Source organism: Lissotriton vulgaris, chromosome 7 (genome assembly GCF_964263255.1).
Source record: "Lissotriton vulgaris chromosome 7, aLisVul1.2, whole genome shotgun sequence".
NCBI classification, from domain to species: Eukaryota; Metazoa; Chordata; class Amphibia; order Caudata; family Salamandridae; genus Lissotriton; species Lissotriton vulgaris.
This window is the reverse complement of record NC_141695.1, coordinates 1,167,708,916-1,167,781,004: the sequence shown is the minus strand read 5'-3', so window position 1 is coordinate 1,167,781,004 and position 72,089 is coordinate 1,167,708,916.

The following is a 72,089-nucleotide window of genomic DNA, read 5'->3' as shown; positions in this document are numbered from 1 at the left end:
CAGAGCACAAACCTATTCAGAGTCCAGGGGCACTCCCACCTCCCACTAAGGTGTAATCCTTGCATTCACCACCTGTCATCTCCTAGCCCTGTCACTCATATAACCCAGACAGTCAGATACACATCCTAGCAGAGGCGGGCTGAAATGGTTAGGCAAGCAAATGCTAACTTTCTAAAAGTAGCATTTGCAAACACAGGATATTAAAATAAACTTTACTAAAAGAAGTATTTTATTATTCTGAGTTCAGGCATACTAATCTTGACTTTCTACCATGTTCCCTCAGCCTGCTGGGATTATAGAGTGTAATAAATCCAGCAGCCCATCTTGGCCTAAGAGAACAGGTAGCCTTACAATAGTGAAAAACGAATTTGGCTGTAATTCACTATTAGGAGATGCCACATACATCAGAGCATGTCCTACCTTACACTTACAATGCACCCTGCCCTTGGGCCTACCATAGGGGTGACTAATATGAAGCAAATGGAAGGTTTAGAGGCTGGCAAGTGTGTGCACTTGCCCAGCCAGCATGACAGTACCAGACTGCACACAGGTTCTGCAATGGCAGACCCAAGATACATTTTAAAAGTCTGCTTCTGTGGGTAGCGCAACCAGCGCTGCAGGCCCACTAGCAGCATTGGCATTCACAAGCCCTGGCACTCCTGGTGCAGTCTTCTGGGGACTGACAGCAAATCCAAGGAACCAATCATGGAAATCAATCACATATACATTTTGCACAGGGAGAGCATATGCACTTTAGCACTGGACAGCAGTGGTAAAGTGCCCAGAGTCATTAAACCAACAAAAACAGGTCAGGGAGAATATTGGAGGAAGGCAAAAAGTTCAGGGATGACCCTGCCAAGAGGGCCAAGTCCAACAGCGTTGATCTCTGCGTGTTTCCAGCTCTCTGGGAAGGTCGCGGTCTCAAGGGAGAGATTGATTACGTTGCGTAGGTGGGGTGCGATGGAGCTGCTTGCTTCGTTGAAGATGTGGTGCGGGAATGGGTCTGACGGAGAGCCAGAGTGGATTGTGCACATAGTCTTGATGGTGTCATCGACGCTCGCGCTGGTCAAGGCTAGCAGGGGGACTTGGTCGATGGTGTACGGAGGGTCTGTTGTGTTGCTGTCTGTTGGAGCTGTCTGGGTGTTGAAGCTGTTGTGGATGTCTGCTATCTTGCAGTGGAAGAAGGTGGCGAGGGAGTCGCACGGGGCTTGAGACGGCGGGATGTCGTTGGTGTTGGAGAGTTTCTTCACGATGTTGAAGAGCTCCTTGCTGTCCTGTGCGTTGTTGTCGAGGCGCTCTTTGAAGGAGGTCTTCTTGACAGCCCTGATGAGGTGGTGGTGGTTGCGGACGGCGTCCTTGTGTGGTGCGTGGCTGTCCGGAGTTTGTTCACTGTGCCATTTCTTCTCTAGTTTCCGGCAGGCTTGCTTGGAATCTAGGAGTTCTGGGGTGAACCAGCTGGCCCTCTTGCTGGTGTCTCTGTGGGGGGGTTTCTTCAGCGGGGCGAGGGTGTTGGCGCAGTCCCGATCCAGCATCTAGATAAGTCAGGTTGCGTTGACGCTAGAAGATCCAACATTTCTACTGAGTGTTTGGGGATTGACCTGTTGGTAAAGTAAATGCATTTGAGTGTGAGAGAGGATTCTGTAGTTTGTCAAGGGCTCTGAATGCCTGATTATGGAAGGGAGGACTGGCTTCCTTATCCAGTAATGTTATAGAGCACGTCAAATTACATACCCGGCATGAAAAAGGGCGTTTAAAGGTGACAGGGAGGTGGGATGTGCAGTGTGAGCAGTTAGAATTGAGCCTCATTAGATCATTGCTATTGTAAAAAAGTGTGGAATGTGAAGTTATACCTGTGGACGAAGATGCAAGGTTCCTGGCGCCTAACGATGGTTGGGTGCGGAAGGGCGCTGATGGGCTTACCTTTGGCGTGTCCGCTGCGCATCGACGCCAAGCTTGACATTTATACAGGAAGCTGTGGCAGCTAGATCGCAGCCATCCAATGGTTGGTGGATGTCGCAGAATAGCCGTGTCACAGCAGTCACGTCCTTAGCTCCCTCCGCTCAAACAAAATCCAGAGTGAGTGGTCCTGTGCACCTTGGACGATTGCCTTGCTCTGTATGACCTTGTGCGGCCAGGGAGAGAGGGTCCATATGGAATGAGGTCTGGTGGGGGGCCGCCCTCATTTTACTTTGCACACCTGCCTCCTAATGTTTCGTTAGGGCACTGCATGTGTGTGAATAGTGTGCACTGTTGCTACCTTGTAGTTACTCTTTTCTGTATGTGAGTAAGTATTATACTCCTGCTGCACTTGTGACTCTTCTGTGTGAATTAGGAATCATGCACTTTGATATCTGTCCTGTGCCTCTTCTGTATGTCTCAGGGAACACTGTACTACTGCCAGTGCTTGTAGGAAATAATGTCACTATACAGATGCCAAAACCGATAGGCTTCATCAGTGCCTGATGAAGTAAGATTCTGGCAGAAACACAATTCTTGTAAAGTGAATTATATAGCTCCATGGGATGTGGCTATAAATCTGAGTCACTATGAGCCTCAATATGATGTAGGGAAGATTGCGACTGCATCTGTTTGACATCTGAGGCTGGGGTCCGACCTCTGCATGACAATGCAGTTGCTCGGAACGCGGGTGTCGGAAGGACCGTCTGACGTCTCTGACAGGCTCATGGAGCCAGTTGGGCTGTCAGACGGACCTTAATCCCTACAATGGGGGTGGTGCCTGCGGAGGCACCGACCTGGGGATTACAATGTCCCTTTTCCTTCTGCCTTTACATGGCGGTTCGACCGCAATGTAAAGAGAGACAGAAAGGGACTTTGGGGGCCCCTAGTTGGGCCCCTGTGGGCCTTTGCTATGGTGCCCGAGCGGCACATTCTGGCCCGCAGCACAAGCCGCAATGGAAAAGGTATTTTCCGACCGCCTACGAGGCGGTCGCATCATAATTAGGCAGGTGGAACTGCCAACTACATATGTCGGGCAATTCCATTCCCGCGGCAATAGCGGTTGGATGCTCGTCCGACCGCCATAGTAATCAGGCCCTATGGGTTTTAATGAGTACCTAAATGGAAGGCTTCTACTTGCTAATGAAGTCTAGAGAATGATCAACGATGTAACGAGTTAAGTAATCATGATATGTAATGGTACCTTAGATGGCTAAATGTTTGCTGTTTGTAAGAGGTTGCCCATTGAGTAATTTTACTATTTTTCCAAGATAAAGAGAAGTTTGACCTGATGACGCGAGCAATCCTCTTGTTTTATTTCTAGATTTATGTGTGCTTTTCTGAAGTGTTCTATGCAAGCTATTCTTCTGGCTCTCAGCTGCAAGGCAGACACAAGAATTCAGAGTGCAATGGCGAGAACCTTTCATATATGTCAGTCTGTTGGCTGACTGGTATTTCTGTCTTGGTTTGTAACATCAGTCTTTTGTGTACTCCTCCATGTCAGTAAATAAAGTGTGAGTAATGGAAAAAGTATTTTGTATAAGCATGGACACCAGTTAGGAGTTCCAAGGGGCAGCATTGGCTAACCCCGTCTTGCCTGTTGGTGACCTTCTCACTAACCATTCTAACCCTGGTTTCATGAGTGAGGAAGGTACCAGCAGGCACAAAAAGAAAAGGCGAGTCTGGGACACATGTTTACTCTCCATAGCCTCCACTCCTTGTCCTTTCCCCAACTCCTTCCACTGCAAATAGGCATGTTCTTGAGGGGGGGGGCAGAGTGGTACCCATTTGGTGTCAGAGGGTGGCCAATTACTAAAATATTGTGTAACAAATATTGTGATACAAGAATATTGTGCCAAAAAATAGGAGATAAAGCTCTATTTTATCGGTATATAGTATAATGTTTTAATATTGTTGTATATATTATTTACTTTAATATAGTAGCATTGAATATCATATTTAATTATGTTAAAATATACAAGTTATTGTATTAATTTTAGATGTTAGTATTATGATAATAGTTACTTTATTTTTTAGTGCAGTGTGTAGTTTTTAATGTGTAATTTAACATGTTTTGCATTTAATTTATCATTTTTTATTTAGTAGCAGGTTATTGGCTTTGTAGGGAATTAAGGTGGAAAGTTATTTAAAATATATATATTTTTAATTTTGTATTGATTTTTATGTTAATTAAAGAATTGCTTGCTAATTAATTATGTGAATTATTCAATGAATTATTGTTATTTTAATTGTTTTAAAATAGTTAGCTATTTTTTTATCTGTAATGTATTAATTTTAATTTAATTGGTAATTTTTAATGTAGTAAGGGCTGATTGCTTTGTAGGGGATTAGTGTGAGAAGTTGCTGAAAATCCAAATTATTGATTTTAATTTCTAATCAATGTTTATGTTAGTTAAGCTATTATCTGGAATTAATTAAATACATTATTTGGTTAATTGTTATGGTAGTCATTTGTTCTTTTAAATTACTCGTTATTTTTGTTGAGCAGCGTGTTTAATAATACAATTTTAAAAAAGAGCATTATATTCATAGCTTGTTTAAATGTTATTTGTTTATTTGATAATTTAACTATACAACTGTTTTATATATAACCTTTTGTAACGTTTTTGTTTGGTGGTATTATATATTTAAACCTTTTTTTTTTAAGTTTAGCAATTAGAATGGTATGTTGAAGCCCTCTGAAGTACAATATGTTACCTACTGATTCTAAGGTTGGGTTGGGAATAGTAAATCTATCTCCTCCAAAGTCCAGCACTTCGCTTGATTTTGCTTAGTTGGAGTGTGAATAGTAAATCTAACCTGCCAAAATCTAACACCTATCCTGATTTTGCCTGCGTTGGAGTGGGAATTGCAAAACTCACCATTCCATGGTCCAACACTTTCTCTACCTTTTGCCTACTTTGGAGTTAGAATAGCTGTTGATGTGCAATGCGGATAAAACTGAGATTGTTACCTTTGGTGATGCCCCTCACAAGTCAGTGGAAACTTGCTGGCTGGGCGATGTGTTGCACCCTTGTTCCCCTCAATACAGCGTGAAGAACGTAGGGATACAAATTGACAGCTCCCTCTTCTTCCAGCCTCATATTCAAGCCTTAGTTGGCTCCTGCTTCAGCACAGCATGCTTCGCATGTTGAAACATATCTCCCTCTTCTATCTGAGTCTGTTGGTAGAAAGGTGGTGCAGGCCCTGAATAAGTTGAGACTTGACTATGGGAACGCTCTTTACCTTGAACTCCCGGACTATCTTCTTAATAGACTGCAGGTGGTGCAGAACTCGGCGGCGAGAACGCTACTTAGACTCCCACCTAGGTCTCAAATGACCACTCACTTGGGGTCCCTTCACTGGCTCCCTGTAATAAAGAGGGAGGTCTTTAAGGCTGTGGTCGAAATGCATAAGGACATGCACAATACGTGTTCTATCTCAGTGAGAGGGTCAGCGTATACATTCCAGCACGCACCCCCCGCTCTTCCTCTCCGCACCTTACCAGAGTGCCCCGCATCAATCACCTCAGAATAGGCGGGAGATCCTTTTCTTATCTGAGTCCACTCTACTGGAACAAACTTCCATCAGACCTTCGTTTAACACACAACCTGGACATCTTTAAGAGGAAACTAAAGACCTGCACTTTAACAGTTAGTCCAGGTATCCTGGTAGGTCTACCATTGCCTAGCACCGGGACACTCTGTTGAGTATCTGCGCGCTCTATAAACCAGTAAAAAATAACAATAATATGTTGCTTACGCTGCAGTGGGAATAGTGAATCTTTCACCTCCACAATCCAACATTTTCTCTACTATTACTTAGATTAGAATGGGAATAGTAAATGTAACCCTAACAAAGTCCAACACTTCCTCTGCTATTGATATTGTGGGAGTAGTAATAGTAAATCTAACCTCTCCAAAGTCCAACACTTTCCTTGTTTATGTTGGAGTAGGAATATTACATTTCCCACCTCCAAAGTTCAGGTTTTCCTACTGTTGCTAAGATTGGAAAAGGAAGAATTAATCTAACCCCTCCAAAGTCTGACATTGAAGTGGGAATAGTAAATGAAACCCCTTCAAAGTCCAACACTTTCCCCACAGTTGTTCAGACTGGACTGGTATGATTGGCATTATACGTTCTTGGATAATGTGTATAGTTTGGGGATGAAGACAATGATGAAGCTAATGTCACTGTGAAACCGGAGTGCAGAATTCAAACATTTTATACATGGGTAATGGGGAGCCCACTTTATCAGACAGCTCAGTAGAAAGACTTTTGGTCAACTGGTCCCATGAACAAGACTTCAGACTTCGAAGTATTTTAACAGGGTCAAATTTGGTGAATCCAATGTTGAATATGTTTATGACCACCTGCAATCAGTATACACATATCACTTGTTGAATATGAGGTGATACTTGGGATCATCTGGGTACGTGTAGAAGCAAATTCAATAACCTTCAAAAATTCAAGCCAATGGGAACATGCACGTATCAATGTTTCAGTACCTGGGAAGCCCTGCAGGTTATGCAATTAGTTCTGGAAAGGTTTGGTCCCACCGGAAAAAAGTGATCTACGAAAGGTTTGCAATTTTGAAAAAATGAAATGAAAGGTTTGCACCTCTTGTGTCAGTAGTCCTGGCTAGCTCATCCATTAGTAGCCCATGGTTAATTATGTAATTAACACCAGTAAGTTGAGGAGTATGAGGGCCTACACTCAGCCAGCTGCTTGAGTGTATATTATGTTGCCTCTAACTATGGCATATGTTAGCCACATCCAGAAAATATGATTACAAAATGAGTAGACACCAATACTTAGTCAAAGAATTAAACATCTAAGGGGGAGATTTAATAAGATTTTGCGCTGTGTTTGTGTTTGTGTTTTTCCAAATTAACTTTCCAGCGCTAAACTTGTTTAGTGCTAGAAATAACACAAAAGTAATGCGAAGCAGCGTATTGCACTGCTCAGTATTCCTTTGCGCCATGGAGCATACCGAGGCTGGTGCGTGAGTGTTCCCATGCAACCACATAAGGCTTCTCATGCTAAACTCAATTTACTAAAAACAGTAGATTGAGTTTAGCGTGAGAAAACTGCACCCTTTTCAACTAGGCGCAAGGAAGAAGAAATGCTTTAATTTCTCCTTCCTTTTCCGACTTTGCATGCGTGTGGCACTGTGGGAAAAACTTTGCATCGTACCTAGCATAGTAATTTGTACAGGAAGGGTACCCTTCCTGTACAAAACCTATGATAGACTGACACACACACCACAGAGCTATGGCACTAGGGAGTGTGTGCATGGTGCTCGGCAGCTGATATCAGCGCCTGCGCACGGGAAAGAGTTATATTTTTGAAGATATGGCGCTCTCCTGCTCCCTCCCTGTCGCGTAACGCTGCGCAGCCTCACGGGGGACTGCGCTGCGTTGCGCGACTGTTTTGTAAATCTCCCCCAAGTTTGTTTAGATGATAGTGCAAACTGAAGCTCTTTATGAATTTTCTGATGAGGCTGGAGTAATGAAACTGTAACTGCAATATTTTTTATCTTGTATTAGTGTGCAGTAGCTGGGTTGTCAGTATACAACAGACTAATCCCAGTAGAAGTATTAACAAAGTTAATAATTGCGTGTGAGGTTCGCTGCATAAAATAACGGCAATCAGTTACATTGAAAAGCATTGAATATTTTTTTTTTGTGTTGCCATTTTTTATTAAATTTTGTAAAAGGGAAAGAAAAACATCAAAAGAACAGTAATAAATATTAGCAGATTATGGAGAAATGTATGAAGAGTACTGTAAAAATAAATAAATAATAACAATAAATAAATGATATTTTGTTGGTAAGAAATAAAGGAGAAATACATAAATTATCATATGTTAAATGTAGGTAACATTGTGAATTCATACATTATGTATTAATTATCAAATAATATAACAATAATCAATGAATAATATATTAGATAATCTCAATACCCTTAATAGAACGTATTGTCATAAAAGAACTTATTCAATTATAAGATCGTTACATAAGCATTAATAAAGTAATTAGATATAATGGAATGATCTAGAGTAGTGTAAATGAGAAGAAAAGGAGAATAACAGAAAGTATAAAGGATAATGTGTAAGTATGAAAGATGTGAATGATGTGGAAATGAGGAGGATGAGCCAGGATACTTAGAAACAAGGAAGAATAGAAAAAGAGAGGAAAAGGTATTGATATACAGAGTTGTTTCCTTTAATTTACTGTATTGGTAGTGGTAGAAAAATTATTAATATCATTATCGTTCGATTTTAAAAAAGGTGACCAAACCTGGAGAAATATGTCAGCTCGATCAAGTAAATTATAGCTTACTCGTACGTGTGATGCTCTTTGTATCATGGCTACTAACCATTCTTCCTGTGTAGGTGGAGATGATGATTTCCAATGGCGCAAAATACATATTTTAGCTGTAGCCAATGCAGTCTGAAAAAGGCGATGTTGATGTTTTGACAGTTTTGGGCAGTTTAGTATAACATGTAGGAGAATGTTGGCAGGTGTAAGTGGAAGAGATAAAGGCATAGTTGAGTGCAGAACCTTACCTACAAAATTCCAGGAAGATTGAATGTGTGGGCATTCACATATAATATGAGTTGTATAACAGCCAGGATTGGAGCATCTCCAACAATTAGTGTGCGGAAGAAGACCAGCGTTGTGCAATTTAGCAGGTGACAAATGCCAATCATGAAGAATTTTAAATAAACAGAATTTAAGCCTTGCTTTGCGTGTTCCTTTGTGTGGATTTTCCAATATCTGTGCCCATTCATCATCTTGAGTATGAGGTTAATAAGCAGTGCTGCATTTGAAACGAAGATTTTGAGAAAGGGGTTGCCAAAAGAGATGTAATGTGAGGGTTTTGTAAAGACCAGATGTCACTCCTTTACGTTTCCCCCATGTGGATAAATAAAATAATATTGGTGACTGTTATAAAATCCAGGGTGGTGAACCTAATTGTTTTTTGAAACACTGTTGAAGTTGAAGATATTTAGAAGTCTTATTTCTAACATCTCACTCTTAGCTAAAGTTCTGGAGAAGTGTGTGCAACAGCAGCTGAGCCAACACATAACCAACTTCCACCTACTAGATGCCTTCCAATATGGTTTCAGGCCTGGGCACAGCACAGAAACCACCATTTTCCACATTGTGGATGATGTCCTCCAAGCCCTTGACCAAGGCAAAACCTGTCTCCTAATCCTCCTAGATCTATCCTCGGCCCTAGAGCCCCAATATTTATTAATTTTTCAAAATAGCGTTGCATTTGGAGATCAAAGGGTTTAGATTATCTAAATCCATACCTTCCAAACCTTTGTTCCCTAATACTAAGTATTTAAGGTGTGAAGCTTGCCAATGAAAGGGAAACCCATGTATAGTTGCCTTTGACGGTCCATCTGAAATGGGCAATGCCTCACTCTTATCCCAGTTATTTTTATAAATTGAAAAGGAGGAAAAAACATTTATTATTTGGAGAAGGAACGGTATGGAACAGGGAAGATTGGTAAGAGTAAGAAGAATATCATCTGCATACAGATAAAGTTCAGAATTTCCAATCGGGAGTTGTATACCTGTAATGTAATCTGATTGATGAATTGTAGCCGCTAAGGGTTCCATTGCCAAGAGAACAAGCATTTACAATGCAACGGTTTCGCCTTTGTAAAAGTTAGAGCTATTGGTATTGTAAATGATAAATTTGTTTTTTATGTGTTGGTTTTGAAAACCGATAAATAAATGGCATTGTCATTTACAATGCCAATAGCTTAATCTCTCGCAAATGCGAGACCTATTGCATTTGCACCCACACACAGAGCCACCCACACACAGAGCCACCCACACACAGAGCCACCCACACACAGAGCCACCCACACACAGCGCCACCCACACACAGCGCCACCCACACACAGAGCCACCCACACACAGAGCCACCCACACACAGAGCCACCCACACACAGCGCCACCCACACACAGCGCCACCCACACATAGCGCCACCCACACACAGCCACCTACAAAAAAAGCTAGCTACACAGACAGAGCCCCATACCAACTAGCATGCTTCTCACAATAAATGCAGGGCCTACTGTCTTTACCGTGATTTTTCATAAAAAATATATCAACCCTTTAACCTTGAACATTAGCTTGACACCATAGCTGTTGTAGTGCAAATAGGCTTCCCGCAAGGCAAAAAGTTGAATAAATGCACACTGTCAGTGGAAGCACAAAACTCTTGCCTGAGCAGAATTGCAGGCATGTATAAAGTCAGGTGGTAACCAAAACCAGTGATGTTTACTGCCAAGCTCGCCAATCATGAGAACCCCACCCGAGCCGCTGTTGTAGAAAAACAATGCATATGGGAGTAGAGTTCACAGGACAATCCCAGAAGACAGACAGCGCCAGAATCTCTTTTGGAACTCCTAGAAACCAGTAAACCAGGGCCAACCCATGTCACGATTATCCATCACCTACAGAACTTCCACAAAAGACAAATTTGAAAGCACTTGTCAAACAACCTTCTCTGCCTTAGGTTGGTAATGCGGTGTGATCAAGCAAGTCAGCACTCTCGTCTTTAGAACGAGTCTAATGGCCACAAGAAAACGCTGGAGTCCACAGCGCATGTGTGAGATCCGAGCGCCAAGTGGCACATCTACATTTGTGTTTGGTCAAATTCTTCTCTCCTAAAATCTCCACAAAGAAAACGGAGAAACGAATGTTATTCATGCAAAATGCACAAGGCCAATATCTTGCCTGAAAACTGAAAGCAAGGGCATACCTTTCATACAAAATAAAGAGATACCAGCAGCTACACAAGGGGCCCTCAGTGCGGAAGCTCAACTGCACAGGTTGCATCAGGGGGAACTCTCTTCCTACATAGGGGGCACAGACAGGTGCTGCGCGCACATACACCACAAAGCACCGTCGTCCGAACCTGCTCCCCCTGCGACGATAACACACAGCTCTGCAATTTCTAGCAAATAGACATAATAAATCAATATCACACTGTTTAATTTCAGACAACCCTTCAAATTCCACTTGATTAACACCACCAAAACCCAGGGTGTAGCGTGGGCTCTTAGGGTACATTCAATGTGTTTCGATTCTTCACAGTGCAAGTGCATAGGGGGCGGCTGATCATTCATCCTCTTACCGGCTTCTCTCTTCCCAGGCTGGCGGCGGGGACGGAGGCTGCGATGGCGTTCTTCTTCTGGAGCCTCTAAGGCTCCCTCGCACTCCGGTCCCGAGGACCCGCCTTCAACCAGGCGAGCCGCGGGCACTTCCGTGCCGCGCTGCTGAGGGCAGCCAGTAGCAGCGCGGCCCTGAGGACGGAGAGGCGGCACTTCCGGGTCGCACTAGGCAGCGGCCCGGCAACTAATTCAATGCCCCTGGGCTGCGGCAGTGATTTTTGAGGGGCAATGCCGGGTGGGCACCGGCTGATTTAAAATCACAATAAATCGAGGTGGGCACTCGATATTAGGGCGGCAATGTCCCCTGCAGGGTGGGCACCTGCTAGGGGACTTTCAGATCGGCACAAACGGGTCCAAGGGGGGCGGGGCGGGGAGGCACACGGAGGGGGACGGGAATGGACAGCGCATCTGAAATCACTTTCAGTGAAAGGGGAGGGAACGGGAAAAAACGAAACTCCGCCCATGGAAAAAATCTCGGGAACGCCCCCGAATCTGGTCCGGCCTTGACGGACAGATCTCTGTTCCAATGGCTAGCCTCCATTTATGGAGCTAGCCAATGGAACAGAGGGGCGTATTCAAGTCCCCCTAACTGAAAACTAGAGATGTCTCTGGGGGCGGAACTTACGCTCCGTGCCCCAGGCGAAACCTAAAAAGGAGTGGAGAAAGAGGGCAATCTTGGCGCGTTCCTCTGTGAATTGGGAATGATTCAGACAGAAAACTACCACAGTTTACTTGAGCAGACGGGTTGTCATATAATAGATGCACTTTATGAATAAATTGATCTCCTACTCCAAAACGGTCCATCACTTTAAAAAGGTATTCACATTCAATGCAATCAAACACTTTTTCTGCGTCTAATGAAAGTGCCAGTGCATCGCTTGGAATGGACTTAGCAGACCACAAAGTATGGTCGAGACTACGAAGATGATTCCAAGAAGAGCCCCAGGAACAAATCCTACTTGGGTATGATGTATTAAAGAGGGTAGAACTTTACGAAGACGGGATACTAAATACTGGCCAAAATTTTGATGTCACAATTTAATAGCCAGGTTTAGGTAGTACAGCAATAAGTGCTTTGTTGGAAATAGGTCCCAATGAAGGCACAGTATCCACTTCTTGGAATGCGGCATGCACTTTGTCTATAACAGTATGCCCTGTCCAGCCATAACATTCAGCTGGAAATCCATCCTCCCCAGGAGCCTTGTGATAAGGTAGTTTAGCAATTGCAAGGGATATCTCATCTTTACTGATTTCCTCTTTAAGGAGAGCCCTACCATCATCAGAAAGACAGGGAAGTTCCACTCCCGCAAGAAAAGTGGACATCTTATCTGAATCTACTTGGGCACCTGGAGTGTAAAGAGATTGGTAAAAGGAGGCAAATTCATCCACTATTTCCTGGGGTTGCGTGAGGATACTACCCTGTGTTGTTTTAATGGCAGGGATGGCCATAGCTGCTTCTCTTTGACGCAGTTGTGCAGCTAGCAGTCTCCCTGCCCTTTCCCCTTGTTCATAATGCCTTCCTTTCATTTTCTGCAGGGCATATTCGGTTTTGGATCTGAAAAGGCTATTAAATGCCATGCGGGCCTGTTGAAGTAACTTGCGATTCTGCAAAGTTGGGTTTGTTGTGTACAGATGAGTATACGATTGAATATCGTGCTCTAGCTCTTTTTGTCGTGCAGCATTTTGTTTATTAGCAAGTGCTACAGCCCTCATTTATTGGCCTCTGATAGTGGCTTTAGCTGCAGCCCAGATCATCCTGTTGGAGGCCACAGGCCCTTGATTAGAGGAAAGATAGTCCTGAAGGTGTGATTCTAGCTGGAGTTTGCCCTTAGGAGTCTTATGTCTTTGAATGTTCATACGCCAGGGTTTGCACCCTGGGTTAGAGAGTCCCAGCTCTAGGGATAAAAGAACCAGAGAATGATCGGATAATGCAGTTTCCAGAATGCGAGAGTCTGTAAATAATTGGACCACTCTCTGTGATGTTAAAAAATAATCCAAACGAGAAAAGGTGCCATGAATAGGAGAAAAGAATGTGTATTCTGCTTCTATTGGATGGCTGAGACGCCAGTGATCAACTAGCCCGTTATCGATTATGATATCACCCATTAGGGCTCTGTCTGCAGCATTTCCCTTATCTCACATGCCTATTTTGTCCAGAATCGGGTCTCTTCTTAAATTCCAATCACCACCAATGATGTACTGTGAGGCATCTATTTCTGACAGTAGACGGTTCAGTTGGAGAAGAAATGATTTTTTTATCCTGTTGGGGCGTAAACTATACCTACACAAATGTGAGCATCTCATATGCGTAACTTAGCAAACACATAACAGCCATCTGGATCTGTCCAGGTTTTGAACACTGTGACTTGAAGGGTTTTATGAATGAGAATTGTCACCCCACATTTGCGAATAAGGCCTGTATCTGCGGAGTCACCCTTATGAACACTGCTATGAATCACCTTTCCCACCCATTACCTACATAGTTTATCAGATTCTACTGTGTCTAAATGAGTAAAGCGAGATCCAGCGAGGGTGAAGCTAGGTGCCGAGCGGGTGCTGAGCGTTGCGGGCGGTGTGCCATTGTCGCTCCCACCCCCCTCCTGTGTTCTATGGGGCGTGGATCTATTTCTTTACAAACTCCTAGGTTCCTCGCAAAAGAGGTAAAACCCCACTACTTATGAGTTTGTTTCTCTTTCTTTTTGCACCATTTTTACACATAGTGCTATTTTTAACTTTCACGACCATTGGCAGGGCGGGCCTTAGCGCGCCCCTCCTGTCATTGGCACACTCGCTTACCGGTCCTGATGAAAGCCCAGTAAAGTAACACATAAAAACGGGCAGAAACATGTTGACCTTCTTCACAGGGTAAACACCAGTATAAAGTAATTGGCTAGTTTCCCTTCACATATCTTATTTTTAATATGTCAGGTTGACCAGTGAATAAAGTTTTTTTGGTACAACCTCTGACATTTTTAAACCTCAGCATTTTTTCACACTTCATCTTCACACAAAAACCTGCTCCGCAGTCTCCTGGCGTCGCAGCACACCGGGGAGGTATTCGATCTCTCCCGGTGGACCCGATGATGAAGCATGTCACCACTAGGGTGAGTGAGGGTTTCCTGAAAAAACAGTGTATTTTTTCTTGAAATTGGTCTTACCATCGGACCACTTACAACTGGCCTCAGACTTCACGTGCGACACCCACCTCCTTTATATACTTTATCTTTATGGTCACTCTTCCTTTGATTACCTGTAAATGAGTAAAGCCACATCTGCATGTTTTGACTGAAGTTAGGAAAGTACTTTCTTCCTTTTGATGTAATGTGTAAGACCGTGGACATTCCATGTAATTGCACATAAATGATAAGTAGTCACCATGGTGAAAAAATATCAGAGAGTAAAAGAGAACAGTACCCAATGACTTATTCAAGTTTAAGTGAATATGATAAAGGAGAAAGTCTAGGAAAAAGAATACAAATAATAGAGAAAGGTATCCTGGCTCCCTACAAAACCATTAAAGTCTGGTTAAGTAATTGCTGGCAAAAGATCTAAGTGAAAAAATGGATTGAGAGCGGTTTGATTTATAAGATAAAGAGTATGAAAGATAGAGGAAGAGGAAAAAGGGGAAGGGAGAAAGGAAGGTGTAAGAAGTAATTAAAATGAAAAGTGTAAATTACTGGTGTAGAAATACTATAAATCCTAAACTGTTGACCGCGGGTCTGGGCTCACTAGAGCACCACCGCAAGGAGGGACCCCATCAGGAATAATGACAAAATAAATGGGGTGAATAAAGGAATCAAGTTGAATAAATGTGTTCCAAAAAGTTAGATTAAATATGTATGCTGATGAGTAAATAAAACATGACAGGGCAAAGTACAAATTTAAAAGGATGTCCTATGATAACACATTAACATTTTCAGAAGTAGCAAATATTGCATCATATGTATTATAAATTATGAAGGGTAAAAGGGCAATGATTCAATACTAAATACATTGGATATATTAAAGCAATAAAAAATAAACCAATACTTTCATGAACTAAACTTAAACAATATGCATTATATGTATAAATAGATGTACATAATGAAAGTGATTTCACAAAGTGTGAAATAGAAATCATGAAATACTAAACATTAAAAATATTAAATTGATTCAATTAGTCTACTAAAAATGCTGTAACTTCAAATAATATGATATAGTATTATCTAGATAAGATGAAATTTAACTGAACATAATTTAAGCATCACTTCCTGTATTATTATGCAATTAGGACTTAATGCTTATTCTATTCTTAATGTACTAAAAACATATTGTAGGCCTACTACTGACAATAGTAGTTTAATGATTTTACTAAGTAACAGTTAGCTTAGGAAAATTCATATTCAGTCTGTGGCTGAGGTGGATTTAATGAGTGAGCAATCAAGCATAAATCTGAGATACTATAATAAAGTATGATGCAAAAGTAGTGATACTCAGTTAAGTGAAATTTGATCAACATTTCTTGTAGTATTAGGTAGGCTGATGAAAGTAATTATAGTAATGGTGATGGAACACTAAGTTATTTAGGTCTTACTTAACAATAACAGTAACATTAACTGTAATAATCAGCAGCCGATTTAGGAAATAACACTTTCAGCCCACATCAGGGGAGGACTTCAGAGGAGATCTAGACTTGTCTCTGTGCTTTACGTGAGCAGAAGTAGAAGGATTTTGTATGGCTGAGTTTTTATCATCTTGGGAACGGTTTGGCTGTTCTAGATCTCTGCTGCAGTGCCTTGAGTTGATAGAATTCCGACTTCTATTGATCAGCAACAGTTCAGAGAGGTTATGGGTTGGTTAGATTAAATTCTTTTGCGCATATTGTACCTCCATGTCTAGCGGTTTTATAGACTCGAGGAATTTCTGCAAGTCTTCTGGGTTACAAAAATCTTTTTTGAGTCCCCAGTCTTAGTGATGCAAAAACGTGCGGTTTCATATAACCACCATTTGATATCAAGCTGTCGAAGTTGAGGCCTTATGGAAAGAAACGCCTTTCATCGGTTACTTGTTTCCTTGGAGAAATCAGCTGCCCTATGAATGAGGTGCCTCATATGAAAAAGAGCCTTGTAAACTAGCTGCAGCCAGTAATTGTCTTGCCTGTTCGTGTCTAAGAAAGCAGGCGATAAGAGGCCTCGGGCGAGCTGAAGATTCTTTTCATGGAGGACCAATTCGATTAGCTCGTTGAATTTCTAGAGGCAGATTAAAAGAAGAGCCCATCAGTTTTGGGTGAATGTCACAAAGGAAAGCACTAGTATTTTGGCCTTCAATATGCTCCAGAAAACCAAAGAAGCGGACGTTATTTCTTCTACTTCGATCTTCTAAATCAACTACCTTGCTACGAAGAAATAGAACGTCTTGGTCTCTACCTTGGAATGATTTAATGCGGCTTTCCATCACTGGTATTCACAAGTCTAATCCTTCAACTCTGGTGTGAAAGCCTGCAATATCTGCCCTAATTGATTTTGTTTCCGTAGCCAGAGATGTTATGGTGACGTTCATACCTTCCAATCGATGGCTAATGTTTGAAATTTCATGCAATATGCGATCCATGGTGTCTGTTGGTATAGAGTCAGTAGCAGTAGGTAAAACCCGGGAAGAGCTAGGCGTAGGAGGAGTACTCCCCTTCACAGGCATATTTCTAGGTTGTTTAAGAACATCTGTAAAGAGAAGTTGTTTGGGTGGCTTGCTACCTTTTTTTTATTAGACATTTGCCCTAATTCTTGACCAATGCACCGAGGAAACACAAAACCTTTTCCATTTTAAAGTAGCAAAAAACAGAAGATTTAGAAACCTTTATAGTTTGATACGTTTGGTAAAATATGTAATGTGGCCATGTAATGTATAAAATTAGAAAAGTCACTGTTGTAAATATTGATCGTTGGTTGCTTAGTTTACGTTAAGATTATGTATCTTTTGTTGATGCTTGTATTAAAAGCTGTGTAAAAAGCAACAATATCTCAATCTTACTTTAGTAACAGAAACAGTTGTATGTACAGCACTACAAAGGATCTGGAGAAAACAGAGAGACTCAAATTTTTGGATTTAGAAGTGCATGTAGCATCATATATTTAAAGACATATTCACGTTTAAACAGTCAAATAACAGTGTTAAGATGTCAGCACTAGAGGCATATAATGCACTTGGCAACCCAAAGGGGCTTGTGCGCTACGTGATAGTGAGTCAAACGGTGACAGCGCAAGTGACATATAGGTGAAAAACAGCGAGGGACGCAAAAGAGACAAAATTGGAAAATACAATATGCACAAAGTTTTTGGTTCCTCCTTAGTGAATAGGAATTTACAATTAGTTTGGGAACCAGAGGAAGTAATGCGCCGTTAATTTCGCTGTATTGCGGGTCGATGGCGTTTTGAACCTATTGATTTAGGATCTTCATCAGGACCAGGTTGCCAATTGATGATGGTGTTAATCGATATTACAACGGAGCGCCGTTCTAGAGAAGGAAGTGAATCTTCAAAGGATCAACGGTGGGGAGAGTCACGCGATCCACTATTCGAAATAGGAATGTGGCAGGGCACAGGAACGGAGCCCCGTCCTGTCTGGGGGCGACATGAAGTGGAAGGGATTAGGTAGTGGCAGGGTCTGGTAGTTCACTGCCAAGCTCCTGGCATGAAGACCGTGGAGGGAATGATTGGATCAATCTAGGTGCAGCAAAGTTGATTCGACGGCGGCGGTCTGTTTAGTAGATCGCAGTCAGCTCGGATGCTGACACAAATCTCTGTAGATATCGCTGTTAATTGGCTAGTCAAAAGACCATGATAAGATCAGTGACTAATTGGGCATCCGGTAAATGCAAGGGACACTTCAAAATCCTGTTACTGAAATCCTAATTTCAGGCATTCAGGCACGTATAGGAAGAGAAAACCACATGAGAAAGACCATTAGGTTTGAACTTTCACCTCAGAAATGATTTTAGAAAAGCTGCACATATATTAAAAGATGACTATAGTCAATTAATTTGTTGTTTACCTCTTCCTTGAGCCCCAGGCATTACACTGAGCCAAATGAATCATTTTTCTAAAGAAAACAAGGGGCTTTACAAAGTGTATGACGTAAATTAAAAATGGAGCGTGTTGACAGATTAAGGAAATTCTTTTCACTTTTAAATGTACTTGCCGCTTTAGAAATGATGTTGTGAAGAAAAGCGGTATTGCATTAATGTGAAGAAAACGTCAAATTACCAGATGAAGCATTGCTGCGTGCAGACAGACGCAGGAGGTGCGGCCTTGACAGGAAGGAGAGGTGCAGCCACAATATGCGTAGGCAGCGAGGAACTTGAGGCGAGCTGGAGCCTGAAGGAGCTGCACTCCGTCGCTGATATGAGGTTAGCAGGCCTTGTTTCTCGCCGGAAAAAAGAACAAGTTGGTCTGTACACCCTTACGGTGATTAAAATAATATTAATTGGACCCTTTAGTCGTTGGTGAGAGCGCTGCTTCCTTTAGGGGTCCAACCCGTGGCGAAGCTCTCACATTAGGCGGCCATCTTCCCTCGTGGCTTGACAACTCCCTGAAAGCATAAAATATTAATGCTTGCACACATGTGTGTTGATGAAACCCAGAAGAGTTGTTCAATTCGTACAGCTCCTACCAAAAGTGTGCAATGTACTGGGATCCCCACTCAGAAGTAATAATGAAGACAAGGGGAGGAGCCAAGATGGCGACCGGGTCGGACGTGTAGTCCCTCGGCTCCGCCGACCAATTCTTCTATCGCGCCTATCCTGTTCCCGATCCTGCGCTCAGTCGGCACGATGCGGTTGCCGCATTGCACCGTCGGCTTGTGGGGAAATCCTGAAGACCGCGCTCCCCTGCAACCGGGAGAAATACTCGATTGAAGATCGAGACCTGCGGCGGCCCTCAGACCGGGGCCTCGCATAGATCATGGCGCCGGCTGTGGAGTGAACAACGTCGGGCGTCGGCAGCTCTGCCACGCCTGCCGGTCCAATTGAGGAAATCGCGGCCGGCTCCGGCCCTCTCGCTTCATCAGACGGCAGGTAAAGGATTGATTATGCCCGGCGCCTGGGTCTGAAGTGCTTTTCTACGTGAGGAACCCTTTATCGCTTTTGGCCGATTGATTGCCCTATCGCTGCCCTGCTGCCAACGAGTGGTCTCCCATCTCCATGCCCCACCGACTTCAAGCGGAACGGCTGGCTTAAGGGATATTGTCAACTGCTGCTTCCTGGTGTCTGTTTGTCACCGTATCACAGCATAGCCCTATTGTGTACTGTGAGGCGCCAGCCCCTGGTTTAGAGGGCTCCCATTTGCAGTGAGCAATGGCGCACATTCCTGGGGAGTCGGGGCCGTCGAACGGCTACGTTTGTGATGAGCTGGGGGATGCAAGTGGATGTGAGCGTGGGTGTACCCAAGGCTACGGTGCTTTACTGGCGGCCATCGTCTCCTTCCGTCAGGAAGTGACTTTCTCCGCGCTCACCCTGATTGGCAAGGTGAACAGTATACTGTCTACACCGGAGGGCTTGAACATGGCGGACTTGCCGGACCACAGAGCTGGGCCTCCCCCAGGGTTTGACTATCACAAGATGGCGGCCCCGCACCATAGTGATTGCTTCGCGACTCCAACATCCGGAGCTGCCTCTGGAATCAGCGACACCAGCCTGAACCGATGTCTGACCCTCGGCTTGCGTTTTGGACATGAGTCTTTTCCCCATGCCTCGCCCCTTGGTACCCAGAACTCGCTTCCACAGGAGCAGAACATCGTAACTCTCCCCATCCGTTTAACCCTGGAGTCTCCTAGGGGGGTTAAGCACTCCTTGACAGGTCTGTTGACCCTCAGTGTTCTTGCTCCGGCAGTGTGTGGGAATCGATGTGCCCCCTTTGGATTCCTGCTCGCACCTTTCTGGGATACCTTTGCTGGCAGGGTGGGGAGAGTGAAGACGGGACAGGGATGAACGTTCTTTGTTGTTGCCTGTTGATTTCCCGGTTGCAGACCGTATTGGATATGGACCGTGTTGGTGCTTTGGGTTATCCGGTGTGCTGACTTTGCGCTTTTTCACACTGTATGCTTGTATCGCGATCCTTTTTATCGTACAATATATCCTGAACTACTATGTAACTGCTTTACCTGTGGAAAGATGGCGCCGAGAGACTGGTAGTGGGCTCCTCCTCCACCTTTCTTTATATATTACTTTCCTTTTCTTCTTTTCCTACTTTTCTCTGTTTCTATATTTCGGGTATTCTTTTTTGGGCGACAGGCACACAGCTAGGGGGGGTAGGCCGTAGCCTCTGCATGCGTGTAGGGTGGGGGGGGTGGGGGGGGGATTTTCTTTTGTCCGTTTTTTGTTTCTATGGGCCCTATTTTTTCTTCTTCAGATTTCTTTTCTTGTCTTATTTCTGCCTTTGGGTTGTAGTTTGGTTCGTTGTAAGGTGGGCTCTGATTGACTCAAAACATATTGTGTGCTCAATTATCCTGATGTGTATTTCGTCATTCCGTTGCATTGCTTATAATTTTTCCTTTGCCTCTTGGGACTCCCCTACTGAAAGTTGCATACTCGTGTTGTAGCGGGATTGACTGGACTGTGACTCTTCTTGTTTCTACTTCTTTAGTATAAAATCTCAACAAAAATGTAAAAATTAACCTTCACTCCTCCTGTCTCCTGGTGGCACGAGTAAATCCAGTGTATCTCTGATCGATTGCTTATTTGGACTGCCATGCTACTAGGTTATCGTATAGATTGCGAATGTGCCTTAATTGTTCCGCGGCCGGCCAGGTGGTTGTGGGCCCGTATTTGTTTGCTGAATCTGCACAATAAAGGTTTAAAAAAAAAAAAAAAAAAAAATAATGAAGACAAGGAATAAGACACAAGTGCTTGATCCATCTCGAGATCAGAAGTCTGGTAAATGACAGAAAATGGACTACACCAATCAAACCAGTTTACAGTCATCTTAATGAATAAAAACCAAAAAAGATAAATTTACAAAATAATCGGAAATCGGAAATGTCTGTTGTTGTAATCTAGCAAGTGTTTAATGCACCCTCTCTATAGTTGCCCCCTGCTCTACAGCTTGGCCCACATGACGTCATCAGAATGTTGAGAGGGTTTTAGTGTAAGAAGGAATCCGTTGGTGTGAAGGGCTGAGCAGCGAAGTGGCTGCTCCTGGTGGGGCCTATAATATGGATCTGATCTGAAGAATAAAGCTGTGATCCTAACATACATCTCTGGACTACGTATCTTTAATTTAATTGTCTGGCGACGATTATAAAGAACCTGCATGCTACTTCTAAGGTGAATGGACTTTCAAAACCAAACAAGCTGAAGGAACTTCAAGTAAGAGAACTACACTTTATGGATTTGATGAAACCTGGTACTTTTGAGGCCCCACCAGTGACCATTCCAACCGTCGCCTCAACCTGTTTGAACTTGGCTTTCCTCTGTTCTCTCACTACGTTTCTGGCTGTCTATTTGTGAGAGAGATGTGTCTGTGCTGAGGGGAGAGCATTGATCTAGGCTCCAGTTTGGTTGTGGGACAGTGCTATGGAATGGACATTTGGATGTGGAGCCCGCAGTTCGTGCGCGGTGTAGTAACTCATGGAATTGGGAATTTCGCCCTACTGTTCTCTACTGTGAGAGGAGTCACAGTTTGTGATCTGAGTGACACAGTTCCCTGTCTTTGTGTTTCCAAGAAGCAAGAAAAGTGTTTTCCCCACTGTTAATGCATGTTAAGTGGCACTGAGGAGAGGAGGAATACCCGCATTTCTATGTTTAGAGCCACGCTGTACTTCAGTAAGAGGATTGTGCACATCAGTGTCTGGACTGGTTAACGAGGAGGAAACATTTTCAGTGACTGGACTGGTTAATGAGGGGGAAACGTTTACTTTTTGTTTCCCCGTGTTTTCCCTTGTTTGCTCTCTCTTACCTTCAAAGGTCTATTCATTCTCTTGGTGTTTTGCACGAGCTGAGAGGAAAACTGGGAGGAGAGCTTGTGCAGTGTTCTTGAACCCCACGCTGTGCTGTCCAGACATGCTGAGAGCCAACCGGCATTGCGTCCTGAAGACATGCTGCCATTTTGAGATTGGAGGCAATTTGCAGTGTTTGTCCTTGACTCTGCCAACCACGACTGGAGTTAGGATGGTGTGATGACATCGAATTATTAGAGCTGCTCTCTGTAATGAAGTAGTGAAGTGAAGGAAGTGAATGCTCGTGAATGCTCGTGAAGAGTCAGCAACGTTGGTTAGAATCTCTTGCATCGGAGGTTAACGGTCTTCGTTGGAATGAGCACCTCTGTTTTGTTCCTTGATGAATCTGCGGTCTCTGTTACAGCCGTCCTAGGCATGAGTCTGCTTTAACAACCACGTATCTTTCATTTAATTGTAACATCTGTATTTAAACAAGCAGGATGGAAATTACTTTGGTCCATTTATGACAAATGTTAAAAATTATAAATGCCACTCTGATTAATTGAATTTTCCTAAATTAATCTTGCCAGTGTTCAAGTTGACTTTTAGCTAAATTAAAGTAGAAAATGAAATGGACTTGACAAATGGCTCTCTACAGACCTGGAATCAACTGTTGGGTTTGGTAGGAAAAATAAGTAACAACTAATAAAACTAGGAGGAAACGCACAAATAGAAAAACATATGCAACAATAATGTGGAAAAATAAAATGGATCACAGTAGTCTGTCTTCTTTGTCTACCGTGATCTTTTCATAACAGAACCAGAATCATGGGAGCAAGAGAAAGAGGAAAGAATACAGTGGCATAACAAAAATAAAATCATAAAGCAGTACAGGCAGATGGCAGAGGTGTGCAGAAATAAGGAGAACGGGTAGCAAGGGGAGAACCAATACAGAGATAACAACAGGGATGACAAAACAAATTGCTCTAAAGAAGGAAATTGAAAAAAACTGTGTCCCTATGAAGAAGTTTAGATGCCATTACCAGGAGCACATAGCTCCTCTAAAAGGTGGAGTTGGGAAATGTATAAGGAAGATTATATATACATAAACCTTTTACTATAGTAATATAGGGATATTATGAAAAGTGCCCTGAATCTTTTTGGACTTTCTTTATAGTTTTTATAAAGCTACAAAACCAAATAAAATCTATAAAATCTAACGAAAGGCAATGGAGATAGGACTGGTGAATAATAACCTGAGATAGTCGGGCGTCTGATTAGTTAGTATAAATACCAGTTTTTATCTGTTTGATGTAATGGTCCAAATACCTTTGGAGGCACAACCTTACGAGTATTTTTACGGGTAAAGTTAGTGTCATATAGTAATTTGTACTCATTTCTCCCACTGTTCGCTCCAGAAATTGCTCTTAAATGACTGAAGAGATGTGTAGAAATAGCTTACTGAAGTTGCTACCAAATTGTATGGATATTGTCTTTACCTAGAGTTTTACATTGCTTACTACCCTGAACGTTGTTGCCTGTGGTCCCGACCTTTGTTGTTAAATATAATTGCAGCATGGAGCAGGAAAGGGCGGGAGAGAGGAAGAGGCAGATAAAAAGGTAGCTCAAGAAATGTGAGGAGGGATTTCATGCTGCAGAAAAAATCAGTTGCGTCTATAAACTTCATGAAATGGGAAGGGTGCAGACAGTGGTTGACGTCTGCAAAGGAACGGAGGGATCTGTGATCCAGAGTACAATATAGCGGGGTCCTTGGGTGTACGGGAATTCTCAGACAAGAAGGCAAAAACATCAAAATATTCTATACGTAATTTTTTGGCTTGTCACCTACAATTAACTGCATATAAAATATTATGCACACAATTTAAATGAAAAATGAATGCAAGTTACAGTCATTTGTGGAAGCTGCATTGGTTTTGTAGGATATCTCAGTTGATTAATGCGATCACTTCAGATGTCTGTATCTCTAACCGAAGAGTCACTGATTTGAATCCTAGTTGGTGCACTTGAGAATAGTAGTGTGTGTATGGTGCTATGAGGTCCCAGCGGATCACTGACATAATATCGACTACAAAAATATAGGTATTTAAAATATCGACTCCAAAATATCGACTACAATAATATCGAAGTCCTATCTGCAAACAGGTAAGTACAAAAATATCGAATCAAAAATATCGTTAAAAAATATGTACTTTATAAAAATATCGAATTTATTAAAATTAATGTAAAATTTTAAAAAAATAAAAAAAATAACTAAAGTATACTTCAATTCAATTCAATTCTTTTATTCGATTAACCGTTTTGTCAATCATAAAAAGTACATCATAATAAAACAATACATTATAAAATCACAATTGTTATTAATGCGTTTTAAGAATACAGTTTATGTACATTTATAGCACTAGTACTGACAATCATACAAAGTTCGTTTCCAGGGTTTTACGGATGGCTATACAGGTTTTCAAAAACACAGCTAAATTCTTTGCCACATATTGCGAGTCAAGCTGTTGCAAGGCTAAAAACGCCGGGCGACAGGTCCTCAACCCCATTTGTCGTAACAATGGTAAGACCCAGCGCCTGCGTGGTACTGCGTAGTAGTGGCAAAACAGTACCACGTGCATTGTTGTTTGGGGGGAGACCTTGTCGCATGGACATTTATCCAAATCATGTGACCAGGTAGACATTTTAGGAAAGGTAACTAAACGGAAAAACAAATTAAACCGAAACCTCGTTAATAGGTACTTTTCATGGTTGGATATGTGATATGTTAAATATGGTTGGGTGCATGGGGACGTCTGAACCATCAGAATGTGGGCGTTGGATTGTTTAGATACTTCACTGGACATACGGAGTTCCCTTAGATGAGTAAGACAGTGTGCTTTCAGGGTTTTTCTACTCATCTCAGTAATAGCTGAAGGCTCGATGATGTACTGAGTAAAGTCAAGGTCTTTCAGGAAATTGATCACGAAAGACAGCCATGGGATGTTTTTCCAGGCCGACAACTCGAGACAATCTGAGATCAGGGCACGTGTAAGATGGCACTGGGGCTTTGTCCATATGCGGTGCCATAGTAGCATTGGTTGACACCTAACATAATCTGTTAGATAATCTATCCCAAGCTCTATATGGCATCCGAAAGAGGGGGCGCTCTGCGGGAGAGCCAGGAGATATTTTACAAAGCCATTTTGTATTTTTTGTAGTTCATCTGTTTTTACGTAGCCCCAGACCCCGGCTCCGTACGTGGCTATGCTCAGGCATTTTGCTTGATGGATTTTAAGCAGTACTGGGGGAGATGGTTTGCCCATTTTTCTGGAAAAGGAAACGAGAGCAGAAGTTGCACGTTGGTAGAGCAATCTTCTGTTTACCATCGCCCTTTTCCATGATAGTTTATCGTCTACGAGGATACCCAAGTAGGGGTATTCCGTGACGCCTTCCAGTTTTGATTGGTCTATGCAAAGATGTTTCGTGCTTTTTACCTTGGGGCCTGATTGCATGACGAAGGTCTTGGTCTTATTGACCTTTAGCCCAAGTGAAAGCATAAAAGTGCAATATTTATCTAGCTGTTTCTGAAGTTGCACTAGGGTCCTAGCAAATATTACGGAGTCGTCCGCATAGAGGAGTGCTGGTATCGGGCGCTTATTGATGGTAGGGAGATCTCGGCTCCCCTCCAGCATGGCCGCTTCCAAGCCCTTGGTATATAAATTAAATAAAAAGGGGGCAAGGACGCAGGCTTGTCTAACTCCACGATTTATTGGAAAAGATGGGGTCAACTCACCGCCTGTGCCAAATCTTACGCGAGCCGATGCGCCAGTATAGAGCTCCCGCAGAAATTTGAGAAGAGGTGGGTCTACACCCAACTTATCCAAGATGGACCAGAGCTTGGCATGGATTACACAATCAAACGCCGCACTGAGGTCGACGTAGACCATGAAAAGGTTTCCCCGTTTAACTCCAGCATATTTCCCTATTAGAAGTGTTAGGTTTAGTGCTTGTTCAACAGTACCCAGTCCCTCCCGGAAACCGTACTGGAGGTCTGTTAAGATGTTTTTTTCTGTCGCCCAGTCCTGGAGGCGGTCCAAGATTAAGCAGCCCGCAACTTTACCCAGTGAATCCAGGAGGGATATGGGCCTGTAGCACGTAGGGTTGTTTCTCTCGCCTTTTTTAAAGATTGGGAGCAGTATGGAGGAAGACCAAGAGGCCAAAAGGCCTTCTTTTAATACAGCAGCGATTAGCTGGGTGATTATAGGCGACCACAACTCGATGTTAAAAAGAAATATATCTAGTGGTGCACCATCGGGGCCGGGGGCTTTTCCGGCTTTTGAAGAAGATAGTGCGCTTATAACTTCATCAAGAGAGAAGTTAAGGTCAATAGGATATTCCCCTTTCTCAATGGGCTCGGGTACAAAATTTGGTTGAGCGACACTTTCTGCGATGGGGTCACTAAAGATTTTTGAAAAGTGGGACACCCACTCGTCCGCAGACACAGCTACATCCAAATATTGATGAGAGCTACCCTCGCTCAGGAAGGGAGATTTTACCGTTTGCCAGAATAGAATGCTGTCTTTTCTATTACAACTCTCGTGTAATTGGGCCCATAAGTCATTCTTATGGTCTCTCCTACAGTTATGCTGGGCCTGCTTATATTCTTGTCTTAGTTTAGCTATTTTTACTCGGTCCCTAATTGGATTATGTAGCTCTTTTTTTAAGGCGTTTAGAGCTTTCCTGCAAGCCGTATGAGTTCGAAAGAGGGCCTTCTGGATTACTTTCAGAATTTCCCCAAAACTGGTGATAATTTGCGCTGGGGAGGATGTCTCGTTTAAGCATGTATTAATCCAAGGGAGTGCGTTTGAGATCACAGTGGTAGATGTTTCAACTGGTTCGATTCTTGACCATTTCACACAGTACCCATTATTTTTGGCCATGGACAATGTTTCTTGGGCCAGAAGGCTTTTCTTAAAAGGTTGAGGCGCACTCAAAATTAGAGATAGTACTATTGTGTTGGGGAAGTGGTCTCCTGAAAGTTCGGATCCTGTACTAAACTGTGAAACAATACCCTTTAATGAATAAGAACATAATATAAAATCAATGGTGCTAAAGCAACCCCTTCCGTGAAAGGTGGGATTAAATTCCACGGGGGGGTCAGTAAGTTCATTAGCAAATGTCAATTCCAATGACATTAGACTACCATTAAAAGATTCTCCTAGAGACGAGTGAGTAAAATGTGTCATAGGGCAGTCGTTTTCGTCTAGGAGGCCACATTCAGAATTCATATAGTGGGAACACAATTGGGCGTTGAAATCCCCTCCCCAGATTACATTACATGTAGTTGACGCAAACCTTGCACGTAGATCGCCTACATAAAGTGAAATTTCGGAAACAATTTTAACACATTCTATAGGTAAAAGGTTATTATAGAAATTAATAAAACAATATGAAATACCATTTTTAAAAGTAATCAGAAGAATCTGGTAATACAAAGAAGTACATTGCAGGGAAATTTTCTTGACTTCAAGCTTATTGGATACATATACTGCAAGACCCCCCTTTGATCTGCCGTGTGTTGAGGGGCTAGCGGGAGAATGGAATGTTACGTAACCTTGAATGTGCAATGGATCAGTTATCCATGTCTCTTGAAAGCACATTATCGTGTGAGAGGTAGCAAAAGCCAACCATGGTGCCGATAGCATCCTGGGTCGCAGACCAGCTACGTTCCAGAATAATATCGGCAATGAGATGGCCGCTGGTGGTCCGTTTGCAGTTGCTACCAGTCCGTTATGGAGTTGTTTGCCTTGTGTTGAGGTCGTCTCGGTGCTGGGAGATCGGGGCAGACTTTCATGAAGGTTAACACACAGGTTGTTGGAATGAAGGTAAGGCTGAGAACCAACATGTTGGGAGGTTAACTTGGCTGGTGATGATGGGGACGTAGGTATGGGCGACGGTTTTTGAATGACAGGGGAAATTACTGGCATCAAGAATAGGGGCTCTAAAGTGGAGGGGTTGCCAACGGCCAGGACATTGGGTGTTGGTGGTCAGTCCACCATCTCCAAACAGTCAAACCTGTTAGACGTGGGGACTCCTCTCCAATCCAAAGAAGGCATGGTGTTTCTGCCTCCTTGTCCCTGCCAGTTTATCCAATCCATGTTTCTATGTCGGTTCCCTACCTGAGTCCAGTTCCACTCGGGAGCCGGTGGAAGGAGATTAGTTGGGGGGTAGAAGAAAGCTAACCTTTTCGTGCCAATTCCTTCCGAGGAGGTTTGAGCACTCCATGGGCAGATGTATTCTATGATTTGGGGGTCTTCAAAAGTTATTATGACGCAATCACCTGGGATGGTTTTTTTCTCTTTCCCTACCCAGGGAACTCTACGGACTGAGACAATGCCATTGTTAACAAATGGGGGAAGTGGTCGATTCAATGACAACCAATGGAGAACCTTATTTTTTAATGACCAACCGGGTTCTTCAGAGTTGACATGCAACGCTGGAACCCCGGTCATGGTAGCTACATACGGGGTAGCTTCTGGAGGGAGATGAGCTGAGCGAGGGACATTGCGCCTTGCATTATAGGCCGCATTTTTATTGACTGATGTTGTAGCTGCGGGGCGTGCAGGTGGTGGACCGGAAGAGGTGGCCTTTTGTACAGGAGGGTCGGGCACAGAAGGAATAACAGGTTGTTTTGTGGCTGAATTTGATGAGGTTTGCTGAGGATTGAGGCTGGTTATGGGGGCAGATTTTTGGTGGACCACCGCTGTGGTGGTCACCACTTTAGGAAGTTGTAAAGTTTGTTTGGGGACAGTGGCCCCTGATTTTACCGGTTTTGGAATGGGTTTTGAGTTAGGTTGCCGAGTCACTGGGGCTGCAGGCTTGGTGGTCGTAGTGTTAGTTTTTAATTCAGTTGTCAGTGTGGCTAATGATTTCTCGATCTTGGATAGAACCAATTTAATGGGATTAAGATGTAATTTAATTAGAGCCTCTTTGGAGGCTAAAATAGGCATATCTTGCGGCAGAGAGGTTCGCCCTTTGCCTGTAATACCTTCCGGAACGATGCTACAATTGTCAGGTGAAAGATCAATAGTTTCTGGCAGTGTTAAGATGTTAAGCTGATTTGAAGTTTCCGTTAGTGGTAAGGAGTGAGTTGATAAATGTGGATCAACATTAAATTGGGGCTGGAGAACCTGTTGCGAATCAGTGGGGTTCGGGGTTGGGTGGTTATCTTTTTTTTTCTTTCTGTTTTTCGGGATTGCACCTTCCCGTTGACCCCTGGTGTTCGGGGATAGAGGATTCACCTCCAAGTTGGAAAAAAGAATAGGAGTTCTCTCAAGTGATCTTGAGGGGTGGGGAGCAGAAGGCTGGGATGTTTGTGTTACAGAAAGGTCAATAGATACTGATAGATCCACCGTCCCTGGTACTGACGGAGTTTCGTATTGAGAGTCAGGCACCAAGGGACGTTGTGGTGTTATGGCTGAGGCCAGTAAGCCCAATGAAGAGCGCCTGGCCAAAGCGAGATCTTGTGATACCCTTCTCTCTAATAATAGCACACCTTGGTTAATAGCGTCATGAGCTTTTGCAATGAATTGATCTATGGGACCTATGATCTGGGCAGCGTGCGAAGCTTTACTGTTTCGGGTGATTCTGGGAGACATGCTTAAACAATACAGTAAAAACAGATGCACAACCAGAAACAATAAAGTGAGAATCAAAAGTCCTGGGTATACAGTAACAGATATGGAAAAATGTTAGTGGGGTGGCCCAGTCCAGTCTTACCCGGTCTAGAACGGGCTAAAACGGGCCCGCCCTTGGCCCGGGCTTCGCCTCGCGCTTCTCCTCGCGCGCGTCCCGCGTTGCGTGTAATGCGGTTCAATTTAAAGGGAGGTTTATGCACGGGGGCGTTACCGCCGGGGGAAGAGGCACCAGGTGCAAGAAGCAAAGGCTTCTGGGCCTCGCAGTCCCCCGGTGCAGGCAGCCAATGGTGAAGGGGTCAAGCGCTTGCTGGGAGCTGACAGGCACTCCGTCGAGCACGGAGAAGCTCCCACCAGCAGCGCGACCTCGGTGAAATCAGGATACAAGGCTGAAAGGCTGCACGAAAAGCGCTCCTCGCTTCCGATGCTGTGAGAGTTCCCTTGCAGGCAGTGGCAGGTTTGTGAGTAAAATATACTTAAAAATACTTAATTAACCTTACAATTATTAATTAATTAATTTAAGTTATAAAAATAATTTTTTTTTTTTTTTTTGAAATAATTTTTATTGTAGACATACCTGTACAGGTCATTACACATAGAAGTATCATCATAAATGTAGCAGACTTTCAACTTGCTTCGTCAATCTGTACACAGCCTACATGCCCACAACCCTGGGGTTGGGCGGCAATGATGTCTCTGCTCGTCCACACCTGACGTTCCATATGAAGGAGTAATCAGTGTCCGGATTACTGTGTATGCCTACTTTTATAGTCCTACCTAACTACGCGCTAATCCCCAACTCCCCTTCCCTGCGCAAAGCCCCGAACTCCCCCCCCAACCAATCCCACCCACCACCACCTGCCTGAGGTTCCATTGCGACCATTCCTGGATTGCTAGTGTCATCCCCCCTGCATACCTGCTGCGCCTAGGGCCTCAGTCCGCCTCCTCCGTCCCATCCGCCCCGGGGGCCTCCCCCTCATCATCAGCCTCGCTGTCCCTAAGTGCCTGCACCATTACTTCCCACGAGGTAGCAGTGTCAGCTGCTGTTGGGCTAGGGGTCCTACGCGCAAGCTGGTACCTATGTGTGCTGTCTGCCGCGGCCCATTTCAGAAATTCCTGCCGCCACCTCCGCGGAGTTGGCCCCACTCTCGCCTTCCAGTTCTTCGTGATCTCCCTCTTGGCCACCATCAGTCCCATGTCCATAAACTTACTGGTGAGTTTATTCTTGGGGGTGTGGGGGAACCAGTGCAAGAGACATTCCGCTGGACCGTATTCTATGGATCTGTCAGTCACCTCATTCAACACCTCTCCTATGTCCTGCCAATATTCCCGCAGGGCCGGGCATGCCCACAGCATGTGCACCAGTTCGGCCCCCTCTTCCGGGCACCTAGGGCAGGCCGCTGTCTCATCTCCAAAATACCGCCTGATTCTGCCCGGGGTCATGTACGCCCTGTGCAGCACATAGTAGTGGATTAGCTGGAACCTAGCGTTCCTTGTGCTGTTGCGAGCCCTGCGGACAAGTTGCTCCCACGTTGTGTCAGGTATTTCCCTTCCTAGGTCCGCTTCCCATTTGGCTTTGAGGGATGCGAGTGGAGGGGTATTCTCTCTGAGCATCCGATTATAGAGGCACGTTACCGCCTTGATCGTGCCTGCCGCCATCATGGTGTATTGGCACGCCGCTGCCGTCCCAGGTTCCTCCAATCCCGTGCCCCAGTGGGCCTGCATCGCCCTGGTTACGGCTGCGTGCAGCAGAAATCCCCCTCTCGGGATGCCAAAGCGATCTGTCAGCTCCTGGAATGGGAGCAGTGCGCCATTTTCAAACAGGTCCCCAACCACCTGTATTCCCGCTTCCTCCCATTCCTGTAGGTGCGACCAGTCGCCGCCATGTGGTAGGGCCGTAAGCATGCCCAGGGGGATCTCGGGCGCATATGGGCGCTGGATACCCGCTCTCTTTTGGGCCCGGTTCCAGCATTGTCGGTACGTGCGCTGCTCCAGTGACAAATCCCGACTGTCCAGCCGCTGTTGGAGGGTTACATATGCTAGGACATGTCTGGGCGTCCCCCGTAAGCTTTCATCCTCTGGGCCCCGGAACACCCGCGCTACTTCCTGCGTGAAGACTTGCAGTTGGGCTGCTAGGTAATATAGCTCAAAGTCCGGTACCGCAAGCCCCCCCTCATCCTTCGGACGAGAAAGCGTGGCCAGCGCTACTCTGCACCGACCCGTTTCCCAGATGAACGCCGTAATCTGAGACTTAAGTTGTCTAAAGAAAGAGCCGGGTAGCCAGATTGGGAGCGTCCGGAAATAATACAGTAATCTCGGCAGGGCGACCATCTTAAGTAGTGATATCCGGCCCGCTACCGACAGTGGTAACGTGGCCCAAAAGGCCATACAGCCCTTCAGTCCACGTATGCAGCGCCCCAGGTTGCCCTCAAGTAAGTCTCCTGGTTTGTGGTAAACGTGGACCCCCAGATATTTTATACAGGTAGGGCTCCAGACCGCCTCGGATCGGTGCTGTGGCTGGGCAGTGCCCTCCAGGAGCGGGAACAAGCTCGTTTTGGGCCAGTTAACCCTTAGGCCCGACATCTCTCCGAAGCTCTCCAGCAGGGCTTCCGCTCTCTGCAGGTCCTCCACACCGTCGCTGAGGAACAGCAGTAGGTCATCGGCATATAGCGAGATGAAATGGTGTCCGTCTCGGGCCCGCACTCCGCGAGTATGCTGCCCTGTCCGGGCCGCAGCCGCCAGCGGCTCAATAGCCAGCGCAAATAACAGCGGCGAGAGGGAACAGCCCTGACGTGTGCCCCGCTCCACTGGGTAGCGGAGGGATACAGTCGAACCCACCTTCACTCTTGCCATCGCCCCCGCATAAAGGACCTTCGTCCAGTGAATGTAACCGGCACCCAGCCCGAGGCGCTCCATAACAGCATACAGGTAGTCCCACTCGAGGCTGTCGAAGGCCTTTTCGATGTCGACTGAGAGGACCAGCTCCGTCCCTGCCCCGCCGTCGAGCCCATCCATGATACGGACAAGCCTTCTGATATTCAGTGAGGTGTTGCGCTGTGGTATAAATCCGTTCTGGTCGCCGTGTACAAGCCCCGTCATATGAGGCAGGAGCCTCGCCGCTAGTATGGAGCTCAGGATTTTATAATCCGCTGTGAGCATGGAGAGTGGTCGGTAGGACGCAGGGTCAGCGCCCTCCCTGCCGGGTTTCAATAGTGGGACCACTAACGCCTCCCGCATCGACTGCGGCAGCCGGCCCGTCGCCTTGGCCTCTCTATAGACAGTCAGGAGCCGTGGTGCCAGCGCGTCCAGGTACTTGCTATAGAACTCTATAGGGAGTCCATCAATTCCCGGCGATTTGTTCCTTGCCATGCGCCGCACCGCCGCCCGTATCTCCCCCACGTCTATATCAGACCCTAAATCTTTCGCCTGGTCCGCCTCCAGCCGGTGCAGGGGCAGGTCAGCCAGGAAGGGGTCCACCAGCCCCGTCCTGTCTCCCGGGGTACTCCGGTATAGACCCTCGTAATATTGCCGAAAGCCGTTGACTATGCCCAGCTGTGTGTGTTGCACCACGCCCGCTGTGTCCCTCAGTTGGAGTATGGGAGCGCACCGTCTTGTGGGGTTCGAGAGCCATGCCAGGAGCGTGCCCGCCTTATCGCCTTCAACATGGGAGCGCAGTACATATCGCTTGTAGTCGAAGGCTCGAAGTCTCTCCACTTCAACGGCCACTGCCTCCTTGGCCGCACATAGAGCCTCCTGGAGGTCTGGGTGTCCGGGCCGCCTCTTCTCTACCTCTCTAAGCGTAGTGTCCGCCTTAGTCAAGTCGCCCAGCAGTACTTTCCGCACACCTACATAATCCTTAATACAAATACCCCTCACCACTACCTTCAAGGCGTCCCATTCCGTCGCTCTAGAGGTCGCCGTCCCTGCATTCTCTGCGAAATATAGGTCCACTCCCTCCGCTAGGGCCTCCCCGAAGAGGGGGTCCTCTAGGGTCTCCGGCCTCAGTTTCCAGAGCGGAATCCTGGGCTTCTCCGCTATCCATGCTAGCCGGATTAGGAGCGGGTTATGGTCCGAAATTGTTCTCGAGAGATACTCTGAACCGGTGACGCTCGGCAGCACCCCCCGGGAGCAGAGCATCGTGTCCAGACGGACATGCAAGTCATGGAGCCCGGAGAAAAACGAATAATCCCGGTCAGTCGGGTGTTGCCCTCTCCAAATATCTATTAGCTCCCAGCTCTCCTGCCATTCCCTCCGCCCTCTAGATAGCCTATGAACTGGGGAGTCACGTAGGGGGGGGTGGGACCTATCCAGCAAGGGGTCGGCAATGGAATTAAAGTCGCCTCCCAGCAGGACCGGGCCCGCCAAGGAGTGGGCCAGCGTCCCTGACAGTGTCGCTAGGAAAGCCAGTTGGTCCGTGTTCGGGGCGTATATACTAGCCAGCACAATATCCTTACCTTCTAGCTTCCCCTCCACCACCACGTACCTCCCGTCCTGGTCCACCCATTGGCGCGTTAGTTGGAAAGGGGTGCCCGCTCTAACCCATATAAGCACTCCCCGCGCATAGGCCGAGTAGCTGGTGTGGAAAACCTGTCCCCGCCATCTCCTCTGTAACGCCACCCCCTCTTGTCGTGTGAGATGCGTCTCCTGCAGCATTGCAATGTGTACTCCCCTCCGCACTAAATAGGCATGCACTTTATGTCTACGCTGCATGGTGTGTAGGCCCCGGACATTCCAGGTAATACAGTTCAATCCATTCACATTAGCCATTGTCCCGGTGGTCTAGTCGTAACCCTCTCCCCAGATCCTGCCCTTCGGCGGTGGTGGTGCCCCCCCTGAACAAAACAAAACATTGCATCTGCCCTCCCCATGGTGCACCCAGGGTCAACAACCTCAAGAAAAGTAAACAGTCCCCAACTGTGGTACCCCTCCCCCCCCTCCCCCAGAACAGGCCCCAATATTGATATATCAGTCCCCATCCAAACTCCCAAACCTGATGACCCAGGTCTCAACTACACAGCCGTAGCCGTGGGTGCCTTAAGGGCTTTCGGAGCGCGGCCTCGTCCAGAGGGGGGCTGCGCCGCCTCGCTCCCCGTCTCCTCCCCCGTTCCACATGGTCGCCCTGCCCCGAGCCCTGCGGTGTGCCCCGGCCCCCACTGTGTGCTCAGGCAATGGTTCCCCTCCCAGTCATTTCAAACATTACCCATGCTGCATCAACGGAAGTTCATATGTTCAGGATCTCATCCGCCGTTTGCGGTGTCACCCGCGGCCCCTCTGCGCGGTGAATCCCCGAAAGGTCCGACTCCGATCCAGAGGCCGATACGTGAATGTCCGAGTCCATGGCCCCCCTGGATTCAGGGCCCTCCGCTCGACCAATCTTCTCGACTTCCAGTAGCGCGGCCTGCCGTTCCGCCTCAGTCTGGGAGGCCGTGGGTCCCAGCTTCCCCCGCCCTCGTTTCCATAGTCTCCTCGATTTCCGCAGCCGCTTGGGCGAGCGCTCTCGTTCCTTTTCCCGCTCTTCTCGTGCCTTGGCGCCATCAGTCCCGGCCTTGTACGTCTCCCACCACTCCCAGGCTTCCGCTGACGTCGCGAAGAAGATCGCCTTGTCGTCCACTACTATTCTGAGCCTAGCTGGGAAAAGCAAGGAGTAGGCAATCCCTTCAGCCCGCAGCTCCTTCTTGATTGTGAGGAAGGAGGCCCGTTGCTTCTGCGTTTCAAAGGTGAAATCTGGGAAAAGCGTGACTGCGCTGTTCGCTATCTGGAAAGGGCCATCCTCTCGAGCTTTCCGTAGGAGCAGATCTCTGTCCTTGTGGTGCAGCAACTTGGCTATAATCGGTCTAGGTGGGAGCCCTGGCTTGGGCGGTCCCGAGGGGACCCTGTGCGCTCGCTCCAGAGTGAAGAACGGCGAGAGCCCCTCCGGCGCCACCACTGACTTCAGCCATTCCTCCATGTAGGCAACCAAGTTCCCCGACCCCTCCGTCTCTGGCACGCCTACGATCCGCACATTGCTGCGCCGGCTTCGATTTTCCGCGTCCTCGGCTCGCCGTTCCAGGGTGCGTATGCGGTCCAGGGCGTCCGTTAGTTTATTTTCCATCGCCTTATGAGCCGGTGCCAGGTCACTCAGCGCCACTTCAGTATCCTTGACCCTGTCTTTTAGTTTGTCGTGGTCCGCTCGAAGCAGGCCCAGCCCCGACGCCACCTGCGCAATGTCATTATGAAGCGCGTCCCTGGTGGCCGAAATGGCGTCCAAGATCCGATCCTGCAGTCTCTGCAGGTCCGTCTGCTCAGCGGGGCCCCCTTCTGCCATACTCGACGACGCCGCCTCCTCCGCCTTGGTTCTCGGTTTCCCCATAGCCGCCGGCCTCCTCGCTCCCGCCTGCCACGTCCGCCTGTTATCCGTGCGGTCAGCTCCTGCGCGCTGTGGGGTCTTGCTGCTCAGTCACTTCCCCAGTGGGTGCGTCCACCGTGGTGTCCGATCCCCGGGTGCTGTGGGGGATCGCTCTCACTACCCTGGAGCGGCGCGTTAGGCTGGTCGCGCCCTCGGTCGTCTGGCGTTGTTAGAGATCCCTCAGTGGCCCATGGGCTCCTCCGTTATGTCCCCACTCGCTCGCTCACCGGGCTCCCGCTGCGGGGGGAAGGGGGGGGGGGCGCCAAGGTGGGCAGCGCCGTGCCCCGTCTCCCCGGGATCCCCTCTCCAGGCGGCACTCCGCTCACCTGATGGGTTGGCTGGCAATCAGGGCCGGGCCGATGCTCCAGGTCCCGCTCTCCCTGCCAAGGAGTCTGTCTGGAAGTCGCGCCTGCAGCGGCGCGTCCGGGTGGCTCTCCTCGTCCCCACACGTCCTCGCTGCACTCCGCGGCCGCGGACCTAGGATCGCCTCCCGCTGTGCGGGGGATCGGCGCTGCCGGCTATCGCGTCTCTTCAGTGCCCGCCGGCGTTGCGACCTGCTGTGCAGCCCTCGGTGCTCCGGGGCGCCGTTGTGGCAGCCATCTTGTGTGGCGCAGTTCGCCTCTCCGCATCAGCGATCGGCGGTCTGCCTCGGCGCTGCGGGTCCGCCGGCCGCCCAAGCCTCGCCCAGCTGGCCTCCGATGATCTCTCTGCCGGCGCCGGGGCACCCACGGGCTCTCCGGCCCCTGTGTCAGGATTTTCGCGGGGAAGAGGCACGGAGCTTCGAGCTCACGCCGCCATCTCCCTCGGCGCTCAAGCCGCGCCCCCTCTTAAGTTATAAAAATAATACAATTTTATTTGTTAAAACATATATATATATAAATATATATATATTAACATATTATTATTAAAAAATATACAATATTATTACCGTAGCATAGCAAGAGTGTTAAAATTACTATTCCCACTCCAATGAGTGCAACAGTAGGGAAAGCGTTGGATAGCGTAGCGGTAAAAATTACTATTCCCACTCCAAAGAGTGCAACAGTAGGGAAAGCGTTGGATAGCGTAGGGGTAAAAATTACTATTCCCACTCCAGTGAGTGCAACAGTAGAGAGAGCGTTGGATAGCGTAGGGGTAAAAATTACTATTCCCTCTCCAGTGAGTGCAACAGTAGGGAAAGCGTTGGATAGCGTAGTCGTAAAAATTACTATTCCCACTCCAAAGAGTGCAACAGTAGGGAAAGCATTGGATAGCATAGGGGTAAAAAATTACTATTCACACTCCAGTAAGTGCAACAGTAGGGAAAGCGTTGGATAGCGTAGGGGTAAAAATTACTATTCCCACTCCAGTGGGTGCAACAGTAGGGAAACCGTTGGTTAGCGTAGGGGTAAAATTTACTATTCCAACTCCAAAGAGTGCAACAGTAGGGAAAGCGTTGGATTGCGTAGGGGTTAAAATTACTATTCCCACTCCAAAGAGTGCAACAGTAGGGAAAGCGTTGGATAGCGTAGGGATAAAAATTACTATTCCCATTCCAGTGGGTGCAGCAGTAGGGAAAGTGTTGGATAGCGTAGGGGAAAAAATTACTATTCCCACTCCAGTGAGTGCTGTCAGGATTTAGCTCAGAGCGCCTACCTGAGTGTTAGGCAAAGACTACATTTCCCATGAGCCTCTGCTGTGTCAGCCGGATATAGCGAGGGCAGGCTGGGAAGACGTTGTACGTGATTTTGTGGCGTTCCTGTGAGAGCAGCTGCTCTCGATCCGGAGTGTTCCTTGTTTTGGCTTCAGCGGAGTTCTACGTCTGGGAAGAAGGCGTTCTGTCACGGTACTGTTACCTAGCTGCTGTGGCTTTCAGAACGGGAGGCTCTTGAGCGGCTGCGGGTATCTAATTTTCGTTTGGTTTTTATCCTTGTACGTTACCCGTGATACGGGTAGACTTTGCTCGTTATTGTTGCTTCATTGTATATTTAGATAAGTGGGCGGAATGACGGGGGGGGGGGGCTCCTCCGCATTACCGTCACAAAGACGTGACATTCTGGGGCATATTCTATTGGATTACAGATGCCAAAGCGGACGGTGGTGGTGAAGTAACTACGCCCTCCTGTGTTTGGTTTTAGGTCATATGGTACTTTGGAGACACTCTCGATTATCTACTGAATTGGATGAAGGAATCCATTATTGGTTCTATACTGGAAACACTGGAGGATAACTACTTCTCTTGCTTGAATGTGCTCGAGACTTATTACTAGGGAAGCTGGATATTGTCAAGAGGTATTGATATCCATGGAATGTTTTGGTGTTTAGTTTCATTTTGTTTTCGGGGTATGTACAATATATGAGTATCTCATACATGGTTGCTACTATTCACATTTATGCGGTTTGCCTTATTTGTGGTTCTTGTGTTGTCTAGGGAAAGAAGGCACATTGAGAGTTACCGCTACACTGATACAGAGGACCTTGAGACAGCGCAGGTGAACTACTATCCATTTAGCGAGAATATAATGAGAGTAGGTTTAATGTATGTGTATTAACCTGAAGTGTGTTCTCTTTTACAGCTTCCCTTCCCCGCTGACCCATTCCTTCCCTTCCCTGTTATTTCCCTCGCCGTATCACTTGAACACCCTGTGTATATATCTTCAGGGTGTTTGGGAAGTCCGAAGGTGGAGCATTTTTACTACGATCCGATCCTGCAGAGTGCGAACCTGACAGAATCATGTACCCAAGTATTTCACTCTGCCTGGTCCGGTTGTGGTGGAAATGGCTACCATGGAAGATGTGTTACACGCGTAAGTGTTAGTACAACAGGAACTGGCCTAGTCAAAGGCTGAGACCGCTGCATTAAAAGACAAGGTAGAACAGCTGTCTAGAAATCCATTCAATGCCTCCTCTACTGGGTCTCCTTTACAGGTCACGGTACCTCCGTCCATCCCATTGGCCAATCCCGAAAGATGTTCAGGGGATCCTCGCAAAACCCAAGTATTCCTGACACAGATATTGCTGCACTTTACGTGCAAACCCGCTTCGTTTCCTACCAATCATTCTAGGGTGGCTTTTGCCGTATCCTATTTGGTGGGGGACGCCGCCAATTGGGCTATGCCTTTAGTTAAAAATAACAATGCTATACTGTCAGACTGGTCTTCTTTCAGGGCCGAATTCGAGAAGGTATTCGATCTACGGGCAATAACATTTAGTGCAGACAAGGAACTCTTAGAGTTGAGGCAAGGAAAGGGCGAAATGATTACCTATTTGACTGCATTCAATCGACTAGTGGCTGAGGCTGAATGACTTGAAGAGAAAAGGATGTCCCTTTTTTTATCAAGGGTTGAAGGAGGATCTAAAAGACGTGGTGGCTCAGATAGATCCTCAGCCAACGACTTGTGTGGATATGATCAATCTAGAGCTGAGGCTAGATAGTCGGATGACAGAGAGAGGGGGGAACAGGAGAAAATGGGAGAGAGGGACGTTCGGTTTTGAGCGTTCGCCTTGTAAGGTACAGGGAGGTTTGGATAATAGCCCCGAACCTATGGAAATAGGAGCACTCAGAGCCCCGTTATCCAGAGAAGAGAGGGAAGTCAGAAGAACACAAGGTCTGTGTATGTACTGAGGAAAGAAGGGGCATTACGTCAGAGAATGCCCTTCTAAACCAAAGACTCCCAGTACTGGGAATAGATACAAAAGAGTGGCAGTAGCATCCACTATGTCAGAGATGGGACAGCCAGAGACCCATAGACAAGGGGTAGACGGAGGACAGGAATGGAAACTTACTTCTCTATCCACTATAGGGATAGGAGAAACCGAGTCTCACCTTGTAATCGGAATGACGCTCGAATGCGAGCAAGTATTCCATCAGGTCCTGGTTATACTGGACTCGGGGGCAATGGGCAACTTCAAAGACAACGGCCTGGTATCTCGTCTTGACCTACCTCGTATCCTGAGAGAGAACCCTGAGGAAGTTCTAGCAGTAGATGGCCAGCCCTTGAAATCAGGCATCATAACTGAGAAAACTAGCAATGTAGGTCTATCCATTGAGGTACTGGGGGAAAGGAACTCTGAGGTTTTGTCCCTAAATATCATTGATGCTCCTCAATACGAGGTGATCTTAGGCATGCCATGGCTATGCCATCATAACCCTGTCATAGACTGTAAGTCTAAAACGTTCCAGTTTTTGCCTTAATTTTGTCAAGAACACTTTATGCCATGTCTCACTACACATGTTGCTGTTCTGACCACCCCTTATATTGCGGCCACGGCAGTGGAAACAAACGTTCAACTCCCTGATGAATACGTGCTCTACTGAGATGTATTCAGTGAAATCAAGGCATAAATGTTACCTCCACATACGATTGCCGCATCGATTTGGTGGATGGTGCCACGATCCCTACATGTAGGGTGTATGCTTTGTCTGTGCCAGAGACTACTCATTTGAAGGAGTATATAGACCACTATCTTCGCTTGGGGTTTATCACACCTTCCCGCTCCCCCGCAGCCTCTCCTTTATTCTTCATTGCGAAAGCCAACGGGGATCTGAGGGCTTGTGTGGACTATCGCGTCTTGAATAAGAACACCATACGCAACAAGTGCCCTCTCCCCCTCATTTTCGTCTTGCTTGATCAGGTGAGGGAAGCCAAGATCTACACCCGTTTGGACTTACGGGGGGCTTATCACCTGGTCAGGGTGCGTGAGGGGGATGAGTGGAAGACGGCATTCAAGACGCGATACAGTCTCTATGAGTATTTGGTCATGCCCTTTGGGCTGTGTAATGCCCCGGCGGCTTTCCAATTTTTCATCAATGATGTGTTGAAAGATTATGTGAACCACTTTGTGGTAGTATACATAGACGATATTCTGGTATACTCCCTGGATGAATCTTGTCATTCAGAACAAGTGTGTAGAGTTTTGGATAAACTGCAGGAACACTGATTGTATGTGAAGTTGAGCAAATGTGAGTTTGGTGTTCGCGAGGTGGAGTTCTTGGGGGTGGTCCTCAGCCCAAAGGGTTTGCAGATGTCAGTAAGGAAGGTCCAGGCGGTTCAAGACTGGTCAGCCCCGAAAAACATGCAGGAGGTGCAGAGTTTTTTGGGGTTCGCCAATTACTATCGCCGTTTCATTGTGCAGTTCTCACAAACGGCGGTTCTCATAACGAGACTGTTGAGAAAAGGGACACCGTTTGTGTGGTCTAGGGAGGCTGATGAGGCGTTCACTACTCTAAAAAGGGCGTTCATCACGGCTCCCGTGTTGGCACACCCCGATGTGGAACATCCTTTCGTGGTGGAAGCTGACGCTTCCGATGAAGCTATAGGGGCAGTGCTCTCTCGAAGGGATTCACTTACTGGGCAGCTCCATCCTGTAGCCTACCTCTCTAAAAAACTGAGCCCTGCTGAATCAAACTACACTATAGCAGAGAAGGAACTCTTGGCCATCAAGAGAGCATTTCAGGAGTGGAGGCAGTATCTGTGGGGGGCTTGTCATGCAGTGACTGTATACACGGATCACCGGAACCTTCAGTATATGGCTTCAGCTAGGCATTTAACGCAGCGACAGATGCGCTGGATGCCCTTTTTTGCGGAGTATTATTTTGTGGTAACTTTTATACCAGGTACCGACAACAGAAAGGCTGACGTTTTGTCTAGGCAGGTGATGCCAGCTGGGCTTACGGAGGAGGTTCCTCAAGCCATTATCCCGGCAGCAAAGGTGGTGTGTGTGGTTCGTGCAGAGAAGTTTCTGGAAGAGGTGAAAGTCTCTAGGTCCTTTGTGGCTTGGGAGTGTTGGGCTGCTAGTAAACCCGGACGGGTATTGAGACAAGGGCTGCCTTTCCAGGGAGAACTATTGTATTTGCCTACGAATGAGTTACAGAAAAAGGCTTTTGCATGGTGCCATGTAGCGCCATTGGCAGGACACCCAGGTATAACCAAGACAGTGAAATTGCTCCGGAGGTATTTCTGGTGGGATACTCTGACTAAGGATGCTGCTCATTGGGTGATGGTTTGTGAGGAGTGTGCAAGAGCTAAAGGGGAGAACATGAGAAAGAAAGGCCAGTTGATACCCATGCCTACGCCTGCTCGCCCGTGGCAGAACATAAGCCTAGACTTCATAACGGGCTTACCCATTGATCAGGGGTGTTCGGCTATCCTGGTGGTAGTCGACAATCTAACCAAGATGGGTCATTTTATTCCATGTAAAAACCTCCCTACTGCGAGCCAAACTGCCCAGTTATTGGCTTCCCAGGTCATCCGGCTACACGGTATTACTCAGGTTATTGTGTCAGATCGGGGTCCACAGTTCATTGCACGTTTCTGGAGGATATGGTGTCAGGCTTTGGGCATTGAGTCAGCCCTCTTAACTAGTTTCCATCCGCAGACAGATGGTCAGACTGAAAGGCTGAATCAGACATTGAAGAAATATCTTAGATGCTATTCCAAGGAAGCACATGAATCATGGGTTGAGTTGCTATGGATGGCGGAACTGGCGTACAACAATGCGTGGCATTGTTCAACAGGCATGTCACCCTTTAAGGCCAATTGTGGTTACGATGCCAATACTTTGCCGGTCAACATCCCCATAGACCTGAGTAACCAGCCCACCGTGATGGAAAAGGTCCATGCATTAAGAAAGGTGCATAAGGGCGTGCAGATACACCTGCTAAAAGCTAAAGAAGTCTACAAATATTGGGAGGATAAACGCAGAATTCCCGGTCCTCAATACAAGGTGGGGGACAAAGTATGGCTGTTCACCAAGTACATTCGCTTTAGGTTGAGAAGTGTTTTTCACCCGCGTTATATTGGTCCCTATCCAATAGTGAAGCAGATCAACCCTGTTGCATACAAATTGAAACTGCCTAGCTCTCTAAGAATTCACCCTGTGTTGCACACACATCTGCTGAAGCCGGCTCTCACTTCACGTAGGTGAGCGCCGCCGCCCGTGGCCGGATATAGCGAGGGCAGGCTGGGAAGACGTTGTACGTGATTTTGTGGCGTTCCTGCGAGAGCGGCTGCTCTCGATCCGGAGTGTTCCTTGTTTTGGCTTCAGCTGAGTTCTACGCCTGGGAAGAAGGCGTTCTGTCATGATACTGTTACCTAGCTGCTGCGGCTTTCAGAGTGGGAGGCTCTTGAGCGACTGCGGGTATCTAATTTCCATTTGGTGTTTATACTTGTACGTTACCCGCGATACGGGTAGACTTTGCTCGTTGTTGTTGCTTCATTGTACATTTAGATAAGTGGGCGGAATGACGGGGGGGCTCCTCTGCATTACCGTCACGAAGACGTGACATTCTGGGGCATATTCTATTGGATTACAGATGCCAAAGCGGACGGTGGTGGTGAAGTAACTACGCTGTCCCGTGTTTGGTTTTAGGTCATATGGTACTTTGGAGACACTCTCGATTATCTACTGAATTGGATGAAGGAATCCATTATTGGTTCTATACTGGAAACACTGGAGGATAACTACTTCTCTTGCTTGAATGTGCTCGAAACTTATTACTAGGGAAGCTGGTTATTGTCAAAACGTATTGACATCCATGGAATGTTTTGGTGTTTAGTTTCATTTTGTTTTCGGGGTATGTACAATATATGAGTATCTCATACATGGTTGCTACTATTCTAATCTATGCGGTTTGCCTTATTTGTGGTTCTTGTGTTGTCTAGGGAAAGAAGGCACATTGAGAGTTACCGCTAGACTGATACAGAGGACCTTGAGACAGCACAGGTGAACTACTATCCGTTTAGCGAGAATATAATGAGAGTAGGTTTAATGTATGTATATTAACCTGAAGTGTGTTCTCTTTTACAGCTTCCCTTCCCCGCTGTCCCTTTCCTTCCCTTCCCTGTTTTTTCTCTCGCTGTATCACTTGAACACCGTCTGTATATATCTTCAGGGTGTTTGGGAGGTCCGGAGGTGGAGCATTTTTACTACGATCGGATCCTGCAGAGTGCGAACCTGACAAGTGCAACAGTAGGGAAAGCGTTGGATAGCGTAGGGGTAAAAATTACCATTCCCACTCCAAAGAGTGCAACAGTAGGGAAAGCGTTGGATAGCGTAGGGGTTAAAATTACTATTCCCACTCCGAAGAGTGCAACAGTAGGGAAAGCGTTGGATAGCGTAGGGATAAAAATTACTATTCCCACTCCAGAGAGTGCAACAGTAGGGAAAGTAAATACTTCATATATTATTTAAAAAAAATATAAATTAATATCTATAAAAAATTAATTAAAAGTAATTACCAATTTAATATAATATAATAATTAATCAATTAAAATTACAAATTAAAATTAATTATTACACTTAGTTACCTATTAATACAAATTAATTACAAATTAACAATTAAAAATTGATTAACAATTAATTCAAATTAAATACAAGTAGTTAAATTGAATTATTTAATTAATTATAAATAAATTACTTCCCACCCTATTCTCCTATAAACCCACAACCCGCTACAGAAAATAAATTAGTAAAATTAACATAATTAGCAATTAATCAATTAAATAAAATTATTTGGCAATTAAAATTTAATTAATTACCCATAAAAAATTAATTAACAATTAATTCTAAATAAATACCAATAAATAATTTTACATATTTAATGAATTATAAATAAACTACTTCCCACCCAATTCCCCTATTAACCCACAACCCGCTACAGAAAATAAATTAGTAAAATTAACATAATTAGCAATTAATCAATTAAATAAAATTATTTGGCAATTAAAATTTAATTAATTACCCATAAAAAATTAATTAACAATTAATTCTAAATAAATACCAATAAATAATTTTACATATTTAATGAATTATAAATAAACTACTTCCCACCCAATTCCCCTATTAACCCACAACCCGCTACAGAAAATAAATTAGCAAAATTTACATAATTAGCAATTAATCAATTAATTAAAATTAATTGCCAATTAAAATTTAATTAATTACCAAATATAAATTAATTAACAATTAATTAAAAATGAATACCAATACATAAATTTACATATTTAATTAATTATAATTAAATTACTTCCCACCCTATTCCCCTAAAAACCCACAACCCGCTACAGAATTAAATTACGCAAAAATTAAAAAAACTAAATTCATTAATTAATTATAAATTCTAACATAAATACACACTTTTCACACATATAATAACATAAAAACACTATAAAAATTGGATATTATTAAAAATTCGATAATTTTAATAACCTATAATATATACTTAGATATTTTAACTTTCTATATTTTTAACATTCGATATTACATTACTTACCTCAAAAACGATATTTTTGATGTCTATATTCTATCCATTCAATATTTTGTCCATTCTATATTTTAATCTCGATAGTATGTCCATGCAATAATTTTTACTCGATATTTTGACTGTTTACCGTCCCAGCATGTGACAGAAAGCACTGAGAACATGCAAGTCATTCATTTAAAGCAGCGTCACACAAAGAACAGGAAAGGCTGTCACAATTGAAAAAATGTATTACACTTATAACATAGTTTGATGTAGGCTGCACTTAGCATAAGATAGGTTGGTGCAAAATGTGAAAAAGATTAATTATGTAAGCGCACTCTTTCAAATGTTATGTTTTAGTAATTCTCAATCAGTGCAAACCTTTTCTATAGGTTTCTATTTAAGGGACGCATTTTAAAACTGGTTGCACCCTTACAGTAGTTCATAAAAAAGTAATGCCTTGTCACTTTGAAACTTCAAATAATTCCATCGTTTAAAGCCTGTGCTTGCTCCATAGCGGCCTTTAACTTTCCTGATTAACCAACTGTACTGTACACATGTACACATGTACATTTCTTTCATGTGGCAGGCACCCTGGGGAGAAAGACGTGTTTCTTCTTTAGCTGTCAGTCTCTTCCCTTACTTAATAGTACTGGTGAATCCAACCTTACCTTTCAGCCAGAGTCAGGTCAAGGTCGGCATTAACCTTGCAGGAACCGTTCCCTTTTTAATAAAATATTGGGAACTATTTTGATAAAATGATAAAGCTTGAGACCATTGTTTCTAGTAGATCTCACCCACTTCCACCTCTTGGTGCAGATGAGAGGGAGCCTGGGAAGAAGCTCTTGTGAGCTGCACAAAGAGATGAGGCGGGAGAGGGGTGTAGGGGGGTGTAACGGGAAGGACCTGGATGTCAGAAATGTTTAAATTAAAGACTAAAAGTACATTAGTGGGAGAAAAATGGGGCCAGATGTGGCCTATTCATAACAGAAACTTAAATGCATACAACCTGTAATGCATTTTCATTGGAGAACTAATGAATCACAAATGATCTGATGGAATCTAAACTGATAAAGCAAACTGCAGTGTCAGGGATCTTCAATGATCAGGTCAGATTTGTTGATCGAACCTTGTATCAGACTGACATTGCCACAGCATTAAACCGTATCTGTGATCCGTAACCGACTCCGCCTAGCCTGTCTCCTATTTATCTTGAAAATTCCAAATATTGAATCAAAGCTTATCTTAAACTTCAGTTCAATGTTGGATAGTTCAATGATATCACCACACACACTATAAGCTTCCTTACTGCCATAAAGGCTTTTTCAAGCTCTGATGATTTAAAATGCTTAACCCTTCCACTTGTGTGGCAAAAAGTAAATTGGATACTCCTAATTAGATGTTGTTTGCTCTTGATGATTGCCTAGATTGCTGGCAGTCATCACTGGATCTACGGTCTGTGAGCGTCAATCAATCACTCAATCAGGATTTATAAAGCGTGGCTAATCACACAATAGGGTATCCAGGCGCTCAAAGGCCCCAGAAGCTTATTTGAACAACCTGGTCTTGAGGGCAATTCGGAATTCCGGAAGTGAGGTGTTGGTCCAGAGGTGTGTGGGTAGGCTGTTCCAGGTCTTTGCTGCGATGTGGGAGAAGGAGCTTCCTCCACTTCTACTTCGGTAAATGAGGGGAGTATGGGCAAGTGAAAGGGAGGTGGAGCGTAGTCTTCTCAATGGATGGTGGAAGTTGAGGCAGAGGTTAAAGTAGGCAGCTCCTTGGTTGTGCAGAGCCTTGTGTGAGTGGGTCAGCAGCTTGAATTGCCATCTCTTCTATATGGGGAGCCAGTGGAGTTTCCGGAGGTGGGGTATTATATGGGTTCGTCAGGGAAGGTAGCGGATGAGTCTGGCTGTGGTGTTCTGAAGTTTCTGTATAAGGTGCACAGTGATTCCTACTATTTTAAGGAAATTGCCATAGTCCAACTGGCTGGTGATGACAGCTTGTGTCAAGGTGTGTCTTGTGTATAGGGGAAGCCACTTGAAGATTTTACGTAGCATGGGCAGAGTGATGAATCAGGCAGAGAAGACAGCGTTGATCTGTGATTTCTTGGTGAGCTTATTGTCAATGATGATTCCGAGGTTTCTGGAGTGGTTGGAGGGAGTGGTTGCGGGTCCTACGTCTAGTGGCCACCAGGAGTCGTTCCATGTGTTGCTGCTTTTGCCAAAGGTCAGTACTTCCGTCTTGTCTGTGTTCAGCTGCAGGCAGTTGTTCTTCATCCAGTCAGTGATGTTTGTCATCTGTGGAAGTTGGTTCTGGTGATGGTGAGGTCGTCAGTGAGTGAGAGGATGAGTTGGGTGTCATCTGCGTAGGAAATTATGTTGAGACCGTGGGATGTGATGATGTTGGCCAACAGGGGTCAATTGCGAATCCATCGGAATCGTTATTTGGATATCGCTTTTCCTTTTGTATGAAAAGTTTTGTTTCATACTTGCATTTCCTAGTGGGCCGCAAATTGACCTACCTCATGAATATTAAAGAGGTAGGTTGTAGTGTGCGACCCATTAGGAATCGCAGCCATCACAGGGATGGTGGCCTGCTGAGGTCAGCAGACCACCATGTCCGTGATTACGTTTTACTAACGTTTCTAAAATAATATGTAAGCCATTTTCTTTAAAGGAAAAAGGGATGCGTTTTAACAATGAAAAATGATACATTTGGTTTCATTTTTTTAAGAGCAGGCATTGGTCCATGGAAGCAACGCCTACTCTTAAAAATGTGTTCCCAACATTGACAAAGGGACAGGGGTCCCATAGGAATCCCTTTTAATTTTCAAATGCATTAACACCAACTTTGAGTTAGTGGTAAAGTGTGAATGTTTTGTGGCCACATTTCGGTCACAAAACATTAGTACATGCTAATGCGCTTCAGTATTTGGAAGGGACGCTCCAAACACGCCCTTTCAAATACCAAATCGCAAAACCCTAATTGTGATTCGGTAAAAAGTTACCGAATCACAATTTGGACTTTGTGCATTCCCAAAAGCATTTTTCTGGTCGCAAACGGGCTGATTCTGTGATTCGGCCCGTTTGCGACCGAAAAATCGCTTCGTAAATATGTCCCTTAGTCTCAAGCATGTCTGCTTGTAGATCACGCAAGATACCAGTTTGTGCATTCAACCACTGTAGAGGAAAACATGGGAGAAAGCAAGTCATGCAGAGGCTGCACTCTCTCTGCTTAATGAGGCAAATAAGTACATTCAAAGTTAAGAAACCCTAACAGGGATTGCGACTTTTTCAGTGTGTCAGGAGGCTGCTAGGTAGCACACTTCTGGAGGAAGTCTGGAGGTAAACTCTTGCCCTCACTGGATAATTCATATCCAAGGAAGGTCACCATCAGGTAGGCGATCCTTGATTTCTTAAAATGTATTTTGTAACCATGTGGTGTTAAACATAGTCAGTGTGGCTCAATGATTAGAGCGGCAGACCCTGATGCAGAGGTCTAGCCCGGGACCAGGGTTCAATTCCCCGCCTCGGCGGGTCTTGGGCTCAAAATTCCACAGACCTGATAATTCTCGCCTCGGTGCCTACTCCAATCATGGAGTCCCACTCTGCAACTCTGGGCAATAGCTTGCTTAATCTCCACAACAGCCCCCACAACGCTAAGAATGCCTGGCCTCCACCGTGGGGTGCCCAGGAGTGGACGCCTCACAGGGAAAGCCAGGATGGGTTCCACAGCGGTATTCGTACAAGCGCCTTGAGACCCTTGCGGGTGAGTAGTGCGCTATACAAGTATCAATTTACATTTACTTTGTTTACCCTGGTAAGATATAGATTCAAGTCATTGCATGTTAAGTTGATATCATCAATGAACGACGTACCTCAGGAACTAGTCGTAAGAGCTCCATGATTCACACTAAAAACAAGCCAGGACTATTCTTATTGATCATGAGAAAAAGTTGGAATGAAAATTGCACTCTGTCAAAACTGAAAGCAGTTATAAATTCACTTTCAGGTGCTATATTTGGACTGATAACCACAGTGGAAATATCCAGGGTCATTTTGTATTTTTTCTGTACCAGGTTCGTTGTTAAACCTGTGCAATCCGCATTTTGTACTGCATATGTTCGGGTGCGAGAATTCAAATTTCTATAATCTAAGATTCTTCTTTGGAACCGTCTGGCTTAGAGACAGGAAAAAGGGGTGTGGTCATGGGTGACAGGCAAGGCATGATACAGCACTTGGTCTTATAATATTGCTTTAATACCACATTTTATTTCTGGTTTTAAAGGGTATTGTGCTTGTAGTTTACTACATAGGTGAATAACATGTGGATTAGAATGTTCATCCATTCCTCTTAGCTTCTATATAAGGCTGGAGCCCGCCTCACTGTCCATTCACTGGCTTAAACTTCCCTGATGGCCTCAGGTACTGGAGGCCAGTCTTCTTCTGCTAGGATGATGACATAATCATCAGATAGTTGTGTCCAGAAGACTGCTTTTATGATACCTGGTATGTCCCCTTCAATGTGTATTTTTAGGTTGTAAATTGTATCAGAAGGATTTAAATGTTGATCTGGAGTCTTGGTTTGTATGAAGTCATCAGTTGGATTTGAATCCAGAAATCTCTGAAGCATCTGATGTAATATCGCGACTTCTGCTTTGCTGTCTAGAAGGGCTCTCACCCAAGTCCTGCTTTTCAGGAGAAATAGTAGCTCGAGCGGGATGTTTTGTAGAAAGTCTGGCCACTTTCTTTTTAGATCTCGCCTAGGCAGCGCTTGCGCTATCTCTTCCAGACATTCTATATGCAGGCTATGAGCATGAAGCTCCGCACACTTTCTGCTCATCTTTTTAATTGGCTCCTGTTGCTGTCCTTTGTAAATGGTGGCTTTTCATTGATCAATAGACTTAGTAGTCCCTCCTTAGTACCATCTTTTCTCTTGTAACCTCCCATAAGGACACCCCCTGTTACATGTGTTTGGGCCATTTTAATTACAGCCTCAGTGCACTATTTTGTTAAATCACTTCGGACATGCTCTCCCCAAACCCTTTTTTTTGTTTAACCAGCGTGGCACGCCTCAACTGCAATAATGGCGGTTGCATCTTTGTTTTGTTATATGTGGCTCACCGTACTCAGCTGCAAGCCTTTTTTTCTATTTCTTTCCTTTAGTTTCAATGGCGGCATGCCCCGCTTTAGTTTTAAACATCTTAAGCTAAAGCGCAGGTTCCACGATTGCTTCAAAAGTAAATAAATAGAGAAATGGCAATGGCAATCATGGCACCCGTGCTTTAGCTTAAGATGTTTAAAGCTAACATGCGGGTGCCGCCATTGATACAAAAGTAAAGATATAGAAAAAAAAATCGGCAGCAGGCCTTTTTAGGTCTCGTCCTAGCGTACACTGCACAGCAGTGTCGCGCAGCTGAAATTTTATGTTTACAAGTATGGGGGCTTGAACCCGCCCCTCTTCTCCATTGGCTGGCTTCCTAAACGGAGGCCAGCCATTGGAGGAGAGGGGCATAACTCTGTTCAAGCCCTGTCTTTTTTGGATTCGGGGGTGTGTTTTTTGCAGTTTTCTTGCCGTGACGTCATCCGTCACTCAACAGCAAAAACCACACCCCTGAATGTGAAAATGGCGGCGCTTTTCTGACGCCATTTCTGCCCGACTGCCGCCGGAAGAAGTAGAGAAGCTGCCGAGTCCTACGGTGAGTGCTCGCTTTTCTTGCCTCTTCTTGCCTCTGTTAACTCGTTGTAATTTTTTTTCTGGCGTCTGCCCCCTCGTTGTGCGTCTGCCCCCTCGTTGTGTGTCTGCCCCCTCGTTCTTGTCTGTGCCTCTGTTCCCTGCTTGTCATCCCGGTTTTTCTGTGCCTCTGTTCCCTGCTTGTCATCCCGGTTTTTCTGTGCCTCTGTTCCCTGCTTGTCATCCCTGTATTTCTGTGCCTCTGTTCCCTGCTTGTCATCCCGGTTTTTCTGTGCCTCTGTTTCCCCGGGTTTTTCTGTGCCTCTGTTACCCCGTTTTTTCTGTGCCTCTGTTCCCTGCTTGTCATCCCGGTTTTTCTGTGCCTCTGTTCCCTGCTTGTCATCCCGGTTTTTCTGTGCCTCTGTTCCCCGCTTGTCATCCCGGTTTTTCTGTGCCTCTGTCCCCCTGGTTTTTCTGTGCCTCTGTTCTCTGCTTGTCATCCTGGTTTTTCTGTGCCTCTGTTCCCTGCTTTTCATCCCGGTTTTTCTGTGCCTTTGTTCCCTGCTTGTCATCCTGGTTTTTCTGTGCCTCTGTTCCCTGCTTGTCATCCCGGTTTTTCTGTGCCTCTGTTCCCTGCTTGTACCCGGTTTTTCTGTGCCTCTGTTCCCCGGTTTTTCTATGCCTCTGTTCCCCCGGTTTTTCTGTGCCTCTGTTCCTCCGGTTTTTCTGTGCCTCAGTTCCCTGCTTGTCATCCCGGTTTTTCTGTGCCTCTGTTCCCTGCTTGTCATCCCGGTTTTTCTGTGCCTCTGTTCCCTGCTTGTCATCCCGGTTTTTCTCTGCCTCTGTGTGCGTGGCTCTGTCTGTGTGCGTGGCTCTGTCTGTGTGTGCGTGGCTCTGTGTGTGTGTGCAAGGCTCTGTCTGTGTGTGTGTGTGCGCGGCTCTGTCTGTGTGTGTGTGTGTGCACGGCTCTGTCTGTGTGTGTGTGCGCGCGGCTCTGTCTGTGTGAGTGTGCGTGGCTCTGTGTGTGTGCGCGGCTCTGTCTGTGTGTGTGTGCGTCTCTGTCTGTGTGTGTGTGCGCGGCTCTGTCTGTGTGTGTGTGTGTGCGCAGCTCTGTCTGTGTGTATGTGCGTGGCTCTGTATGTGTGTGTGTGTGGCTTTGTGTGTGTGCCTCTGTGTGTGGGTGCAAATGCAATAGGTCTCGCATTTGCGAGCGATTAAGCTATTGGCATTGTAAATGACAATGCCATTTATTTATATGTTCTAAAAACAAAAACATAATTAAAAATAATGTCATGAGCAATGCCATTAGCTCTAACTTTAAAAATGCCGAGACCATTGCATTGTAAATGCTTGTTTTCTATTTTTTTCCAGTAGTCACTCTTCCAGTTCTTTTTGCTGTCATGGAGAAGAATACTGCTTTCAAGATACCGACCTTTGCCCCCCTTGCTATGCCACTGGGAAACTTTGTAGCATTGGTACTGTGTCTTAAGGGATGCGTGTGTTCAGCAGTGTGTGTGTGTGTGCGTATGTCTGAAGAAGTGTGCATCTGCCGATTTGGTTGTGTGGGTGTGTGTAGGGTTTCATTTGTGTTTGCGCCAATGTGTATGTCTCTGATAGGCTTGTGCATCTGTGCAGTGGAGATGTGCGTTTGTTTAGTGGACTTGTGTGTCTGAGCAGTGGGTTTGTGTGTGCAGTCCGATAGATACTGAGTCATAGACAGTGCTACTACTGGGCCAAGGCAAGACAACAAATGGCCTTTAACTTTGTTGCAGACATGCCTTTCCAATGTTCTTTAGGGCTGGTAAACAGAATTCACCCATAATTAAGCTGTTCAAATTCTGGTACAAAATGCACTCTGTAGCAAAATGGTCTCAAGGTACCCAAATATTTTCCTGTGAGAAATGGCAAAAACATGAAATGGAAAAAAATTGCTTTAAAATCAAATTGCAGGGTCAAAGAGATCATAGGTTTTTTTTTTGTTTAAACCTTTATTATATGCGTTCAACACAAAGGCATGACAGTTACAGCATCTGCAATTCAATATGGCAATATGTTTGGTACATTCATTAGAGAGAAAGAAAAAGATGAGCATTAGGTTCACCATCAATACTGCGGCCAGCACAATGTATACATACTTCCCAATGTCCCACAGCGGGCGGTCAAGTGGCTAGAGTCCTTTCATCCCATCCAATCGGGGGAAGGGCACACGGAAATGGGAAACCACCTCTCCCCGCGTACAGTTGGGACATTAGTCAAATAGATACGCTATTGCGGTCCGTCCCAATCCTGTATCGTCGTTGTCTGTATCAGTCAGCTAACTGCGTAGCCTTGTGCAGTGGCACGCCCCTTGTGTATCTAGTGTGCGCATCCCCGCCCTGTACCTCAGCGTGTGATATGTATATGAGTGTAGAACATGAGATTCAACTGAGGACGGTATGCTGTACTTTCCCACCACTGTGTCGCCCTTCGCTCCATGCTATTGCAGTATACATTGTGTATACAGTCCCACCATCCCTTAGTGCCACGATGATGGGAGGGTTAGCGGAATTCTGTCACTAGAGCCGTATCTCATGGACCACAATTACCCAATTCTCCCCCACAGCATTCCACCAACAGGCTCGTCGTCTTATCCTGAGTTAGGTGGCACTATGCTCAGCATGTAGTGTGGGGTGTAGTGGGGTGTATGAAGTGTAAAGTACCGATACGCTCATGGGCCCGGGACCGGCTCGTCGTCTCCAGAGGAGTCACTTTGCGTCGCCTGAGCCAGCCAGTATACCTGTAAGGGGGACCAGAAGTCACCGGGAGCACAGCGGGCGGGTAGCAGTTCCGCATACACGCCATGTTGTTCCTGACAGTATTGGAGGTCGTCCAACCATTCCTTAAACTTTGGCGCCCTCCCCCTTCCCCATCTGCAAGCAATCCTCCGCTTAGCGAGGAGTAACGCAATGTCAACAAATTTACGATCCGATTTGGGCACATTCCTGGTATATCCTAGCAGCATCACTATCGGGTCCATAGGGAGAGGGCCAGCAATCATAACTTGGAGGGCGGCAAGTACCTGGCTCCAGTAAGTCTGTATTGCTCCACAGTCCCAGGCAAGATGCAGGAAACCCGCGCCTTCCATCCGACATCTAGCGCACCTATCATCCGCCGATAGGCGAAACCTCAATTTTCTGACTGGTGTATAATAATATCTTTGTACAAACTTATAATGAATAATTTTCATTCGGCAACTGGAGGATATTCTAGCCGTGACCGAGCAGCAGTACCTCCACTGTTCATCCGTGAGTGCGACTGGTAGTTCCGATTCCCAGTCAGTCCGTGCTTTAGACAGGACAACCGGGCGCTGCTCACGAATGGCAGCATAGATTTTAGACACCAAGTGCGTGCCATCCGATACGAGCATGACATGCAATGGTAATATCGTCCCTGGTTCCTCCGGGAAGTTAGGGAGAATATCCCGCATACCCTGACGGAGGCGGATGTAGTAGAACACCTCCATAGGAGTCTGGGGAGCATTCTGGAACATCTGATCCTTGGTGCGGAACAGTCCATCCTGAAACAGGTCTCCCCACGTATTGAGGTGTATGCGGCGGCACATCGATCGGAAACCTCCCTCCAGTAAGAGTGATAGTCTCGGATGGTATGCCAGAGGCAATGCCGGCGAGTAGAGCATGGGGGCGTCCAGTAGTTTGGTCACTCTCCGCCAGGCATCAATTGTACAGGTCACAGTAGCGGCGGGCGTCTCAACATCCCCAACCAGTCCCATCAGCATGCCTTCGAGCGGGAGTGGATGCACGATCCAGTCCTCCGCAGCGACCTGTGGCATAAAGGGAACGGGACGAATCCAGTGATAAGCATGCTGCGCCTGCGCACTGAGATAGTATACTTCCAAGTCGGGCACATCGAATCCACCCCTATCATACGGCTGCATCAAGACCGACCAACTAAGGCGTGGTTGTTTACCTCCCCAGAAAAGGCGAAGCAGCTCAGAGCGAAGTCTTTTGAAAAAGTAAGCGCCTGGGTAGTATGGTATGTTTTGAAATAGATTTAAGAAGCGTGGGAGGACGACCATCTTGATCAGGGAGGCTCTGCCTGCCATCGAGAGCGGGAGTGCCAGCCAGCGAGTCACATTGTCAGCCAGTCGTGTAATGGCTACACCATAGTTTAAGCGGATAGTGTCCTCCTTATTAAGCGATACTTCAATCCCCAGATATTTCAAGTCAGAATTGCACCATTCCAAGGGGTAATCCAGCGGAAATCGGGTGACCGAGGCCGTGAGGGGGAAGAACTGCGACTTTTGCCAATTAATATGTACCCCGGATATGCCCCCAAATGCTACAAATTCCCTCAGAAGCGGATTGAGGTTGTCTCGTGGATGGCGCACATATAGGGTGACGTCGTCTGCATAGAGGGAGATGCCAATCTGCCGCTGGTTACAGTTAAAGGCCTTGTCTTTGTGCAACTGTCGTATTCTGCAGGCCAGCGGTTCTATAGCCAGGGCGAATAGTAAGGGCGACAGGGGGCACCCCTGCCTAGTCCCTCTCGTGATCGGCATCTGTGCCGAAAGCACCCCGTTGACGACGACCCTGGCGACTGGGGAAGTGTATAGCAATGTCAACCAGGCAATAAATATCCGGGGGAACCCCATTCTGCCCAAGATAGCCAGCAGATAACCCCACTCCACTGAGTCGAACGCCTTGGTGGCGTCCAGAAACACAGCAGCAACCGGCAATTCGGGTGCAATGGAAGGAATTAGAGAAAATAACGTGCGTATATTGTGAGATGTGGCTCTACCCGGGACAAAGCCAGATTGGTCCGGCAGTACAAGAGTAGTCATAAGTAGGGACAGTCTAGTTGCCAACACTTTCGCAAGAATCTTCGCGTCACAGTTCAGCAACGACAGGGGTCTATAGGCGTCAGTGTCCGTTGGGTCCTTTCCCGGCTTCAACAGCGAGGTGATCGCCACCTCCCTCATGGATCCCGGCAGTATCCCCACCTCCAGCGATTCCTCGAAGACCTCTTTCAGTACCGGCGCCATGATATCGATGTAACATTTATAGAATTCGGCCGGTAGGCCGTCTAGTCCTGCTGCTTTGCCATTACTGAGGGACATGATCGATTCTCTAATCTCGTCCAGTTCGAAAGGGTACCCTAAGAATTCCCTGTTACCATCACTTAACCAGCAAAGCGCTATGTCTTCCAGGTAATTACCGAACTCTACCCCACCTTCCTGCTTTGTGGAGTATAGGCGTTTGTAGTGTTGTAGGAAGGTGTCTTGAATCCCCTTAGAGTCCTGATGGATCCTCCCCTCCTTATCAGAGATTTCTAGGATATGGGAGGCAATGCGCTGGTGCCTCGTGAGTGCCGCCAGTACCTTCCCCGGTCGGTCCCCCTCGCAATAGCGCCTAGCTGTCCAGTATTTACCCCGGAATTTTACCTCCCTGGCTGCTTCCTCCTCATAGGTCGTCAGTTTAGCTCTGAATCGTGCCGCCAGGTCAGGGCTGGGATTCCCTACCATCTCCGCCTCCAGTGCCCTAAGCTCCCCCTCTAGTGTAGTTAACGTGCGCACTATGCTTCTCAATATTCCACAGCTTTTGGAGATCGTGACTCCCCTCACAGTGACTTTAAAAGCTTCCCAAATGGTTTCGACCTTATCCACAGACCCCTTGTTCCTAGGGAAGAAGGCCTCGATCTCTTCTCCGAGTTCGTGTTTAAAGACAGGGTCCAGTAAGGCCGAGGGGAAAAGCCGCCATGGTGGCCTTACCCTAGTATGCCCTGGCACTTCGAGGACGGTCAGTACCGGGCAATGGTCCGAGTACGTGCGAGGCAGGTGTTTCACTTGAACTATCCCCCCAGCGAGGCCCCGTGAGACAAAGCAGTAGTCGATCCTTGCCCATGAGCGTGCATGTGTTGTGAAGTGAGTGCCTTCCCTAGCCGCTGGATGTGTGTGCCTCCAACTGTCCACTAGTCCTGCCTCCGTAAGTATCCCCTGAAGAGCGTCTCTGGCCTTCGTGTTGTAATGTCCACTACCGTCCGATCTATCCATCGTGGTACGTAGCGATAAGTTGAAGTCCCCTCCCCAGACAATGTGCGTGGCTTCGGTCTCCAACATGTGGCCCCATAATGACAAGAAAAAACCAGGAGTATCGACATTAGGTGCATAGCAATTCACAAGCATTATCACATCGGTTCCCAGCCTCCCCCAAAGGATGACATACCTCCCCTCCTTATCTACTCGCACACCCAACTTTTGAAATGGCAGCCTCTTATTGACCAATATTACCGTCCCCCTAGAATATGTGGAATAGGAGGAAAACTCTCTCACACATGCCCATCTGCTCGCAAACCTGGGGGCACTCCCCGGGCTAAGGTGGGTTTCCTGGAGCATCGCTATTTGCACATGGTGCCGATCTAGATATGCAAGTACATTTCTGCATTTCCGGGGGTCATTGAGTCCCCGGACATTCCAGGACATTACGGTGACTGTATCCAAAGTATCATCACCTACATGCGTTACCATATCCCTGAATGAAGCCAACAGCTGGTGTTCCAGCTCTCAATCGAAATGTACCAATTGTCAATCTCTCCGCTGCCCAGTACAGTCTCGCCAATCGAACATCCATATTCACACACATGCACCACACAGTACCTGTACTCCTGCCAACAACGCCATACGCATCAAACTCGCCACTTCCAACAACTAGCAGCGCAACACACGAACAACCCCTCATACTCCATGCACAGCCACCCAACCCTGGCTGTCCATCCCCTCCCCCCTCCCACTGAAGCAACCCAAACTTGCCAGTACCATGATCCCCCCCCCCCCGCCCCAGCCCGCGTTTTCAAGAACAATAGAAAAACCATGTGGGGAATTCCCTCTTGGGAGCATCAGAGGTACGCACAGAAACACCCCAACTCTCCCCCCCCGACCCGCATGTAACATACGGGAAAGACAGAGAAGGTGGGGTGGTGCCTGGCATGTATCGTCCCTGCAGGTCAAAGCCCTCCCGCCATCCCAGTGTCCCTCATCACCACCCTTTAATCCGGAGGACGGGCAAATGTCCTGGGGCGAGTTCCATCAGTGCAGCGACGGTACAGTAATCAATCGTTCGTGAGGGCTTCATCACCCCGGCCTCCTTCAAGGCCACCAGTGTACTATACAAGAAAAAACCTTGACGCCTGTAAGCCTTCCGCTGCCCACATGTCCTCCCGCTGCGACAGACATCCGCTCGATCTCAGCACCACAGTTGCATTGGGATAAGATGTTCAAAAGCCATTTATCGGTCAGCAGTCCCTTCAGGATGCAAGGCAGCCCTCAGTGGTGTCTCCGCAGGTAGTGCAAGGCAGTTCCAGCATCCAAAGCATACAGTTTCTGAATTAGTATCCGTAGTGCATCCAGGAGCTATCGACCAGACGAGCATAAGCACCCCATCATGAGTCCTCCTGCTCGACTGGGTTTCCTGCGGCCTCTTCCTCCTCATCGTTGCGCCTGCCCCTCCTAGTAGCGCGAAGATTTTTTACGTAGTCCTCAGCCTGTTGCGGGTTCGTAAAGAAGTGCTGTTTGCCCTGATGGGTCACCCTGAGGCGTGCCGGGTATAGAAGGGCGTAGTCTACCTGCATGTCCCTTAGTTTCTTTTTCACATCCAAAAATTTTCTCCTCTGGTCCTGTACCATGGGTGTAAAGTCCGGGTATAAGGAGAACTGCACCCCGTCACAGGTCAAGTTCCGGTTTGTTCGGGCCGCTCTCAGCGCCACGTCTCTGTCGCGGTAATTGAGTAACCGGGCGATAATGGGACGTGGCTGCGCCCCTGGTTTGGGGACCGGGCCCAGGGAGCGGTGTGCCCGCTCCACGATGAACTGATTAGAGAAGGCTTCCTTCCCTACTGCGGTGATCAGTATGCGCTCCACGTAGTCCTCCATCCGTCCGGTGTTGGTGGATTCTGGAACTCCCGTGACGCGTATGTTATTGCGTCTACTCCGCGCCTCCAACTCCTCATTCTTAGCTGCGATTACTCTGAGGACATTATCCATTCGGGTTAGGCGCGATTCGTGAGTGTTGGATGTGTCTTCAGCAGTGGAGATGCGCCGTTCCGCCTCCGTGAGCCGCTCTTCGTGGACTTCTATCTTTTGTGCAACTCCGTCCATTCTAGAAGATAAGCGGTCAACCTTATCTACGATTGTTGCGAAGCCCTGGCGCATCTCGTCGATAAGCAGTCGCAATTCTGGAGCCACTGGTGTAGGGGCCGCCTCAGCGTTCGATGGTCCAGGGGCACCGTTGGATGCCGTGTTGCCTCGCTGCGGTTTTTTGGTGGCTGGGGGCTCAAAAGACAGTTTTGCCTGTTTAGCGTCATTTTTGCCCATGGTGCCCAGTCTGTTGGCGCCAATCGGGGCCGGTAACTGACGAGCAGCTAGTTGGTGTCCCTCCGCCAGGAAAAGGCACTCAAGCCGGCAGCCCACAACGTGACGAATCCCCCCAGGGCAGTAGAAGGCAATGAGCAGGTCGGCAAAGTCTCGCCCTAATTGTAATGTCCAGGGCGCCAAAGGAGCGTACGCGCTGGCAGCCAGGCCTCAGCACGTCCGAGTAGGCACGAGCAGTCGCAGCCGGCTGGGGCACACAGGAAGCGGAGGGCAGTGCAGTGATGTTGGGCCCACCCCGCCCCTACAATCGACCGTAAGTCCGACCTTCCGGATGGTCCTCCGGGTCCTTAGTCGCTATGCCTGGTGGCAGCAGTGTCCCCCAGGTAAATCAGGGAGGCTGGCGGGGAAGCGTGGAGCAGGGCCGGGTGCGCCGCTTTCTCCTCCGGCAGGGCCAGGCGAGGTGTGCCGTGTATACCGGGAGTGTCACCCGGTCTCAGATACAGTGATCCGGCACGCCACTCGTCGCAGCACTTTTAGGGGTGGCAAGACTCACCTCCACCAGCCCCCGAAGATCCGTCTGTCAGTTGCCCGCCTCTCAGGCTGTGGTCGGAGCTTACGAGGCCTAGCAGCCTCGTGGGGAGCCGCGGCCTCACGTAGGCCAGTGCCCAGTGCGCCGCTGCAGCCCTCCGTGGTGTCTTCTCCCGGCAGACGCTCACCGCGCCGGACCTCCGATCCTCACCAAAGTTGGGCAGAACCAGCAGCACAGGTATTTCCACACTCGGTGCGAGTTTCAGGCTTCAACTCACAGGGGAAGCATATATTTGCAGGATGTTTCTGGCCAGGCAGCCAGAGCCTCACAGAAGTGCGGCCATTAGCGTGTGCGCCCTCTAGCGCCCCCCCAAAGAGATCATAGTTTAAGAAAGCATTAAGTGCTATCTTCAGGTTCTTCAAGCACTGAGCAACAGAGAAAACACATTGTAATGTTCAATTCCAAAATTGTTTATTTTATTTTTTTCCCCTCTGACTGTTTCTCACCTACATCACTTATTTCTCACTATTTGATGTACTATTGCAAACTATTACTGAAAAATTCGACATTAATAGAATTTATTAGCTCCTCTATAAATGAATTCCCTCAGTAATATTAGTGATTACGAGAGGGGTTAATTTGTTCTCTTATAGAAGTCATCTATGTGCTTCTTTTCCCCAGCTGTAAGTGTTGCTATAACCATCATTCAGAACAGGGTGGTGTGGAGTGCAAAATAACGATGGATTTGGGCCCAGATCTTTGGACTGGGGTGAGTGTGTGACATTGATTCACATTCGGTCCATCACCTGTTGTGTTTGCATATTCCGCCCTAAGTGCGTTGGGGATGCCCAGACGTGGGTCCCAGGCACTCCACACCACTGGAGTCAAGCTAGCCGGGCTGATGAGAGGTGTTACCTCGAAACCGGTCCGGTCCTCGGATGCTTGATTCCGTTCTGGGAAGGACATGGCTTTTGTAGTTTGGACTGGACTGTTCCCATGGGGCACAGGGTCAGAGCTGATTTGCATATCGCCATTGTCTAACCCAGGGTGGTGTGGAGTGCAAAATAACGATGGATTTGGGCCCAGATCTTTGGACTGGGGTGAGTGTGTGACATTGATCCACATTCGGTCCATCACCTGTTGTGTTTGCATATTCCGCCCTAAGTGCGCTGGGGATGCCCAGACGTGGGTCCCAGGCACTCCACACCACTGGAGTCAAGCTAGCTGGGCTGATGAGAGGTGTTACCTCGAAACTGGTCCGGTCCTCGGATGCTTGATTCCGTTCTGGGAAGGACATGGCTTTTGTAGTTCGGACTGGACTGTTCCCATGGGGCACAGGGTCAGAGCTGATTTGCATATCGCCATTGTCTAACCCAGGGTGGTGTGGAGTGCAAAATAACGATGGATTTGGGCCCAGATCTTTGGACTGGGGTGAGTGTGTGACATTGATCCACATTCGGTCCATCACCTGTTGTGTTTGCATATTCCGCCCTACGTGCGCTGGGGATGCCCAGACGTGGGTCCCAGGCACTCCACACCACTGGAGTCAAGCTAGGTGTTACCTCGAAACCGGTCCGGTCCTCTGATGCTTGATTCCGTTCTGGGAAGGACATGGCTTTTGTAGTTCGGACTGGACTGTTCCCATGGGGCACAGGGTCAGAGCTGATTTGCATATCGCCATTGTCTAACCCAGGGTGGTGTGGAGTGCAAAATAACGATGGATTTGGGCCCAGATCTTTGGACTGGGGTGAGTGTGTGACATTGATCCACATTCGGTCCATCACCTGTTGTGTTTGCATAACCATCATTCAGAGCACCTTCTCATAGCGATGGTGGGAGATTATTTTAATCGCCGGAAGAGGTAATTTACCTACGTACTCAAGAAGCTATAAGAGAGCTTCAGCTTTGCCCATAAGCTCCTAGGTTGCGAGGGAGCTTTTTGCAGCTCCCTTTACAATAAACAGCAACTGAGAAGTTATTAATCCTCTCTTATTAGCCCTCTGTTTCTCTCGGTGGCTTTAAAGGAGAACCTTCTATCACTCTTATACTGATCCCCTCATAACAGAGGCCTGTGCGGGAATGTTTACACTCCCTCTACAGTGAACTCCTATTAATGCCAAGAATGGCCATGAGAGAGAATTATTGGTTCCTCTCCTCATCTTTCCTTACTCTAACAATCTCTTGATGCTGCTTAAAGTCTATATATATATGGATGGCACCAGTAGTTAATTTCAATTAAAAAAACATAAGTACTAGTGACCAAGATTTTTCTCAAGGAGCCTCAGTAGCTTTCACTGTCCCTGAAACACTGCCAAATGCCAGGATCAATGCTACAGATTTTCTATCACATTCCTATAAATATGATAAATTGGATTATTCTTGCTCACCCATAGCGGGCATTTAAAAAAATATATATTGAACCGTTTGCTGATGTTTAAAAGTTGACATACAGCACCACAATGTAGTGGACTGTCAGTTATGTGCAAGACAAAAACGGATCTAATGTTTTTACACCAACCACTAGGCCAAATCGAGAAATAACGTAGCTAACCAACTGCGAGTCACCAAAACCACCAACATCCCTTACAGCCAAATATTGCTAATCTCCAAGTCATCTGCCTTCAAAATCAAGGCCACTATAACAGTATTTAGAAATGGCAAAGTCATGGTCCAAGCCAATAACTTCAACCTTCGCCCATTTGAACTCGGCTTCATCAAGCAGCGAAACTCCATTCCTATCCATTATCCAACTATCCTACCGCTTCCCAACCCACTGCCCAGAACCCGACCCAAGAAATAATGGTCATGAAACCTGCCACAAACTCTCAATTACTGAACTCCTCAGACCTACACTCCACCCCTATGCCATATCCCTCTTCTCCCCAAACTCCCATCCCCCTCGACCACACCTCCCACCTCAAAACACTGCTCCCTATCTCACCCCCACACCCCACTCAATACATCTACCCTACTCTCCCTACCCGCGGAAACACCAACCCTTGCCTAACCAACGCCCAACCCTCAGACAAAATAACACCAGTAGACTCGGAAAGCACTCTCCCCAATCCCCCCCACCTCCGCCCATTTGAAGACACGTATGTCTCCACTTCCCGTAATCCTACCACCCCTCGACCCCCTGCCCAAACCTGTACCTTCAATCTAATCTGCCCCCAACTCCTCCCCTCCCCCTACCCCTAACCTGGAGTTGATAGCAGAACTAACTCAACGCCTTACACGTTTAGAAAAACAACTCAAAGCTCTGTTACCAAAGAACCCTATGAACATCATATCCATAACTGAAAGCCCATCCTATCTCCATAGTCAAACCAACACAATCATGCAGGGCATAAACTAAATCCTTCTCAACACCAAAGCCCCCCCCTTTTCCCCACCCAATACTCACAACTCTCCTCACTCATAAACATCAGTCAACCCTCTCAACTGCACAATCCCCAGACTACCAGCTGGCGCTCCACCCCTCTCAGCACCCAATATCACAGACCAAAAAGAGCGAAACCTGAGATGTCCTTAAGAGAGGCAATGATTCGTGCTAAAACCTACGACCCAAGAACAACCCAACCCCCCCTCCAACATACAGATAATCACAGGAATTGGCAGAGACAACAACCAACTTAGGACTACACTACTTCCCTCTCAACACACAGTCATACCCCAGGCTCCCTCCTCTTCCCGAAACCATTCCATCAACTGCAAGGTCAACTGCATGCTTGTTAACTGCAGATCTGCAGCCAAGCACGCAACAGAGCTGGCCGATGTCATACTCAATTATGACATTGATATCGCGTTCATCACTGAAACCTGACTCAATGAAACATCCTATCCGATCCTTGACCCACGGAGCGGCGGCATTGCCTTCATTCATAAGAACAACATCAAAATAGTTTAAACCAAACCCCACTCCTTCTCTACTTTCGAATACCACAACACCAAACTAACACGACAAGACAACAAAGTAACTAAATGCCATCACATCTACCACCCTCCAGGAAACACTTGCATTCAGAGAACAACTAGCTGACCTACTTACACACTGCTCCCTACCCAACTCTGACAACATCATCCTAGGTGACTTCAACCTCCACTGGAATAACAAAAAGGAAATTTTTATACAGTCACTAAATGAACTCCTTCTCACAAATTAGCTCACCCATCACTGCAAGGAACAAACCCGCAACAAAGGCTCTACCTTAGATGCAATCATTGCCAAAAACGAAACAATAAGCATCAATATTATTCTCTCAATCGACTGGTCAGACCACCATATCATTCTATTTAGCTCCACCAGTCAAAGCACAGATTACCCATCAAAGGAGCTGAAGCCTCAATTGCATCCCCCTCTCTGCCCTCAAAGAAACAATAACATCACTTCTCCCGCCCTCCACAGACAACCTTAACATGGTCGAGCTCACTAGACTGTACACCACGACGATGAAAACTACACTTCACCAACTAGCCCCCATGAAACACAAAAGAATCAGAGACATCCCATCCCGAGCCTGGTTCAACAAAGACCTCAACTCCGAAAGAAGAAAAGTAAGAGCCACTGAGAGACTCTGAAGAGTAAACCTATCCACACCAACCTCTTCCAGCTCAGAAGAGAATGCAGGAATTACAAAAAACACATAATCAAGGAGAAAGCCTCCTTCTTCCAGAGTGCACTAGACAAAGCTAAAAACCGCCCCAAAGAACTCTTCAACATCATCCAGAAACAGACCTCCAAGCCCACCAAGGTAAATCCTCCTGCCTCTAAACTACAGTGTAACAACCTGGCTACATTCTTTAATGACAAAATCACCAAAATTGAGCTTTCCCTAGACCACTACCCTCAATCCGAACACAGCAAGTAATTGCCCATAACGAAACCAAACCCAGCCCCAGTTCACTCCATGATCCCCAGAGTCGACACCCCTCTCCGACCAACCACCGAAATAAGCCTATACCCAAGATCCTCCTCTTCTCCCAAGAGTTGGATGGACTTCAAACCTCTCTCTGAAGAGGATATTTTCAGGGTGATTGCCAACTCCAAACCCTCCAACATCTATGCAGGCCCACTACCTGCTTTCCTGGCTAAAAACCTCAACCTCACCCTAACCCCACTGTGGACAAAGATCATCAACAATCCCCTAAACAACGGATTGATGCCTGACTACCTTAAACAAGGCCAAATCATCCCCTTCTAAAAAAAATGGCTGCTGACCCGAATGATCTCAAAAACTTTAGGCCCATCACCAACCTTCCTTTCCTAGCTGAAATCCTCGAGAAATGTGTTCTCTCCCAACTAAACCAGCACCTGGAATCCATCAACCTACTTGACTCACACCAATCTGGTTTCAGGAAGGGATGCAGCAGAGAAACCGCTATGCTGAGTATAATCGATGACTTTCACAACTCCCTTGACTCTAACAGATGGTGCTTACTTGTCCTCCTCGACCTATCAGCATCTTTTGATACGGTGGATCACAAGCTACTTTTAGATATCCTACAAAAGCGTATCGGAGCAGATGGCAATGTCTTAAAATGGTTCTCCTCATTTCTGCATAACCGATCCCAATTCATAACAATCAAAAACTCGATGTCCAACATCTCACCCACAACCCGAGGTGTCCCTCAAGGCTCAGTCCTCCCCCACACTCTTCAACATTTACATGGAACCCCTCACTACCATTCTAAAACAAGCAAATATCGCCTATCATCTCTATGGCGACGACACCCAGCTGTACCTCGAAATATCTTCCCTTAAAGACATCCTCCTACTCAACTACACACTTTCAAAAGTAGAAACCTGGTTAACCCTCAACCACCTCAAACTCAACCAAGAAAAAAAAACGAACTTCTTGTCTTCTCCATTCACAAACTACCCCCTCAGATCCAAAAATGGATAAACAACATAGACTCCCAAAACTGCAAACTTACCCCAACACTCTCAGCTAAATCTTTAGGGATCTTCTTGACACAAGACTTAACTTGAGCTCCCACATAAGCCCCACTGCAAAAGGCACCCTCTACAGGCTAAAACTCCACACAAAAATCAAGCCTTTCATACCCCTCAATGACCTAAAAATCGCAACCCAAGCTCTAGTTCTGTCCAGACATGACTATGGAAATGCCACACTAACTGGGGCAGCTAAAACACACATAGCCCCCATGAGACCCACCCTAAACTCAGCAGCAAGAATGGTCATAGGTACCAAGAAACACAACCACATCACCCCTGCATTGCAGAACCTAAAATGGCTACCTATCGAAGCACGCTGCTGTTTCAAAATAGCCTGTCTCATCCATAAAGCCCTACACACAGGCAAACCGGATTACCTCGCAGCCAAACTCACTAAAGCAGGACAATTGAGAAACCTAAGAAGTTCCAACTTGCTCGTCCTAATCATCCCCAAAAGACATAAACAAAAAACCCTCTCCTGCTCTTTCTCAGGGCATGCCCCTAAAATCTGGAATTCTCTCCCTATTCATATCAGGACTAACCCCTCATTCACGAATTTCAAGAGACAGCTAAAAGAATTTCTCCTCAAGCTTCATCTCTATGCCTCTGGACAATACCACCCAACATTTTTTTTCTTTCCTCGAACTATGTAACCTCCAGTATCTAGATGCATCATTGTACCTTACTGTTTATGCTTCTATACATGTATGCTGTTGTAAAGTGCTCTGATACTCGGGGCGTGTAAGCGCTACATAAAACTCATAAATAAATAAATGTGCCATGTTAAGAAATAAGTTCTGGTGCTTTGTATCTCAGGCTCTGGAGGGCACGGGGCATTGGTACTCCTCCACAGTGGGAAGATCCTGCATGTCATGCTTCCTTGCCTTTTATAAATCACTACATTCGCCTGATCAACTTCTGTGGATGTGGTAGGCCCAATCAAAAAACAGTCACGGGATCTGGTTATCTGACCATGGAGGTTGCATTCCTCTACCTGTGCCTTGTTACCAATAACAACCCTACTGTCATATTTATCTTGTTCTCTTATCTCCTGAAGCCTCTGTCTCGCGCTGGGCTCGTGACCTCTGTGTGGTGTCATGGGTTGAGCGTTCGGGATAACGGCCGTTAGATGCCCATTTAATCCCGGTCTTGCTGGTCGGGTTTTTCCTCTACCACTTAACTTGAATAAATAACCAGAGCTTAAGTGATTGCCGTGTCCAGTTGTCATCTTCCTTTACAACATTTTATAGCGGCGAGGGTGGGAACCATCCATGGAATGGGATGATTGGTGTGAGGCGTTTGAAAATTATATTGTGGCATTGGATGGCACAAAATTCTCGGCAATCAGGAAAAAGGCTTTATTATTGGGAGCCTTGGGAAAGGAGGGTCAGAGAATCTTTAAATATTTGCCAAATCCACCAGTAGAAATTGATGATGTTTATAAAGACGCGTTGTTTAGGTTATACACTAGATTTGCAAAGCAGGAAAATGTTGTTATGCGCAGACACAAGTTCTATACTGCTCCTCAAAGAGAAAGTGAAACAATTGATGACTTTGTATCTAGGTTAAGAGAATTATCGGTGAAATGCCAATTTGGGAACATACAAGATGACATGATTCGAGATCAATTGATTGTGCAGTGTTTTAGCAAAAAGACACAGGAAAAGTTGTGGGCTGCAAAGAACCCAACCCTAACAGAAGCTATTACTATTGCTAAGGTTGCGGAGGAAAGTGATAAGTGCATGAAAGAATTAAAAAGCATACAACAATTGGATGTTGGAATTGGGGCGGTTTTGACACAGAAAGGTTCAGGAAAACAAAACACAGTCGCGTTTGTGTCTCGTTCTTTGACCGAGACTGAGAGGAATTACTCGGTCATAGAGCGAGAGGCATTAGCAGCTGCATGGGCAACACGTTATTTCAGGGTGTACTTGTGGGGAATTTCATTCACACTTAGGACTGACCACAAACCATTACTCAAAGTTTTGGCTCCAGGAGGTGTTAAAAATTGCTCAGGAAGACTAGCAAGACTTGCGTTTAGGGTGCAAGAGTTCACGTGCAATGTGGAGTATGTACCAGGGTGGTGCAATAACGTTGCGGATTGTTAATCAAGGTTGCCAGACACTAAGGTGGAGCCAAAGGAAATAGTAACTGAAAATGTTGTCGCATACTTAGAGGATTTGGAAAGTGATTTACCTAGCTCTATATCTAAGCAGGAGTGGATTGAGGCAATGAAAAAAGATCTTATCATGAAAAATGTATTTAAAATGTGTAAAGAGGGTGTGTCCAGACAAAGTACTGTGTCATCCAGTCTTAGGCCTTACGTCCAGTTACAAGACGAAATTTGTTTGCAGGGAGAGTTTATTTTAATTTGGGGTGAAAAATACATACCACCTATATCTCTTAGACCCCGTATAATTGCGTTAGCTCATGAGGGTCATTTGGGCCAAACCCTCACTGGCAAACGCATTAAAGTAAACTTTTGGTGGCTGGGAATAGATACACAGGTCAAGACTTGGGTGGAACAATGTCAGCCTTGCAAAGAGTCGGAAAAAAGATTACAAGTTAGAGCAAGTTGTCATTCGATGGGACAAATAGTTTCTGAGGAAGGTGTGTGGCAGAAAATTTGCATTGACTTCATAGGTCCATTTCATGAGTTGCAGGATAGTGAGAAATTTGCAATGGTGTTAGTGGATTCCGTTTCTAGATGGGTAGAGGTCGCTTTCATGAAGAGCATCACTGCACAGTCCACTATTAAAGTTCTCAATGAAATTTTTAGACGTGAAGGAATCCCTTCTATGGTTCTGTCGGACAATGGAACACAGCTTACTTCTGGTATGATGGAAGATTATTTTGCATATTTGGATTTGAAACATTTACGTACCTCACTTTACAATCCACAAGGCAACGGACTTTGCGGAAGGGTGAATAGACTTGTGAAGGGTACCATGCAACTTGCCTTAGCCTCTAATCGTTCAGTACAGAAAGAGATAAAAGAAATGCTGTGGGCATATCGGACAACAATACATAACAATATGTCTAAGACACCTGTTGAACTCATGAGAGGGAGATCAGCCGGTACAAAGTTAATTCCACATGGTTACAGAAAAAAGTGGTGGGGGTGGATCGCCATGTGACAGGTAAATGTAATAGTACAACTAACTTAGCGGAAGGTGGCCTAGTTAAAGTGAAACCTGGGGGTAATCAGAGAATGTTTAACAAATTTAGAGGGCCTTACCAAGTCTAATCGGTTAGTGATAATTGTGTTAAGCTACAAAATGGACAAACTTGGAATCTCTGCAGGGTTGCACTTTACCAAAAAAAAGACAGGCGAAGAGATTTAGAACCAACACAACCACGCAATAAGAAAGTTGTTGTGGAAAAGGAATGTAGACCTTTTCGCAAAAGAGTTTCACCTGCCTATTTAAAAGATTTTGTTTAATATCATTGTTTAGGAAAGGAGTGGGATTACAATGTTTATGACACTTTGAAAGTCTTATACTGAAACATTTAAGATAGTTTTGACTTTAGACATCCTTTATGGAATGTATTTGTACACCTTTCATTTTTATGTTTTGTTTAATTTTATGTTTATTCATACTGTGTTTATTCATACTGTTTCGTTGCTAAAAGAAAGGAGATGTGTCATATTTATCTTGTTCTCTTATCTCCTGAAGCCTCTGTCTCGCGCTGGGCTCGTGACCTCTGTGTGGTGTCATGGGTTGAGCGTTCGGGATAACGGCCGTTAGATGCCCATTTAATCCCGGTCTTGCTGGTCGGGTTTTTCCTCTACCACTTAACTTGAATAAATAACTAGAGCTTAAGTGATTGCCGTGTCCAGTTGTCATCTTCCTTTACAACATTTTATAGCGACGAGGGTGGGAACCATCCATGGAATGGGATGATTGGTGTGAGGCGTTTGAAAATTATATTGTGGCATTGGATGGCACAAAATTCTCGGCAATCAGGAAAAAGGCTTTATTATTGGGAGCCTTGGGAAAGGAGGGTCAGAGAATCTTTAAATATTTGCCAAATCCACCAGTAGAAATTGATGATGTTTATAAAGACGCGTTGTTTAGGTTATACACTAGATTTGCAAAGCAGGAAAATGTTGTTATGCGCAGACACAAGTTCTATACTGCTCCTCAAAGAGAAAGTGAAACAATTGATGACTTTGTATCTAGGTTAAGAGAATTATCGGTGAAATGCCAATTTGGGAACATACAAGATGACATGATTCGAGATCAATTGATTGTGCAGTGTTTTAGCAAAAAGACACAGGAAAAGTTGTGGGCTGCAAAGAACCCAACCCTAACAGAAGCTATTACTATTGCTAAGGTTGCGGAGGAAAGTGATAAGTGCATGAAAGAATTAAAAAGCATACAACAATTGGATGTTGGAATTGGGGCGGTTTTGACACAGAAAGGTTCAGGAAAACAAAACACAGTCGCGTTTGTGTCTCGTTCTTTGACCGAGACTGAGAGGAATTACTCGGTCATAGAGCGAGAGGCATTAGCAGCTGCATGGGCAACACGTTATTTCAGGGTGTACTTGTGGGGAATTTCATTCACACTTAGGACTGACCACAAACCATTACTCAAAGTTTTGGCTCCAGGAGGTGTTAAAAATTGCTCAGGAAGACTAGCAAGACTTGCGTTTAGGGTGCAAGAGTTCACGTGCAATGTGGAGTATGTACCAGGGTGGTGCAATAACGTTGCGGATTGTTAATCAAGGTTGCCAGACACTAAGGTGGAGCCAAAGGAAATAGTAACTGAAAATGTTGTCGCATACTTAGAGGATTTGGAAAGTGATTTACCTAGCTCTATATCTAAGCAGGAGTGGATTGAGGCAATGAAAAAAGATCTTATCATGAAAAATGTATTTAAAATGTGTAAAGAGGGTGTGTCCAGACAAAGTACTGTGTCATCCAGTCTTAGGCCTTACGTCCAGTTACAAGACGAAATTTGTTTGCAGGGAGAGTTTATTTTAATTTGGGGTGAAAAATACATACCACCTATATCTCTTAGACCCCGTATAATTGCGTTAGCTCATGAGGGTCATTTGGGCCAAACCCTCACTGGCAAACGCATTAAAGTAAACTTTTGGTGGCTGGGAATAGATACACAGGTCAAGACTTGGGTGGAACAATGTCAGCCTTGCAAAGAGTCGGAAAAAAGATTACAAGTTAGAGCAAGTTGTCATTCGATGGGACAAATAGTTTCTGAGGAAGGTGTGTGGCAGAAAATTTGCATTGACTTCATAGGTCCATTTCATGAGTTGCAGGATAGTGAGAAATTTGCAATGGTGTTAGTGGATTCCGTTTCTAGATGGGTAGAGGTCGCTTTCATGAAGAGCATCACTGCACAGTCCACTATTAAAGTTCTCAATGAAATTTTTAGACGTGAAGGAATCCCTTCTATGGTTCTGTCGGACAATGGAACACAGCTTACTTCTGGTATGATGGAAGATTATTTTGCATATTTGGATTTGAAACATTTACGTACCTCACTTTACAATCCACAAGGCAACGGACTTTGCGGAAGGGTGAATAGACTTGTGAAGGGTACCATGCAACTTGCCTTAGCCTCTAATCGTTCAGTACAGAAAGAGATAAAAGAAATGCTGTGGGCATATCGGACAACAATACATAACAATATGTCTAAGACACCTGTTGAACTCATGAGAGGAAGATCAGCCGGTACAAAGTTAATTCCACATGGTTACAGAAAAAAGTGGTGGGGGTGGATCGCCATGTGACAGGTAAATGTAATAGTACAACTAACTTAGCGGAAGGTGGCCTAGTTAAAGTGAAACCTGGGGGTAATCAGAGAATGTTTAACAAATTTAGAGGGCCTTACCAAGTCTAATCGGTTAGTGATAATTGTGTTAAGCTACAAAATGGACAAACTTGGAATCTCTGCAGGGTTGCACTTTACCAAAAAAAAGACAGGCGAAGAGATTTAGAACCAACACAACCACGCAATAAGAAAGTTGTTGTGGAAAAGGAATGTAGACCTTTTCGCAAAAGAGTTTCACCTGCCTATTTAAAAGATTTTGTTTAATATCATTGTTTAGGAAAGGAGTGGGATTACAATGTTTATGACACTTTGAAAGTCTTATACTGAAACATTTAAGATAGTTTTGACTTTAGACATCCTTTATGGAATGTATTTGTACACCTTTCATTTTTATGTTTTGTTTAATTTT